The sequence below is a fragment of the Necator americanus genome, chromosome II, assembly GCF_031761385.1.
Source record: "Necator americanus strain Aroian chromosome II, whole genome shotgun sequence".
Classification (NCBI taxonomy): domain Eukaryota; kingdom Metazoa; phylum Nematoda; class Chromadorea; order Rhabditida; family Ancylostomatidae; genus Necator; species Necator americanus.
This window is the reverse complement of record NC_087372.1, coordinates 39,335,005-39,396,807: the sequence shown is the minus strand read 5'-3', so window position 1 is coordinate 39,396,807 and position 61,803 is coordinate 39,335,005. Positions and strand designations below refer to the sequence as shown.

General features: G+C 35.6%; 3 protein-coding genes across 3 annotated transcripts; 2 read left to right on the top strand and 1 right to left on the bottom strand.

Moving 5' to 3' along the window:
* Positions 1-23,912: 23,912 nt before the first annotated feature.
* On the top strand, positions 23,913-28,047 carry RB195_020815 (uncharacterized protein; the record flags this gene model as incomplete). The annotated part of the gene is made up of 3 exons (XM_064189294.1): positions 23,913-24,062; positions 24,472-24,615; positions 27,934-28,047. The coding sequence occupies 3 exons, from the start codon at positions 23,913-23,915 to the stop codon at positions 28,045-28,047; spliced, it is 408 nt and encodes a 135-aa protein (XP_064045175.1).
* Positions 28,048-37,793: 9,746 nt separating this feature from the next.
* RB195_020814 (uncharacterized protein) lies at positions 37,794-38,161 on the bottom strand (the record flags this gene model as incomplete). The annotated part of the gene is made up of 3 exons (XM_064189293.1): positions 37,794-37,910; positions 37,965-38,026; positions 38,080-38,161. The coding sequence occupies 3 exons, from the start codon at positions 38,159-38,161 to the stop codon at positions 37,794-37,796; spliced, it is 261 nt and encodes an 86-aa protein (XP_064045174.1).
* Positions 38,162-43,777: 5,616 nt separating this feature from the next.
* On the top strand, positions 43,778-49,308 carry RB195_020813 (uncharacterized protein; the record flags this gene model as incomplete). The annotated part of the gene is made up of 4 exons (XM_064189292.1): positions 43,778-43,961; positions 47,544-47,613; positions 48,631-48,787; positions 49,144-49,308. The coding sequence occupies 4 exons, from the start codon at positions 43,778-43,780 to the stop codon at positions 49,306-49,308; spliced, it is 576 nt and encodes a 191-aa protein (XP_064045173.1).
* Positions 49,309-61,803: the final 12,495 nt, after the last annotated feature.

Below are 61,803 nucleotides of genomic sequence, written 5' to 3'. Positions count from 1 at the left end.
AAAAAAACTTCAATAGTTACAACTAGGAGATATAGGTTAGCAGTTTGAGTGACGCATGAATATTTCTATTTTTCTTCCAATGCCTGAATGCTGTGTACGTCACCAAGATATCCATCAAATAACATTCCACATGAATTTATAACTGACGTCGTTTATTTACAATTACGTCTTCTTGGATAAACGTCATGGATATCATTCTGCTCATATATTTAACTCTAACACAAATAATCGTTGTGCATTTACAGCTGTCTTGAGTGGCTCCATATTAATGTGTTCGATATGCCATTCTATTTTATCTTTTATTTTTATTTTATTTTATTTTGTTCTATTTTTTATTTTATTATTAAATAACAGTTTGGGAGAATTATTATTCTTCTCTTCTTTATTTTTGTATTCCTCATAGTACAACATTTAGTTTTTCTAAAGATTTTAGAAAATAACTATTGTTAGTAGTCACTGGAGAGTTCAGTGGCTCTTCCAGTACTGGTGAAGCTAAGAGCCGGAAAAATCGCCAACCGCCTTAGCGGCTTCACACTTAGGGTTTTTTTTTCTGCCGAAAACCTTTCTAGTTTGCGAAACAAGTTTTAATGAAGTGAAGTTAGGTAAGAAGAGTATGCTTGTGGAAGTACCGTGTTCCACTCAATTTTCTGGTATCTAGAAATTCCAGGCGAGCATTTTCATAAAGCTTGTCTCGGTCGCCTTTTTTTTCTCGAATCGTAAGTTTCTGGAGCTGATTTGCCGAGGATCTCTCCTTTTTTCTGGGGAAGTTTCGAGAATGTTTTGCATTCTGGACTACTTTGGATTACAATACGTCGTGGATATCCGCCAATATTTGAACTTCTGACCGACTCAGTTTTTTCTCCCCAAATTTTTCTAGGTATTTAATCTAAAATCTTTTTGTCTCTTGCATATTTCTTGCTTAGGAAAATAATAAGTTAGAGACTTTGCTTTGTTTTGAGTTACTGGCTACTAGAATGTGAAAAATTTAAAGTTTCAACGATTTTTTTTTCAAAAATATCTAGTAATTTGTAATTTTGATTGAAATTCACGTTTCCACATATCAATCTTGACCGAGGAACGAATTTTTCGTAATTTTTTTCCAGCACTGAAAAGTGCTGATGATTTCCGGATGCAGACGGATGCTGAAGAATTCCAATCTGTTCCCCAGCGAAGAGACGTAACGTATAAACTTACCCCAAATTCTCCTCACAAACAACATCAACTGGGATTCGCTCACAATAATGTTGGATTGGAATCTCGTTTTACTACACTCCTGGGCTTTACTGGAGTAGACATACCTGGTTATATAACCATCGTCAACCATCGTCTCGTCCCACAATAAACCCAATAATGACTCCTGTACAGTAAGACTTGAGAGAAACGAAGTAATTCAACTCTTTTTTTTGGATTTTCAAGCTTATAAAGGAGATTCCTATCATTAAATATTAATTATTACTGAATTCTAGTGCACTTCTGCTGCAAAGATTTCAGGGGATTTTTTAAAATATTAATTATATTATTGAGCATAACATTAGCTTCGCCTTAGGCTTTCATATACTTATTACCAATAGAGGTGAATTTCCTGTCTGATTTCAGAATTTCCTGATTTTCCTGGTTTTATGTTGTATAACGTTTTAGGATTTTTAACTCAGAATTATCATAATCTTCCACCAAGAATCTAAATTAGTGAATTTCTATTCTCATCTAAGCAAATTAATGTTTTTTCTAACGCTACGCGAATAGAGGAAGCAGTGCAGAATTCCAGATTTTTAGAGAAAACAGGAAAATTTGATTCAAGGATGACTACAACTAGGTGAATACGTTTTTGATTTCATTGGAATTTCAACTCAGCTGTCGTCCGTCGCCGTCTAAGCTGATTTCCGTAAATGTCTTTTTCAAGTAAAAAAAGACTTGGCCTATTCGATTTGTGCTGACGATTTTCTTCGTACAGGCATCAGTCTGCTTTAATCTAATGTATTTGTTTGATTCAGTAGATTCTATTCCTCCCAAATCTTTCTGCGTCGTTGTTTTCCAGCAATCAGCACATTTTTTCAGAATCTTTGTTTCCTGCGTGCTTCCAGAAAGGGAGGCAATGTCCGCTACGTTGAGTTCGCACATGTTTCATACGTTTATGTTCTGTTTGTGATTCAAAGCAGTTTCTTAAAAAATAGATCCGTTTGAAAAAAACTACCTATTTTCCTTAAACGGATGACTTTTTTTGAACATTTCTACTCATACAATATGGCGAATTCCTGGGTCGAAACGAAGAGAGAGAGAGAGAGAGAGAGAGAAAAGAAAAATCAGGAAAAACCCAACATAAATAATAAGACCGCTTTCAGGAAGGCAGCGAAATTTCAGCAAAACAGGATCACCTCGTGTGTTAATTAATGAATACCGATAACGTTCTCACCACTGAACATCTTTAAGCAAAACCTTCAACAATATCTTCAGCGCCTATTTTTTTTTCTGGGACATTTATTTTATTCCAGAAAAATCCCTGATCTACACTTTGAATAACATGGAATTAAAGAGCAGCAGTGAGTTCTAATCTAATAAATAAATACATATACATAAAAATTCACATATTTTATGTATATATGCCTAAATAAACAAATAAATAAACAAATAAATAGAGGTATCCGCACAAGATAACTGCTATGAAAGATTGCCCCGGATGGGAGCATCCATTTTTCTTCCATTAATTTTATCCGCCATGTTCATCTTGTGTAGCCTTGTGAACGATAGCTTCTTACCAAGCTATACATATGTGGTGCTATTAATTTTCTATTTTTTCATTTTTTCCTTATTTTTTGTCAGAGGAGCTCAGAAGAGCTGTGGAATAGGATCTGCGGAGGAAAAACCGAGGTATTTAATCATATCTGGTGCTTGGAAGGTCCCCCTCCCCCCAGCAATACACTTTTCCAATCGAGAACCTGTTCACCATTAGGAGTCCCTTAAAACTGTTTTTACTTGAATCGTTGAGGACTCTGTTGCTATAATAATAATAATAATAATAATAATAATAATAATAATAATAATAATATAATATAATAATAATAATAATAATAATAATAATAATAATAATAATAATAATAATAATAATAATAATAATAATAATAATAATAATAATAGTAGTAGTAACAGCAATTATAATAGTAATAATAATAATGATAATAATAGTAATAATTATAATAATAGTAATGATAACAATAATAGTAATAATAATAATAACGATAATAATAATAATAATAATAATAATAATAATAATAATAATAATAATAATAATAATAATAATAATAATAATAATAGTAGTAGTAGTAGTAGTAACAGCAATTATAATAGTAATAATAATAATGATAATAATGGTAATAATTACAATAATAATAATAATAATAATAATAATAATAATAAATCTATTGGTAATATTTTTTAGCACGTTTGAAATTCAAACAAGTACTTCTTATCCAAATTTAAAATGAAAAGTTATCATGAATTCTCCTAAAAAAAATCCAGGACGTTGCTGGTATGGTTACATATTAGGGGTACCCATAAGTAATCAATTAGATCAGTGACAACAAAAAAAAACGATTTTATTTACATCTAATTTTATCTTTAGACGATTATCCAGGATCTCTTGCCATCTTCCTGGTCTGGTTTCAATCTCCGCTCTTCGTTAGTAAAATTTCGTTTTCTTCAAAGGAAAATAAATGAAAAAATTCTAGGTTTGAGGATGCATTTTATCGATATTTTCCAAATTTTTACTCATTAGGGAATGTTCCATCGACTGGAATAAATGAAGACCAGGTGGTGTTATGTCAGGAAAAGTTGGGAGACGTGATAAAATCTTTCAGTTTAACTGCTTTATTTTCTTCTGGGATTATTGTGCTCCAATATTACCGGAACCCATATCTTCTGTCTGTAAACGTTCCCAATTTCTTGAAGATGTCTTTGGAGTGTTGATCAAGTAGCCTGAAAAGTTTTTACTAGTTCCTGAATACGAAAGTACAGGGATCACTTTCCACTAGTGATTTTATATTAAAACATCATTATCAAAATCAACAGGTTGTCCACTTCAATCCCTATCGGACAAATCAGAATCTCCGCTGGAAAATTTTCTAAACTACATAGCTTTGGAATTTCTTGACTTTCTTTACGTCCCCATACACATTATAATTTTTTTTGTCTTTTGTTACAACCATCGCATTAAAACCCGATCGAAAATGAAACAGTGTGCAATGAAATTTTCTTCAGTTGGTTGATTGCCTGCCATTTTATTACGATGTAATAAAAACTTTTGAAATTAATCGTCATAAAAGTCAAGGCTACGAGTTGTCGTAATAAAAAAAACGTAATAAAAATAATTCCATATAAAAGACGTCTTTATGCATTCACGCCCTGGACTAGAATGAAACAAATATTCCACACTAATAGCAATTGATTACTTATGGGTCCCGCTAATATATTATCATATGATTTACCTGAGAAAATAACCCCTTCAATGAAAAGAAGAATTTTTCCGGATCTTGTACACTTGCCACATAAAGTCAATAATACCTGGGATACACCCAGGATACTGTAACGTGGTTGATTGCTCCAAAAAACAATAGCTATAAATACATATATCCTAGAATGTGTATCTACATCAATCAAAGATTTCGATAGGATCTGACAGTTCTCGAATGAGCACCACACGAATGATGGAAAGCGTGTTTGGATTTTGGGATTTTTTCCCGCTAAATCGAATTTCTCTCAGTGTTTCCTTTATATTTTTCCAGAATTTTTTTCAATAATTCGATTTAATAGTTACATCCTCAGCGATATATAACAAAAAGCCGATAAATGAACGAAAAACAGAAAAATCCTCAATTTTTGAGAATAATACTCAATTCTGGTTGAAGAAAAGCGATAATCAGCTCCTCTTTTTCTAGTGATTCAGATCCGTGGTGAATTTTACGGATCCATTTTACGGATTTACAGTGTTGTGGTTATAGGGCGGTGAAGGTGGCCTCGAGGAATTCTCGAAGTTCAGCATCCGGGGTTTTGCGGAGGTTGAGCGAACTGATAGTGACGTGATGGATGATCACTCAACTTTAGCGTAGGTGGTCTCCACACCGATGTAATTTGCGTGGTGAAAATCCTTGAAATCGCGTCGTGCGTGAATTCCTTATGCTGGTAGTTTGAACAATCAAATAATAATTATAAAAAAGTGGTAAATACAGTATTAAGGAACAGTATATACAGTAATAAGTAAGTTATAATGAACAGTAATAAAAAATAGTTAGTTTGCAATTCAGGAAATAAATAAAATAATAAAAATTCAGAAGAAATATGATAAAAATAGGAATAAAATGCAATAAGAATGAAAATAAGAAATAAATAAAATAATGAAAATTAAAAAAATGCATGATCCTTGTTCCTGGGTTCGAAGTTCAGGAATATGAGACGTGATTCCGGTTCTGGAAATTACGTGCATATTTAGTCATTCCTTATTATGTGCTTATTTATTTTTTCTCCTTATTTTTCTTTATTTTTTTTTCCAATTTCTTCTACAATAGACACTTTAAACGTATACTTGGCGCTTTGGAGAGTTAGTTTTATCTCTGAGTGATGTTTTCAAAAATATACACATAGAAAAATTTCAATTACTATAAAAAGGTTCCAAAGAAGGACAAACCCTTTCTATTTTAAAAGCGGTGATCTCATAGGTTTTTTCGCATTTTTTTCCATATCAATTATTTTTCCGAATTTTTCCCTCACTCTATTCACTTCGTTGACGAAAAATAATGAAGTTAAACTGGTTGGTGAAAACTCACAAAGGATTTTGGTTGGTTGATTGGGCGAAAACCAGTTACAGCAGCCGTACAGAGCCAAAAAACGCCACATAGGGTAAACAAAGTGATGTTTGACAACTGTATCATTGATTTCTTTCCTCTTTTCCGGAGATTTCGTAGCTTTTCCACGGAAAGATTCCCTTTCTCTCCGTTATTTGTGACAATTAATCTCATTCTTTCAACTAATTGTTCCATTTATGCATCTTTTTAAACGGCGAACATGTGGATGATGATTTTAGTGTTTTTCTCCGCACAAAGATAAAATGGTTTAAATTTCAATTGTCATTTTATTGGATAGGTTTTCCGGGGAAGAGAAAATAAGAACAGCTTAGAATTAGTTTAGAATCGACAAAGCAATGTTGGTAGAAACTCCTTAGTGCAAAAACACGTCTGATTGTGGATTTAATATCACTGGGGAATCCTATTTTTGTAAATGTTATGATTTCAGCGTCATTCTGGCATCATAGTTTCAAAACAGAAATCTCACCTGAACTGTTTTTTCCCTTGAAATATCGCTAGTGACGAATTTTTGTTTGCGTGGGATGCTTTTGGGAGTTTTTTCTCCTTCTTTCTTATCCTAATTAAAACCCGAAGTGCTTGAAAGTGATTATTGTCCAAATTTGCAACAGCTGTTGCGTTATTATGAAGAAGGTGCGTGAATTTTTGTTCAGCGGAAAAATTGCGTAATTTTTAAATCAAATTAATGGAATTCTCTTGGATTCGAGATCACCAAGGTGGTAGCAGCTAATAACTCTTTTTGAAAAAAAAAACTTTTTGTTAAATAAGAAGTAGGAACTAAATTTAAACGTGGTAGATGTATTTTTTTCTTTGATTTCGTTGACATTCGAAAGATTTAACTCCTTTTTAGGACGATAGAAAATTCTTCCAGACCACTTCTACCATCTCATATGTATCTTTTCCTTTACATGGATTTCTTTCCTTTTTTTATATGTTGGACCAGTGTGGGTTATGCTGGAATCTTAGATAATCTGTAATATTCAGAAAACTCACACTGAGACGAGTAGTATTTTCCAGTTAGGAACTTCCTTCTTTTTCTCCTTCCTGGAACTTCTCCAAGTATCTATGTGGGTATATTTAACTTCTGTCACTTTTCCTGAAGAGTCCGGCGCACTCCATAATTTACTCAACCGAGCAGAGAACACTGGCAAACGTAATTTAATCACTACTCCCGATTGAGTAACGTGATTTTTTAGCACGTGCGCCGGACCGATCTGAAACCTATTTCGAGATATTTGCATGGAAATTGTTTGAAAAAATTACGATTTCGTGGAAGCACTAATATTTCCACAACGGTTTCCAATATCTCCACTGAATTGGATCTTTTAAAATTTGGCAAACGTTCAGAACTCATCGATCACATGCATTAAACAAAGCACATTGTGACCTACAAATATAAAATATAAATAAATAAAAATAGAGGTAAATATTAATAATAAATAAATAAAATAAATAAATAAAAAATAAATAATATAAAGGAATTATAATAAAATACAATATAAATTGTGGATGTTGGTGAAAAACTGGACACGATACTGGAGTCTCTTGGAAGCTATGATGTTGTTATGTTTTTTTTTCTCGGCCCAAATAATTAAGAAACATCTGGCGGTTTCGTCTGTAATCACGTATTTTATCCTGCTTTACGCGTTAGTCGATTCCATTAATTACTAAGTAAAACGTTAGTAGTTACTAATTCTATTTATTTTCTATACAAAAACATCAGTTTCAAACGAATGTTCCACTTCAGCTTTGTAATGCTTACGTTAGAACGCATGTTAAGGCTTTCATTAGTAAATGATGAGTCACTTTTTTCCAGAAATCCAGCTTTCCAGATATGGAAGCGGACGACGTGTCCACCCCCTAACAGACCAGCGATCAATAAGTTCGTTAGGTACACTGAATTGGATCTTTTAAAATTTGGAAAATTTCCAAAACTCATCGATCATATGCATTGAATAAAGCACATTGTGACTTACGAATATAAAATATAAATAAATAAAAATATAGATAAATATAAATAGTAAATAAATAAAATAAAAAATAAGAAGTAAATGATATAAATAAATGCTAATAAAATATAATATAAATTTTGTCCAGAATGGGCGAGAAGAAGTTCCGAGTGAACTTTGACAACGTTTTCGGGTTTCTAAACACTGTTCACTCGCGGTAGTACCGAAATTTTCTTTTTTTTCTCAGCCTTGAACATGTTTCTATTCTAAGTGCGTTTAATTTCGGTCCTTATTTACATACATAGTCGTAGAATAATGGAAAAAATTTACATATATTCCCATTCTGGAAGTCCCTATTGACATTTTTGACACTATTTCTTTGTGTAAAGTATTTTTTTCCAGTTCTAGTTCTGAAAAATTGTCATTATTCTTGTTTTTTTTCCTAGCATATATTTATAAAAAAATTTATGATGAAGTATTTCTGATCTTGTGGAAAAAGCCATATACATAGACATTAGTGTTTTCTTTGGAAAATTTCCTGGACACCCTTCAGGGAACCCCAAAGTAAGAAAAATAGATTAATTAAATCAAGAAAAAAATAAGAAGAAAATGACCATAAATTTTTGTAGTAAACATTACATTATATTACACAAGTATGACATTTGAAGAGAATTTCTTTGCCTTTCCGATGTTTTCTGTAAGAGAGGGACATTCTATTATTCAAATTGTCACTGTTATTTCTAAAATCCTGAAAAAAGTGATTCAGAGAACGAGATCGACTTTGTTTACGTTTCAAGTTGACGTCGTCCTATATATAACTCTTTCGTGACGCGTACCTTTACACAATTCGAACTGAATTCTCCCCAATTTCGACGAACGAGTGTCAATCACCATCTGGGCCCCGTGGAAATTTCAATTAAAATTCGATAGAACGTCAGTTTTACGCATCTAACGCAGTGCACTACTGTGATGAGACGATAAAATTAACATTTTCCGCCCACGCGAATTCAGAGAAGGCAAAGAAAGTGTTTCCTGAATGAGTAACTGGGGCATTTCATCTGATCCGAAAGAGAAAAAGATTTACTTTTTCAAAATAAGATTTTATTTTTTATACTAGGGTATTTTTGTAATTTTTATATATTTTTAAAATATTTTATTTTTTGTTTTTATATATTTATATTATTTTTTATTATATTTTTATTTTATATTATATTTTATATTATTATCATTTTTTTATATATAGGGATTTTTTTGTAAGAAAGAAGAAAAAAACACCCCCGAAACCGTGGAATTCTGCTAATACTAGTACTAGAATCAGTTTAAGAAGACCATGAATACGTGATATATTTATATATTTATATAATGTTTATTTATATTAAATATTTATTCAATAATATTTACCGTGAAGACGGTAGCTAAGTGATGTTCTATCAAAAAAAAGGATAACGTATTTCTTAAGGTTGTTGTAGAAGTCAGAATGTGCCCGAAGGCCAAAATATATTTATTTGTTAACCGTGCGATGAACTTCAAATAAATAATAAATGATGAGATAAATAACAAATCAGATTGAAATAAATAAAAAATAAGTAAATAATAAAGAATATTAAATTAATAAAATTGACAAATTCATATTTCGTACTGATCGAAGGCCTGGAAATTTATCGCCTAGGCGAATATGTTTGTACATTCGTAAACATCCCCTTATATGAAGATGGATTTGCCTTGTTTATTTCTTTTCTGGAATCTCCACGAAGTGGTTCAAAGTGGTTGAAGAGGGAGTGGATGAAGAGGTGCTTTTGTTTATGAAGTACATGCGTAAATAGCTACATACATACGGTAGTAGTTGGCTAAATTTCATCATTCCATCGTTCTATGATTAATATCTACGAGTTAATTATTCATTTATTTATTCATATTTATGTAAAAAAAAATTAATTGCTAATAATGGTTAATTCTTGAAAACATCTTCTTATGTCAGTTCTGCTCACCGCACCGCTCTTATTTCACTGTATAAAATTTTAATAAGGATTAATGGATTTCTTGTCTTATTCCCGATTTTTCCAGATTCCTTTATTCGCTTCTCGTTACTACTGTATTTAGGGTGAAACAACTCAATTTTCTTAGAAATCACTCTTTTGGGAAATTCTATTCACCCAATTTTTCTCATTACCCTTATTTCTAGTGTGGTGTGCACTTCGATGGGATCCCTCAGGGAGTAGACCGGAGATAATATTCATTTGGAATCTACCCACACAGTATATCCTTTTAATCTCTTTTTTTTACATTTTGAATTTTTCATTTGTTTCCACTATTTCCGTAGAAGAAAACGGGCTTCCATTAAACCAAAAAAACGTTGTATTCGGATGACTATTATGGAATGAAAATGTGTGTGCTTTGGTCAGAATTAATCCAAGCAAATGCAAATGCGCCATAGATGGCTAGATATGTATGTATTTATAACTGTGTCAGAATTGATCAAATATTTCACGGATACAGGGATTTCCAAGGAAATACGTAGGAGGAAAGGAGGAAATATCCAAAATAATCACAATGGAAACAAATGGAGATTTCTCGGATTTTCGCAATATTTCTCTTCGGATCTTTGGAAATTTATACTTCAAAGCGTTGAATTTTTTTTTACGTTTTTACATCAACTAAAACTTGGCAAATACGCGAGTCTATCATAAGTTTTACCTTTTCACTGCCTAATCACCGAAGACATTTGCTGTATTCTCTGAAGTGGAATTTTTAGCCGTTTTCAAAATTTTCAAAATAATTACACAGTAAAACTCCGTAATTATGGGTTGAAATGAACTGAGGCATTCATTTTTCTGAGGATTTTTTTGAGTGACTAACTAAAATATACATTTGTCAGAACGACAGAAACAGCAACTCTCAGCTTCTCTTAAAAAAAGGACCTAATCGGAGTCTGGGGACCGAAGATTTAAGAGACAGTGCGAATCTCACTTGCGATTTGGGTAAACTAGAGGGAAAACTAATCTGAGGCTTACCTTAGGTTCCATTTCCTAATAGAATTTCTTTTTCACATTTTTTTCTTTTTCACTTTTCAATTCTTTATTATTTCCAAAAAAATATTTAAATTGGTCAATACACTCATTAATAACGCGATTCCCTTTGGAATTAATTGGCAATTCACGTTCGCACCGCATTGGTCACAGACGTCAACAAAATTTAGCTACATAACTGTACTGCTTAGCAAGAAAATGCGATTTTTTACTTCATAGATACACAGATACCGATACGTAGTTCTAGAACAAAAAGAAAGTAGGAAAAGAAGAAGAAGAAAAGAAGAGGAAAAAATAGTAAAAATTGTTTCCATGGAGGACACATCTTGTTAGTAATTTTGTTTGAATCACACTTTCGGCGCTTTTTTGTCTTGATCTTGAGGCAACTGCAAGCCTCTTGGTGTTCCTGGATCGGCCGCTCAGCAGTTCTTCCGTGATCACAGACTTTTTTTCCATAATCTCGAAAAACTGCCTCAAAAAGGATAGGGAGAGAATTCATGTTGAGTTCATGACAAGAGTTATTTTGGATGGTAATGAGGAATCCTCGTTGCTGAGGAAAATTTTTATGATGAAGTATTTCTCGAAAATCTTTTGCCTCTTCTGGTCTCTTGGAAGTAAGCCATGTATAGACTTAAGTGTTTTCCTTGGAAATTTTCCTGAGACCTCTCGAGAAACCCCAAAGAGGGTAAGGCTCACTTCCTTGGGCAGATCATAAGTTCTTGCTGCAGAGATTCGATCTGAACGGTTCGGATGTAAGCAAATAAGTCTTGAAAAATCGAAAAAAAATTAGAAAATAACTTAAGTAAACACGTATTGGTCGCTTAAAGATCACTCTAAACAAAAATAATAGTGACGATGTTTGTATAACATGAAAAAATTATCCAAACCAAGCTTCCAAGACAATCGTCAATAAACAATGTTCCTTTAAAGTAAATATATACTCCTTACACTATGATTTATTCGGTTTAAAAGTAGTTGCGGTAAATTTTTAGAATTTCAGAAGTATTTGAAGAATTTTCCTTCAGCATTCTCCCCACCACGTTTTCCTGCTCTTGCTGGATTCCCTGATTTCCTGAAAAAAGTAACTGTCAGGCAAAGCTCTTTTTTAGTACGAATATTAGCTTCATCAGCAATTTTCAGCAATTTTCCCTGAGATTACAAAATTCCGCAGCGATATCGAATGGAAAATGGGGGGAATATGTATATGGGTACCGATGTGGTACATACATTTTATTTATTTAAACTAATAAAATCTTATTATGCATTTGATTTGAGTCTCTTTGATGTGTTACCGTAATCATAACCAGGCTGTTAGGGGTTTTTTTCTTGTGTAATAACTTCTTAACAACTCTCTCTCCCTCTTTTTTTTCGTCGTTTCTTTATTTTTCACGTACCCACGGTTACACTAGATTCCACCCTCGTACTCTCTGACTTCGGCTCCGCCCGCTCCTCATCTTCTCCTCGCCTCTTGCGGTTTCATTCCATGTGTGCGTGGATTTCATTTCAACTGCTACTCCTATGGTTCATTGGACCATCCTCGTCCTCTTTTAGTTCTTCAGAATGACATTAAAATCTAAATTCCATGAGAAAAACGTTCTAGAAAATTCCATAGTTCCCTCAGCTTTCTTAGCGCGAGTTTCCGAAAGATTTTCGAGCTTCAAATAATACAAAAATACATTGCTTGGAACCAAACCTCATCTTTTTATTTTATGTTCGGTGTTGTTTGCTGTCCTCGGTGTTCAGAAGCCTCAAAATAATTGCATTAACACACCAGGGAATTGTTTTTTTCAAAAAACTTCATAATTTCTTTGTGGTTTTGTAACTTCTATTGATTAATTTTCGCATTGTTCATAGATAAATAGGCTTTGGAACGGCCAAATGAGGGAAATTTTCAGACCCAAAACAGGAAAAATGAAATGAGTAGGAAAAATAAAGAAAACATTTAATAAAATGAAGTTCTCTTTTTTAGTTTCTGAGACATTAATAAATTATATAGAAGCATCAATTTTTTAAATTAATTTTAAATCCAATAAACGGACCAGGTTCTTGTTTTTGTGCATTCTCCTCCTCTTTTCTACTAGTTTTTTTTAAAAATATTAATACGATTTTCTGGTTTTCTGTTTTTTGGTGCAAATCACAGTAGCATTTATTTCAACTACATGAGGGATTTCTGATCCACTGATTTAGAAAATCAATATCGTCTGGAACGATTGTTAAAAGGAGAATGTATCTCAAAAAAAAAATCCTGAAAATACGCCATACATTCTTCGTTGTTTTAGGATTCTCACAGACAAAAAAAAGAGGAAGAAGCAGAAATTAATTTCAACGAAATATCAGAGAGATTTTACGTCTTTTTTACGTTTATATTTTATATTATTTAACTTGATCCTCACAGCTCACAAGTTCTCCTTACGCCACAGAAGTTGTTGTACGCGAGCCAGCAATCAGCTAATCAGCCAGTTTTAATTTTTTCTGGACAGTTCTCCAGCAATGGACGGATGGATTTGAGTGCTGTAGTTGAGATCAACAGCAGCTAAAATCATTAAAATTACTGGTAGTTAGCTGATAAGTAATTAATAACAGTATTAATTACAGTAACTCAAAGAGGGATCTTTTCTCGAAGAATGCAGTAAGCTAATAGAAAATTTTCAGTGTTCACAAAAATTTGGAAGAGAAACGGCAAGTTACTGTCACTGTCGCTACTTTTAAGCCTAGAAGTTCAGTTTTCCTTTTTCCTATTGGGTTCACCGTAGGAAATAAAAAACTGAAAAAAAAATAAAAATAAAAATTAATGCTTTGAAACCAAGTAGGATAAGTCGTACACAATACTAAAAAGTATGATCGCATCCGGCTGTTAACTTGATAGGATCGTCAAATTTATAACTAATTTAATAATATTTTTTTTTCAAAATTGTATTTTTATTTTCCACTTTCAGTTCTCTTATCTATTTATGGTATTCTCCTTTTTATTGAGTTAACTTCATATTGGAACATCTCGTCTACATACATATAACAACCTTTTTTTTCGAAAATTACCAACAAACAATTTGAAAGGAAAATTTGGTTGCCTGTGGTTGCCTGAGGGTATCGTAAGCGGGTACCACGTTATTGAAAAAATTTTGATTTTAAATTCTGGAAATTTTTTTGAAGAAATTTCAAGCACAATTCCAATGAATACCAATCAACCAAGTTTCAATACCCTATTTTGTTTATATGAATGTTCGCAATGAGCCCATCAAATTACAGTATCCATCATCGATGCCATTTCAATCAAGGTCCAGTAATGAATCCAATGAATGCAATTTATCTGGTGTTTTTTTTCGAAACATTGCTGATATTCTTCTACTTCTGGATTTGATATTAACTCCCTTTTCCCCTTCTGCGCATAATTTCACTCACTTTCTGGTGGTCGAGTCATGCGATTTTTAGGAATTTTCAGGACAGATTTTTAAGAAACGTACATCGAATTTGTAAAAAAAAACATAGCCATGCATTGCGTTAGCAATTTTTTCGAACGTGAAAATCCTGGAATTCTTTATGGCGTCCTTCAGAGAGTTTCTAGGAGCTCAATTACGAGTTTTGTAGTGAAGATGAACACTGGTGAAAGAATATCTTATTTTTACATTTTTCTTCATTCTTCCAATTATCCCACAAGAATCTATGGGTTGATAATTATCCTCAGATGATACAAGCCCTTTTCTAAGGGCAGCCATTACATTACTGTAGTGATCAAACAACAAGTAAGTTCATCTAGTGGGATTAGCGGTTCCTCAGCAGTCGTACTCGACGTACTTACGCTGGAGGAACTCGGATGGAATCCATCATTTTTTGAGAGAAAAAGATGGATTTAAAACAAATATCGCCTTAATATTTGTGCTTCTTGGACGTCTCCTCTCATTTAGTGACCGAGTTGTTGCAGAAGTTATTCCTAGGCAAAGCTTTTACTGTAAAAAATACAATAGCTTCTGGATCAATAGCTTTTATGGTTCAAACTTCGCATTTTGTGGTCCTAATTTTTCTCAAGAAATCCCATTCCTGTTTCTTACGGATGTTTTATAGCCATTTTGGTTTATCCAGATCTGGAAAAGGCGATCCTATCATTCGTTTAGTGGTTGCCTTCGAAGCTAAGAGCTGCTGAGTTCTTTTAGTTACTCAAAAAATCCTCCCAGACAAAGAATACAGGATACAGTCACCTCTCGGAGTACCGTAATCATATTGTCTAAAGAGAAGGACACGAGGGCGCGCAGAATGAGTCCTTTAATAATAGATATGAGACTAGTTTTTTTGTAGTAGATAACGCTCAAGGCAAATCCTTTAATGTATAGCGCACCATCAAATAAGTGGATACCCTTTTTCGTTTTTGTATTTCAAAGGAATTTTTTCTCGGTGGGTTTCATAGCAAACAGATATCTATATAAATATATGTAACTAAAATAAACAAATAATAAGTAGATAAATCGCCCGTAAATCTCGAACGATTCTGAATTGAAGTGGACGTGGTGGTGAATCCCAAGCGGGTTGATAAACGGTAGACACTTCATCCTTTATTTTTGAACAGCTCTAGCTTTCTCTATGTTTGTAGAAAACGGATATGTGTATAAATATATGTAAATAAATAGATATATGCTCACAACAAATTCAAATTCACATTTTCCACACGCACTCAACTGTATAAAATAAAATTTTATTGTCATTGGAGTCGTCCCATCTATTGTCCTTGTTGATTTCGTGCACATTATGGATTTCATCCTTGAATTAAAATATCGGGATTTAAAGGTGGATGGAAATGAATGATGAGAGATGGAAGAAAATGTTCTTCTTCACTTTTTCACGTGTGTTAAACGGTAGTTCTGCCGTTGGCTGCATCCAGTTTTTCCGATCGCATCCGATCTCTTTTTCCATCCTTGCTATTCTCGTTCTTTTTTTCGGATTTCTCAACGTTTCATCTCTTTACGGGAAGTGGTGAAGTGCTAGGAGAGCTCGCAAACACTTAGTACATTCTAAATTTAGGTGATCGACCTCTATAAGGACTGTTTAATAAAAAAAGAGCTTTCCATCCTGAGAAAAACAAAAATTTTTCGTATTCACGTTAGGTCCCATATTCCTGATGACCAGTGAATTTCGACGATAACACTTGCAAATCGCTCATTTCCTCCCCCCATAAAGGCGCCACGCTAATTTGCATCTTATGATCAAGTGGTCCCAACAAGGACACAACTGCCTTAACGTCTCAATCCTCAGGAGAGTGTCGGCAAGGAAAGGAAGAAAAAATGAAGAAGATTGCAGTTCCCATGACGCATATAACTAAACTGAGCCAATAACCTCAACGCTTGGGAATCTCTAGCAATTAAAGCAGTTTATGCGTGTAAATAATCATTAGTGAGGTAATTCTAGTGTCAGTTTACATATTTCCCGTGTCAAAGGAGTTACTCACTCCGGAAAAATGTGTCTGGAAAAAAGATCACGGAAAGCGTTGAGCACTAGCCGCTTCCGTTTCACTTTCTCCTCCAGTAAGAGCGGTTCTGTTTTCATTTTCAAAGTAATTTATTACTTTATTAATTTAAAGAATTAAAATGTTATGACATAAGTGAGGACCTAAATAAGTTTTACGGTATATTTATATTTACAAAATCTCCTTTCTAGAGCTATTCTTTTAGATCTTCAAAATAGGAAATTTCTATGATGATTCCATAAAATTTAACAAATTAAAAATTATCACATATATATTATATTATAAAATTAATTATTATATTAAAAAAAAATTAACCTAAAGACATCAGCAACTAACTAAAATTCTGAAATAAAGATGCTAATGGAATGAATCATTCGACCCACGGAAAGAAGAGGGGAGGAAATTTAAAGAATTAAATTGTTATGGCATAAGCGAGGACCTAAATAAGGATATATCCTTAATCGGACCTAATATTTTTATAACGTATACTTCAATGATGAATAACAATGATTTCAGTATTTTACTTAAATGGGGCAAAATCTCATGCAAAAAAATCGTTGGAATTTTTACAGAACCTTAATTTCTTCACACGAATAGGTTAGGTTCTCGAAACCCTTCAATCAATAGGTATCAGTTTTAAAATAAATAAATAAAATTTAAACAAATAAATGATAATAATAGGTAATAAAATAATAAAAAAAATTAAAAAATTAAAAAATAATAAATAATGAGTAAAATAAAATATTAAAGCAAAAAATAGTTTCAAAATCTGTTTTGTTTACAGATATTAATTATTAATATCTGTAAACAGAAGAGATTATAAAACTTAATAATATGTTATTTTATTATTATTTATTATTATTATTTTATTAATTATTATTCTTATTTATTTATTTATTTACAACAGAAAATATCGTTTATTGCTTACCTAATCCTCTACTCACCTGAAACGAAAGAAGATTTGAATTAATCTGCCAAGAAACCTTGGCGCGATAAGAATTTTAGCTGTCCCTAACAGTCACACCTTCAGAAAAATAAGGTTACACGTGAAAAATAATCCACTAGATCCAGCTTTGTTTCCCGTCTATCTGCGTTAGTGTAAGATGAGACGTTAATCTTAGGATTTTTTTCTCCGGAACTGGCAGAGTACATCCACAGAATCTGAGATCCCAACTAGTACAAAATCTATTGAAAGTGTAAGTATGACCTCAATCAATTATGAGCACGTGAGCCATGAGCTCACGTGCTGAGATACCCGCTCTTCGGTGACCAATTCAGGAATGAAATGATACGACCTCGTCACATTAAAAGAAAATGACATTTCAAGGATATTTCAAGGATTTACATTTATTCGATCCTTGTAAAGCATAGGATAAATTGAAATTATCTGTCAATTAATCCAATTCGGATGCGCCTCCACGTTCACTTTAATTCAGGATCGTTCGGGAATTACGAACGGGTCCCTAGCCTATACAGTGACTTTCTGGAGCAAGCCAATCTGTCAAGTTCAGTGTTTTTATCCTCCCAGACAAGTCTGATACCAATTTATCGAATTCCCGGAGAGATCAAGAGCTTTGTGAGCCGTAGGGCGGATTCGAACCTCCGACCGATCGAGCAGACAACGGGACCCCTTACCGACTGCGCTACGCCCGCCCTTTCTTTGAATGTACATCAAATATAACATAATCGATTGGTGTAGTTCGGGCAGATGTAGCCTAGGATTTCTATCCAAGAAATACTTACAGTGAAGAGTTCTTATCAATCAGCAATGAGGTTTCGTCTTATTTGTTTAATCAAGGATATAAGTTCAAGCACTGTAGATTCGATCGTGAGTGTCCAATCAACGAGTAACTTTTTAATAATATCTATATTTTTATCTATCTAATATCTAATATTTTAATGGTAACAATAATATAATATATAATAATTTTAGTATTTTTTAATAGAAGTAATCATCGTTTTCTTTTCTTAGAAACTAGAAAGTTTCCACTCTTCCTTCTTCCTCTCGTTCTTCTCGTTAAAGGATGAAACTGAGTGAGGTGTTCGGGTAATCATTCTCCTCCTTAAAGGTATCACCCCACAAATCTGAGGTGGTGCGGATTTTAGGTGGAGTATTCGTTTACGGAATCGTAGATTATGGAGAGGTGGGTGATTCCGTCCATTTCTTGTTAATTGGCGTAAAAAATGGCCCGGAAGATGCGGCGTGTGCACACGGCTGACGCGCTCCAATCGAACTCTTTGTGGAAAATCGCGCGCCGGAACGCCCGAAGCCGTATCTTCCGGGCTGGTTTTTACGGCAATTAGGAAGAAATGGACGGAATCGCCACCCTCTCCAGTAACACACGGATACGAATACTCCACTGAAATGTATCATCTCAATTCTGGGATGATGCCTTTAGGTTCCAGAGTTACTAAGAAGATCAGGTATCGCTTGGAGAAGAAGTCGGATGGAGGCAGCGACTGTCTGCCGCTTCATTATTTTGTTGATGAGTGCTTCATACGGCTTTTCCTAGAATGCTTTGCCCTAGAAGAACGTCTAATTTCCCTTCTTCATAGACGAATTATTAGAATTCCCCCGAGGAAACAATACTACCGCGCACTATCCTCTTTTCCCTCCTCCTCCTCCTCCCGGCCTTTTTTATGAACATACGAAGACCGTGGTTTCTTTGTTGTTTGCGCCCCAAAACGAACTTTCCCAATCGCAAGTAATTCTTGTATTATTCATAAATTTTTCAAACATCTTTGATGTGGAAAGTGCCTGCTTCATTTGGCCGGAAATCGTCCCACCAACATCTACGAAATTGTCAACGGAATTCTGAATGTGGTGTATAAACACATAGACTTGCGCGTTGGTGTTCGTTCAAATCCATCAAAATAATCTTTATCCGGTGAGTTTCATCTAAAAAACAATTTCTTATGTTCATCGACTTTAGGAGGTACATCGTACTTCCGTGAGTCTACAAATTACAGATTCGATTTCCCGGATGATGTCAAGAGAGATTTCAAAAGGAATACACGGGGTTAAGGCTAATCTGGATGACTTTTGCCACGAAACATCTTCTTATAGTTTTTATTAATAAAATATAAAAAATATAAAATAAACCAACTATAAAAATATAAAATAAACTAATTATAACTACAAAAAAGTATAAAATTACTAACTATGAAGTATAAAATATACAATTTTATAGTTTTTATATGTTGAATAACAACCACAGAAAACGATAGACTGCTAGAGTCCTCGATGTTGTCCGGTCCGTTTAGGCTGCGACAGTCATTCTTTATCTTTATCTTTATCCTTTTTTATCTCTGCCTTTATTCTTTACCCTTTTTTGTGAGCATTCCTTGAGGGATGAGAGTTAACGAATCTTGGAGTCACCAAAGAGGACAGATCTAGGACTTTTTTATGACACTACGATTTTCCAATGGTTTGAAACCGCCTTAGGCTAACCAACCGTTTCATCTTTCCAAAGTAGATAATTTGGAACCTAATTTTTGCTTTTTTGGATAGAAATCTCATATCGGGTGATATTTCTACGGAACTGTTTAGGCCACATACGGTTTTCATAAACCTTTAGACAATTTTGAATTGAAACCTTAGTCCGACTATGGTGGTGACGATGGCTTAAAACCCCCTAGGCCAATCAAGCCATAAATCTCTTCGAGGTCAAAAATTTACTGCAGAATTTATTTCTGTGGATAGAAATTTTACATCGGCCAAACTTTTTTAGTCATTGTTTAGGCCGGACACGATTTCCACGAAATCTCAATAACTTTTGAATTTTTCCTGAGGTCTTAAATTGAAATCAAATGCGCTGGGGGTCAAAATATGAGAAACAAAGATCGTCTCAAGAAATTGCTAGTTGTTTGAAACTGCCCTCTACTTTCCCCTCTTTTCTATATTTCAATCATATTTAAAATTCAAACTCAAATGCAAATTCATTCTAACAGTGATATATGTTTTACAGTATCCCAATATGTAGACCAGAGAGAAGCGAAATATCGAGACGTTCAGGTACAATTCCAGAACAATCTGGAATTCTTAAGTGAAGTGTCAAATTTCAGGAAATAATTCAACCTAGTTAACCCTCTTGTGGACCTTCTTATTTAAACTCTGAGTCGTACGGGGTTAAAACATGTTTCCTTAGTTAAAGGATGATGGATAAAGTGTCCGGCGTAAATCAATCCGCTTGGGACCGACCCCCCGTTCGCTTCAATTCAGGATCGTTTTAATTTTAAGAACGTGTGTATAGCCTTTTAAAATGACTTGCGGGGGCTAGGTGATGTCAGTCACGTCAGTGTTTTCATCCTCCGATAAAAATCAGCCACCAGTTTGGTTATGGATATCCCTGGAGGGATGAGAAGCTTGGTGAGCACTACCGCGGACTCGAACCTCCGATCATGCAGACACAACTGAACCTCTTAACCGACAAAGCTACGTCCGCTCTTTGTTCCTTTAGGACTTTCTTATAGCACAAAATTGTTTATTTCAAAAATTGTGAATTTTTCCATAATTTTAATTTTTTTAGTGAGGAAATTCTCCTGAAAATATCTTTTAGGATGTGTATACGAAATTTACAGCTGTCCTCTTCCATAATATCTCTGTTTTTTTAAAAGAATATTTTAAAATGCAGAACAAAAGTGCAGATCCATTAAAAAATAATGATATATTGCAATGATGGAAATTGCACACCTTCATCATTATTGCAATTTGAGGAATTTTTTTTTAATTAGAGGAGATTCAAAATTATTTGAATTTAGAATTCTATTGAAATGAAAAAAAGAGTAGACGCTATAAAACAGTCCTTTGCATTCTATTTAAATGCAAATGAAAACTATTTACTTATTTTAACGTGGATACGCCGGGCAGAAGAGTTGGTTTTCGTTTTGCGGAAAAATGGTGATCGTTTTTCTTTTTAAAAAAAATGAAAAGATCACTATAAAACGAAGCACTATTCAAAATAAGGCAAATGTTCTTCTCGCAAAAATATTTTCAGCAAAAAAGAAAAAAGTGTTTTTGTGGTTATTCCCCATTTCCAACCATTTTTTCCATATATCAGCATCAAAAACGATCAGCAAAACCGGAGAAATCCCGGAGATAGTGAGCGGAGGCCATTTATGAGGACTTCATTGAATGTTTTATGAGTTCAACCGAATAGTACACCCTCCTCTTTTTAATCCACTTCTTCGGGAAGTGTTGTTCTCGGGGCTTCCTAATATATAGCAGTTTTCAGGAGTAATTAGGAAGTCTTCACTTAGTGCCAGGTCCATTCTCACTAGAACTAAGATATTCTACAGAGATAAACACAGAGATATTCTTGCTCCGCTTTTTTTTGACTGCTTTTTCTTCTATTTTTAAAAAAAAAATTAATGAGATGTGGAATAAGTCTAAGGCTATTAAAGAAGTAAAAACAAAATTGGAAATTGCTCAGGAGAGTCGAGGAAAAGTAATACTGTAGTAAGAACAGCAAAACCTCCTTCTGGTGCTCGGCTTAGAAGTACATACGAGAAGGGTTTTCATTGGATTTGGGCGTGGATCTTCTGAACATCACCATCCATGAAATCCATCAACTCCTCGATGGCACCTGCTAGTCCCTAACTATTAGAAATTATGTTGGGATCAAGGTGATCCACTGTTGAAAAGAATTCTCCTCCCCTTTATTTGGAATATTTATTCATTCCCGTTAAAGGGCTAGTTTTCCTAAAACGTGTGCTTGGTAGTTGTGTGTACACAAGTAAACATTCCAGAGAAGATTAAAATTTTTCCACGGATTATATATGAGTTGGGGGCGGCGGCGGTGTGCTGCTGGAATAATCCTCTTTGATTGAAATTTGAACTGCACAAATGCTAAGCTTTCTCTTTTTACGTTCTCACTGGAATTCTACGGGCTTCGGTGAATATTTTGGAAGTGCATTGTAAATTTTCATTCATTTCTGATTTTTTTGAATAAATTCTGATTTATTCCGATCACCTTAAATAACCTTATAATTTGTAAGAACGAAAGAAGAAGGTGAAGAGGAATGACCATGGATGGAGCGATAACATTTTGTCCATACATAGTTCATATCTAATCCTATGGTAGATCACTTTCAGAGTAGTGACGTCGACTAAATTCCTGGAAAACTCTTTGGAATTTTCTGGAAATATCTCTTGAAGAATTGGCTTGCTGAAATGATGCAATTCCAGTGAATTTAGCGTAGAAATCATGCTCGGGCAACTCAACTACATCCACCTATGCTAATTTTTTTGCTAAATTAAAAATTTGATAAAATTTCAATTTTTTTAGAAATCTTCATTCAATGGCAATTGTAAGTCTCGCTTTCTGCTTTCTTTCTTTTTCAGCGAGGTTTCCCAAGAACAAATTTTTTTCTCCGAGAAATCAAACCCGGCTTTATACCGAGGTACGATGTTCCTAAAAATAGATAGAACAGAAGCGTGATACTTTATTAAAGTTATTATTGTTATCTAAGTTTTATTATTATTATTATTACTATTACTATTATTTTATTTATTATTATCATTACTTTATTTAATTATCTCTTTTTTTTGTGGAATAGTCTTACAAAATGTTTAATCTTTAAGTACAAGTTTCTATCTCCCACGGATTAAGGAACAAGGAAAACAGCGATGAGGTGGTGGGCGGGACGTACAGGGCGTACCTACGTATACCTCGCAATTCCTTCAATCGCTTTCTTTCATTGGCGAGTCTAAGGCTTCAGAAATAATTTATTTTAGAAAAAAATTCACAATAGAAAAAATAAAATAAATCTTAGCGTTTTTTCGTAGATTAGAGCAGTCTTCTATAGGTTAGGATTCAAAAATATTTTATGAATAACAATATTTTATGTATTCACCTGAGAACATGGCAACGCACGTGCTTCCTCGTTCTACAGTAGCATTTCGGGACCAATCAGAACCTTTTGTGGAAGTGTAATACTAATTAAAGATTTATAATGTGTCATAAAGACGTTATTTTAGGTTTTTTTTGAAAAATCCTAAAGTCTTTTTTCCACGTATTTCATTTTTTCCAAAGACTGATTTAGTTCGTCTTTATTGTCTTTATTTTTATTCTATATTTTAAAATAAAAATAAACACAATAAACACTTAAAAGCTAGAAGCTTTTCTTATATTTTAGGTGGCACGAAAATTTTATGTTAAGAGACTTAGCTAAAGCGAAAAAAACTGTCATTAACAGCTGTATTTAATTTATAATTAATAAATAATTTATTTCACAAAATTCTCACTCTTGTATGCGATCATACACAACCGGGCCAACGCCATTCTGTCGCAAAAGTTTACATTTGATCTAAGGTAAAATTTACGAGTAATTAATTCCCTCTATTTTTTGTTGTTTTTTTTCGGTTTAAAATGTTTAATTTTCAAAAAGCATTTAATCAATAGCTAATTCCGTTTATGAGATCTAATATTTGTCTAGTGTCCACCAGTGAAAGAAATTATCTCTCTCTCTCTATACACTTCCTTTCCTGAGATTCCGCGTCTCCTCAACCCAAGAGTTCCTTTCTTCGTTACGTAATAATTACGTACTACGTAACAATTATTGCTGCGTTCACGTTGATTACAGTGTTTGCTACAAATACTAAGCTAGCGCAGCTCTTCCCTAGAAATTCCAGGTTATGATGCTTGCTCAGATTGCTGTGTTGACGATAGTCGTTTGCGTGGCTGGCGCAAATTCGGTGCGCGTAAAACGACAATTGAGTCCAGCAGTACGATTGGAAAGTGAACTACACCCATTGATGATGGGCATGTATGGATTTGGATCAGAGGTTAGGCTTTCAGTCCTCGGGGGTCTAAGAGATGGTTAAAGGCATCACCCCACGAATCTGAGGTGGAACGGATTTCAGGTGGAGTATTCTTGTACGGGATAGTAGATAATGGAGAGAGGGGTGATTCCGTCCATTTCTTCCTAATTCCCGTAAAAAACTGCCCGGAAGATGCAGCGCGTGCACAGGGCTGGCGCGCTCCAGTCGAACTCTTTGTAGAAAATAGCGCGCCAGGACGAAGCCGTATCTTCCGGGCCGTTTTTTACAGCAATTACGAAGAAATGGACGTAATAACCCACCTCTCCATAATCTACGATCCCATATACGGATACTCCACCTGAAATCCGTACCACCTCCGATTCGTGGAGTGAGCCTTTAAGAGCGCGTTGAGGAACGTTTATCTCTCCTTCAGGCTTCCAAGCGGTCCCCTCTTAGTCTGAAACGTCATATTTCGCCGTCGTTCGACGTTGAAGAGGATGTGGGGAACTTGCGCACACTTATGGATATTGGGAAACGTCAAGTTAGCTTGGCGGATGATGTTGGACGACAAATGCAGGCAAGCGTTACCGTACGACCGTATTCTTTCAAACATAAACACATTTGTTTATTTATTCCAACTCGAAAAGCTACCAACTATAAATTTGAATCACCACATATCATCATATTCAGAATTTTTGACTGACAATTTCGAAATTTCGAAAATTAGAAGAAAAAAACCGATTAAGAAAAATTAAAGAAAAAACGAACTTCCATAATTGTAGTCAAATATCTGATCTAATAATCTAATAAAAATCTACTAATTTAATGTAGTATCGAGTTTGATATGCTGTAATCAGTAATTTAGTTAGTTTTGTAGTTAGTAATTTAATGTTATCTAATAGTGGATGTGGATAGAGAGCAGAAGCTGCTGCTGGCGCCGTCAGATCCACCGATAGTTAGCTGGTGTTTTCCTCATTTCCTTTTTCCCGCAATTTTTCATTCAATCCTTAAAATTCTTCTCAGCTTATTCCAAGAAAATCTGTGCTAGTTGTTTAAAACTAAATTATCCCATTGGAGCTGCCCACTGGAGCAGTATGTGGCTTAGTCACGATCCGGAAATTACCTCATGTTCATGCGTTATCTCATTAAGAGTTTTATTTGTATGCTTGAGGTGTAAAATCTCTCATATGACCTGTGATATTCCAGCGAATACCAGAATGTTGCTGAAGATCAACTCGAAAAGAAAAAAAATCCGACGAAAACTTAAGAAAATTAATTTAAAAAATTCTTTAGTTCTAGTTTAGTAGTGAAAAAGTTTAGTATTCACAACTAAGGCAAGTTAAGTGAGGAACAATTGCAATTTAACTGTAAAAAACTTAATTTAATAATTGCAAAATTAAAAAAAAATCAATTTAATTTAATCCAGTGAAAGATCTATGATGTGCAGCAACGGGTTCCATTTCCCTGCTGTATAAACTCCAACTTTTTAGTTCGACTATTACTGAACCGGTAATTTCCTGCTGGAAATTTCTATGCAGATAGTTATTAAAATAAATAGCACGTTTAAACGATAAAATAACTGAATAAATAAGAAAAATGTCTGTGGACTTGCTCCTAAACATTCCTTGTTTCTTTTTTGTGAGGGAGTATACAGAATATGTACTATAGTGCACTGTTTTTACTCGGAGAAGATTTATGAAGATGAGTTATAGACTAGGATCTTCTTCCAGAAGAAGAAAATTCCCATGCTTTTCCATACTGTCAAAAATAGCGAGAGAATAGGTAGGAATAAATAAAATAAATAAAATAAATATAATGGATGTAATAAAATAAACTACTGGCAGTTATACAAGTTACCTCAATTTGAAAACTTCTCGACTTTCTTTAACTTTCTTTAAGATTTTTTAGAATTTTCTTCTAAAGAGATCTATTTGTACGGAGATTACTGTAGTGCAAAAATCATGGAACTCATGAAATTTCCATCCTGCTCTTAGTTCTGTGGTTTATTTGGAACAGACTCTATAATTATGGAATGAATTCTCACTGCTTCACGCCACTGAAGGCCTTAATTAGGCCTTATTATAACGGGATTCGAATGAACGCCATGATTAATCTTCGACATGTTTATGACAGCTTTCTTTACATTTTAGAATTGAGGATCAAAAGAGGTTTTTTTTCTGGAAAACATGATTATTACGATTGTGTTATGACACAAGTGAATTGTTTTTGTGGCTAAAAATTTCATTGGGAAATTTACGCATTAAGGTTTGAATTCATAACATAAATACGAAAAAATCGCATTTTCTCGAAAGTTTCCATTCGAGCCGCTGCTTCCTTTTCTCGAGTTCAATGCTAAATTTTGATTGCTGAGAAAAGGTAGAAAAGATTGAGGGAATAAGTTCCGTTTTTTTTTCGAATTTCTGACTGGAGGGTTATAATTATATAGGTTTATCTGTATGTTCGATGTCATCTCAATGGTGTCTCAAAATTTTTCGTAAATTATTAAATTCAGCCCAGAATTAAAAGAAACTCAATGCGATTGTTGGATTTTAGGGTGAAAGTTATCAAAATACCTTTTTTTTGAACGTTTCCGTGCAAATAAATAAATTCTTTTGGCTTTTCTTTTTTTTTCTGGGTTTTTTTTTCCGACATTTGGTACTTGTCAGTTCATTTAAAAAGAAACGAGTTTGAAAAATTGTAGTAGTTCTGCCTTTGTGACGAATTATAATTTTTTTTATTATTCAGGAGTTTATAGATAGGAAACGCCTACGTATTCTTTTTTTTCTGTGTCCAACGGCGTAAAGTTGGAAGTTTATTTCTCTTTCCAACCATATTTTTACCTTCAAAACACGTTCCTCTTGGAAAAATTTGATCCGAAACTTGCTCTATTATTTATTTTTTAAATCTTTTTGTTGATTTTTCTCCGCTGAGCTTTATAAGAGTTCACTCTTAAAAAAAGTTATTTGGCTGCTTTGTGCTTTTAGTTTTTGAGCAAAACTTCGAAATTCTGCTTACCGTAGTCGATTCACGGATTTTCAATACGTTATTTGAGCTGGAAATACTCTTAATGGGTAGGATCTTGTTGTTGTTGTTTTGAAAACAAAATTATTTTTCTGGTTACTGTAAATGATTATAGTAGCCGCACAAAGTCATAATCATCTAATAACCAAGTAGGAAGAGAAACTCTGAATAAGAGGATTGCGTAGAAGATTCTCACTGGATATATATATTTTGCTATTTTCTTTCGTGATTTATGTATTTAGTCATTCATTCAGGAAGTACCGTATATATTGATATATATTTTCCATCCAGGAATGAAATTTCCTCACATGTACGCAAGAATGTTCAGCTAACGAACAATCTCCGATGAATTCTCCACACCTATCACAATAACATCTAATTACTGAGTTTTCTCTAAGGACCACTCCTATATGTAAATATCCTGGTAAAGTATCGTTTTTCTGGAAAACAACGAAACTTGATATGTTTCGGCGCCGACATATCATTGTGTTCCTTTGCACCGTAGTTTTGTCTTTACGGATAATTTTCTGATTCTTCTCAAATTCCCCTGTGAAAAGGGACGGCAATTATTTGTATAGGTAGATTTATTTATTTATTTAATTATTTATTTATTTATCATGCTCAAAGGCGTGCGCAGAGTAAGGGGCAAGGAATGAATACTAATAAACAATAGAAAATCCAGCAACGAGAAAAGAGTAGAATGAGAATAAGCAGGGATAAGTCACGCGAACAGTAAAGCACGGGACAATTTAGTAATTTCAAAAAGCACATAAACTCGACAGAGGGGGGGGGGATTAAGACTCTTGAAAAATAAGAAAGTACAGATAGGAATAGAAGAAAAATTAGTGGTTTCGGAATTAGCTGATAATTTCAGATGTATCACCGACTTTTCGATGCCGGTAAGAAACGAGCAGTTCTATCACCGTCGGCTGACCTACAGAACGCTATGGATCTGACCAGTTATCTGGAACGAGCCGGCAGGAAGTGAATGATGTTTTGGGGAAGCGGAAAGTGGTTGAAGCGCGAAGAAGATGATCGCTTTCACGCATCAGTTAATAGACTGATTTATGTGCGTTTTGTGATCCTAGCGTTTATGGTAATTTGAAAAAAAACAGTGCATTTTTGTGTAGTTTTGATGATATTTCGTGTATAAGTAACGCATCAATGAATGATCTCAGCTTGGTGATAAATATTGATCCGATTCGATGCATGCAAAATGCAAAATCTGTTATTGATGGATGGAGTGAAATTTTCTCTATGAAATCTATCTGAGAACAAACAAAAAAATTATAAGTAAATTGAGAAAATCTGCTACAAATGTTGAATGTAATTAGATATGTACTGACTTGAAGAGTCTGGATAAGTATTTACGTGAAAGATACAACAAACAAAAACAAAACGACAATTACTATGTTCACAAGAAAAAAGAATAATAATTCCTAGGAAGGGTTTTTGTATCCACAATAAACAGAATGGTTCAACAACATTCAGAAGAGTACAGAAATTACAGAAGAGTCCTCTCCTTAGAAATTTCCTGATAAAAAAAAGGGGAAATTGAAAAAGAGTAGCGGAAAAATATACATAGCAATGAGTTATTGGAATTCTCGTAATCGATTATCCAGCGGTCTGATCTCCGATGCAAGGTGACCAATGGTCACCGGTCAGTGATTGACTTAGAGTAGGTTATCTGAGTTTATCTGTTTAGTTTTGGAGAGATTTGATCGTTTAGATTGTGAGCCAAATCGTTTTTTTTTTCAATTTCTGAAGAAGGCGAGTAGTCGAAGTAGTAACCTAATGAAGAGGGAAGAAACTTAAAAAGAGCAGCACAAACAGATAGCAATGAGACGTTCGAATCATTCGTTCTTGTGATCGAGCAGTCAGGTCCCATCTGGTCGTCTCCTATCCAAAGTGAGCTCTCGCTATAGCCGGGTCAAAACCACGCAAATCACGGTGCAGTTGCGTAAGCGGGTGCGCTCGATGCGGAGCGGTTGAGACAGTGGTTGGAATCGAAATGGGACCATCACGAAATAAAGCAAGAAATGGTGTCAGCGGGGGTCGCTCCCGAATTCTAACCACGACGCTCTGCCGGGCAGCTTCTAACGCAACTGCTTACGCAAATGCACCGTGATTTGCGTCGTTTTGACCCTACTATACATCAGTTGTTGAAAGAGCAGGATTAGAGTTTGTCTGTTAGGTTGTGGGAAGATTTGGTCGCTTAGATTGTGAACTACGTCCATTTCAGGCTCTAAGGGAACGCCGAAACGTTAACCAGTAAAATTGGTTAAAAACAACCTCGTGTACAGCTAATTAAAAATCAGTATCCCAATACGCTGAAGTTCATTAAAGGTCGAACATCTCGAGAATTATAATAGTTCTCAGAGAGAAGAAAAGAGAGAGAGAGAGAAAAAAAAGAAGAAAAGAGAAGAAAGAATTTTAGGCGGGAATGGAGGAATGTCAGCACAGTGGTGGCGATCAATTCCGGGGGTGAGTGCAATGGTCGGTCAGCCGCAGCTCCATCTCTTGACTTCGGATTTCATTCCAAGACGACTAGAAATAGAAAAAAATATAGGAATAACATGAATCCAGGTTCTCTTCGTCAGTTTTTATGGTTTGGTTTAGTTCTAAAGGTAATAGTTAAAGGTAATAGTAATTTTGAAGGTAATAGTCCGCAAAAAAGACGTCCAAGCAAAGTGATTATTGATCAAAACGCGGTTTTTTTTTCGCGCAGATAGATTCTAAATAAAACTTTAACTTGAACTTTAAACTTTAACTTTAAAATTTTAACTTTTAACTAAAACAGCCCACAAAGGATCACTTTCTGCACACCAACTAAGAAGAAATGCATAAATTACATTTTTTCTTTCTCTTTGGTATCGAGATCTACGATTGTTCTGAGTGTTCGGTTAAATGTTGCAATATCCTTAAGAAGCGTTAAAGTCCGACCTTCTCTAAATCTTGGCATAATGAGGGCGGCATCCTCGAAACGTTAGCCGTAATAGGGACTGTTAACAATCCAAGCTTCCTTGCTTTACAATGTCAACAACAACATTTCTGGAACTTGGCTTCTTCTGTTATTTACTGCTTCGTGCTGTTGCTTCTGTTCGTTTTTTTTTTTCGTTCCTCAACTAATTTTCGATTTTTTCTTTTTCAAAACACATGAAATTTCAAATATATTGAATTAACGGCAGCAACTGAGAGCTGTCGCAGTAGCGTTGGAGGAAGAGAAGAAGAAGTACCAAGGCGAGGTCGTATTTAAGAGGGCTGCGTCGCACACGTGACCCTGCCTGATGAGCACCAATCATCGCTGAGTCTAGCGATGGTCCCACCACGGCCACAACTGCAAGCTCCACCGTCCCAGTTCGAGCTCAGCCGCTTGCACAGCTGCAACAAGATTCAGGTCGTTCTAACCAAAACATGGGCTTGCAGCTTGGTGTCGGTCCTAAGAAGAAGTGCTAATAGTTCTAACTTCTGCTTCACATCTATCATTGACATGCTGGAAAATCATGGCGAGGTTCAAAGAAGATCAAATTGTTGGCACAAGTTCTTGTTACCGTCTTAAAGTCTAACTTTGAAATCTTGAAATCTAAAAAAAAAAACGGGGGAACAAATACATTGCCAGAATATTGCAAATATTTTGGATATATGCACAAAGAAGAAATATGCGAGGAATTCATTGTCATTGGTGTATTGCTGACTAATTTCTGAACCTATTCAATCTCCTTCTTACTGTAAAAAAACCAAACTTTAACCTAACTTCATTTACGATGCCTAACCCTGTCAATAATTAATTGTACGGAGCAATTATTCTGTGTTTGTTTGCAATTAAAAAGCCACATACGCTGCAGCAAGCAAAACTGATACGGGACCAGCTTTTATTGGCTTCCAAGTACGTACGTCCGTGTTGCCTCTTGATAAAAATCTACCAAACTAGTCTCGTTTGATGGTTCGGTGCAATAACAATAGCATAATAATAATAATAAAAATAATACAAAAATAACAAATAATAATTCGGCTGTAAGAGCAATTAAAAGTATAATATATTGAAGCAACCTCAGGACTAAGATAATAAGATCAAATTTGATTTAGATCCAAGGAATAACGCTTTAGATTGCAGTGTTGATCTGATGTCCATGTAAATTCAAAACCAATTACTTTAAGTTAATTTGTAGTAATGATAAAAGGAGGTCTATAAGTCACGACGGGTTTATACATTAAATAGTCTTTTTATTATACGATCACTTTTATTCAATTCTTTGCAAAAAGTTAATTCCAGTTAATTATATTCAGATGGGCGGGTGCAGCGCAGTAGGTTAGAGGTTCCGCTGCCTGCACGGTCGATCGGAGGTTCGAATCCGCCCTAGTGCTCACCAAGCCTTTCATCCTTCCGGGAATTTCGTAAGTTGGTACCAGACTTGTCTGGAAGGGTAAAAACGCTGACTTCACACATCGGGAAGCCACCGGAAGTCATTGTTCGGGCCAGTTACACGTTCTTAAACCTCAAACGATTCTGAATTGAAGTAAACGTGGTGGCGGGTCCCAAACGGATCAGTTAACGCTGGACACATTATCCTTGTTGTCCTTAATATAATACTTCTGACTGAAAGGAAAATTTCGCTCTGCATAGTCGCGCGTTGATATACATTTGTACATTTATTATGAGTTTGGTAAAGTTTTTATTTTTGACATAATGAATTTCTGGACACTGAGGAAATTTCACCACTGTTATGTCGGCTATTACGTTTAATTCAGTTTTAACCACGCTTACCCTTAAATGGGTGGATGTTCTGCACGATCAATCGAAGGTTCGAATCCGCCACGGGGCTCACCATGCACTTCATCCCTCCGCGGTCGAAAAATTGGTGATTGGATTAACACCCAGACACTTTATCCTTTATTTTTAGCACTAAATGCTCCTACCAAGCATGATAATCATTGTTAGCATGGTGTAAAATATCAGTTGTTGTGCTTGAGAGTCAAAACATTGGTTCCATTTTACAGCATGCACTGATACAGTGGTCAAAAGAACATTTTTTTCTTTGCTATGGAACTTTTAATAGATGGAGTTCACGAAGAAATCTTCCCAAGGACTCTCTCTGATGCATTATCAGAGGTATTGATTTATAATACCTAGTTCCTGTAATAGATTCTACTCCTCCGAATATAACATGGATTTTTTTCCCTCATTCTACAGGGCAATGCTTACTAATAATTTCTACTATACTTTCTAATACTAATACACACATACTTTCTGCAATTTATTTTTCTTGTTCCTTTTTCTTTCATTCATACACCGATCTGTCCTGCCTAATAATTTTTATCCGCTTCCGTAAAAATTCTTGGGATGGAACTCCCCAGATTCACAATTGCTTAAAGTCATCACCCCCACGATTCTGACGATTCTGGTATGGATTTCCAATGGACAAACTCTATGCGGGATTGTGGATTTCGGGATCAAGGGTGGATTCGCTTATCTGTCCCTGATCATAGTAAAAGAACGGCGTGAAAGACTTCATTTTTCACAACGATTTCAGTTGCAACGCTCCACGCTTCCGTGCACACGCCGCATCCACCTGCGCAGTGGTTGGAAGCCATTAAGTTCTCCTCGACTGCCTATTCAAGTGAAACCTATGAATAGGTTGCTGAAAGGATTAGAAAGTATACATAGAGAAGCGTTCTAACGTTCCTCGTAGGAACTAAAGCAATTCCCACGCCGTTTTTTAAGAACGATTAGGGAGAGGTGACCGGAACCACTTCTGATCACGGAATCTCCAACCCCATCTCTAGCTTTTCCCTCGAAATCCCTCACCACGTCAGATTCGTGGTATGCTGGCTTTAATTAAACTTTGTGATTTCTTCATTGCTTTCTTTGTGCCTAGTAATGACTTCTTTAAGTTCTCGAGATTTTTAATTTTTTCTGGATTTTAATTTTAGGAGATTTTCGAATTATGAGATAACTATGTAAATGGAGTACAAGTGCGTTTAACTGTTCCCTGCATAAATATTAAATGCTATTTATATATTTACAACAGTATATATATATATATATACATATATATGTATATATATTTATAACAGTACTGTACGTATTATACTGTTATCTATCATGCTACATGCCTGTGTGTCAATTTATCATGTTCTCTTTTAACGTACTAAGGAATCAGAACAGTTAATGAGATAAGCTTGAACTTTCCCTATCCTTACGAAGGTGGTTATCCTTGCAATGTGCGGAGTACAATTTTACACCACTTTCTTCCCAGAATTTCATCAAAATATCTTTCAGAAGCGCGAAAGTTCGATCTTCCTTGAATTTTGGCATAGATCTTGGCAACTTATTGATAGTCAAATTGAAGCTTTTATCAAACGTAATCATTCAGTCAATCAATCATCAAATCATTTATCAAACTTAATCATCAATCACATCATGACTTAATTATAAATTCATCAATTTAATCAAATTTTATTTTATGATTTCATCACGTGGAGGTCCGCTAGTATCACGACAATGCGGCTACTTAGGTAAACACAACAATTTGGACTCTTTTGGCTTCGATTTTGGATGTGGCATCTTAGTGAATGACGATTTGTTCTGGATGAGGGATTTCAAAGGATGTATCACAAATGATCTGACTTTCCAGGCTCTGACGAAGGCGACGACGCCGAAACGTTAGTCGTAATAAAGTTTGTTAACACTCTTGGCTCTTGCTTCAATTTGACAATTTCATTTTTCATTTTTTTTTTCAAGTTTCATCAATATAATATGAGGATTTAGAGGATAAAGAGAAGTGGAATGTTTTTTTTCCACCACCAAACTATGGGAAACAACTTCAAGGAGCTTCACACATTCCTCAACTCAATAACATCACTCTCGTCCATTTTGCCTCGTCCACATCGTATATAAATTGTTGTTTGTGTAAGGTGAAAAGCAACAGAATCGGAGCGGAAGCGGAGCGTAAAGCATTTGTGTGACGACGGGTCGAAAAGATCTTTGTTTGTAAACGGAACGCTTAGAATAGACTAATGTGTTCGCCATAGGAACCCATTTTCCATTTATGGAGAGCGATTTATGTTGAGATGTAGAGATCCTGTGAGAGGGTAGAATGAAAGTCTAAATTTAACCTTTAGTTCTTCTCTAAAATAAGCGTTAGGATCCAATACGCAGAAATTCGCTGCAAGAAGAAACTCAAAACGAAATAACACCTATGTAATACCCTTTGCTAGCGCTCTCTTCGCTATTTTCGCTATCCACGAATTTTCCTGGTCGTTCCTGAGAGTCTTTGCAGCATCACTTTTACGAAAACAACAGGCTAGAGCTGAACCGCTGAAGTATGTACTTTCCCTGATGATATGTTCGAGTGGGAACTCTGCGATGCTGGAAATAGGGGCAAAGCATCGTTTTCTGCCAATCGTCTCCTAATTCCTAGGAATCTTCATGTCAGCCATCAAGTTCCTCGACTCTGCTCGACTATTGCTTCAGGATCACTGATGTACGTCCAGTACGGCCACTCAAAAGATAGAATCAAATTTCAATTGGTGAATCTCTCAAGGGACATATTGATCAGACCCCGTTTTTTCCCACTTTTCATCCATAAAACTCACATTTTGTCTACTTTAGATCCGTATTGGAGCATCACCATGTTTTGTTGAGTGTTTTTTTCTCATGCTTTCAACCTCATTCAAAACATATGAGGATCTGACAAATCTCATCCATTTTTTTTAGTCTGCAACACGCTGACAAAAAAATCCAACGTTGTTGCGCTTTACATACCTGTATGGCTATGTATTTCGTTTATCATTGTGCTATGGCTGCATAGTTTATTCCTGTCCGGAGCAAAAAAGAATGTGTTCCGAATTCAGCTGTCGCTTGTGCTTGTGCTCCTTCAAGCGTAGAACCCCGTCAAAAAAGTAGTCACTGACATCCTCACAAGCATCGGATGCAAATTTAAAGGCATCACCCCACGAATCTGAGGTGGTACGGATTTCAGGCGGAGTATTCGTATACGGGATTATGGAGAGAAAGGTGATTCCGTCCATTTCTTCCTAATTCCCGTAAAAACCTGCCCGGAAGATGCGGCGCGTGCTGAAGGCTGGCACGCTCCAATCGAACTCGTTGTAGAAAATAGCGCGCCGGAACGCCCGAAGCCGTATCCTTCGGGTCGTTTTTTACGGCAATTAGGAAGAAATGAACGGAATCACCAACTCTCCATAATCTAATATCCCGTATACGAATACTCCACCTGAAATCCGTACCACCTCAGATTCGTGGGGTGGTGCCTTTAAGCAACGTCTTGGCATCCGGAACTTGTTTAATCTTACTGGAAAGTTTTCTGGAATAAGTGTGTTGAGCATGCGTGTCTGTTATCTGGAATTTTTGGATGTAGATTGATCCCAGCGAATGTGCGGTTGATATCATTTATTTACTTATTTATTTATTTATTACGTTCAAAAGCGTGCCCAGAGTAGGAGGGAAAGAAACGAATACAAACATAAACAATAGAAAATCCAGCAACAAGAAAAGAGTAGAATGAAAATATTATATTGTTTCAGGATGTAATTTCCACGACACAAAACCTTCCAGATAATTCAGTTATTTACATACGGACTACTGTACTAAATTTTAAATTAATCTGCTTGTTCCACGAGTGATTTATCCAGTGGTTCCTGGTCAATACAATAATTAGATGCCCCACTCATCCACGTGATTGCTTTTTGCTCACGGGAAAAAGAACGTCCATTAGATCACGTAGAAATTGTTAAGTTCTAATTTGAAAATGGTAGACAGAGTTTTAAGTCCATCCCCTAGAACGAGTTGGATTTGGAAAAATTTCCATTTCTAGATTTTTCTGGATGGATACACAAAGTAAATGTGGAACTAGGCTGGAGAAAGTGGATTGGAATGTTGAGTTAAAGAAGAAACTCATCATTTTTCAGCTGTCAATAGTTGGCCGAAAATTTCCATCACTCATAATTTTGACAAAAAAACCTGGTCTAAATACTTGGTCATAAATAAATAATTAAATAATAAAATACTTGGTCCAAATTTGGGTTGGTTTTTTTAGAGTATTCTGTCTCCGACGCTGTTTTGAAGAATCTTTGAGACTTTCCAAAAAAAAAACTTAACATTTATAAGAATATTTCATTCATGCTGATGTTTCTGAATTCAATTCTGAAAATTATGGATTAATCATTTCCACATTTCTCCTATAAAAAACTGTAACCCTTTCGTGTTTTCCTTAAATTAGGCCCTTTTCGTGAAAAGTAAATTTAACAGACAACCTCGTTTTTTTCCCTCGAAATTTCTCCTCCCATCTCTTTGTCGACAGCACTCAATTGTTCAGTTCTTGTCGCGCTGAATACACTTGCTGAGGGCCTTGTTTTTGTCGCTTCGCATGCTCTCAGCACATAATTAGTACGGTGTCATATTTTTCTAGTTTTAAAGCAGATAACTATATAATTAAATAGGGGACTCATTCTTAAAAATGACAGATATCACATTATTTGGAAATGGTTGTCGTCCTTCGAAGCAGGAAGAGTCTCTCAACATCCCAGAAGTTAATTCTTTCTTTGTGTGATCTGGAAGAAGCGGTTCAAAATGGCAAAATTTCTATTTTGTAGCTAATTTGAGACATTTGAAACAAACCTTTCTTCTTTATTGATTTGTAGGGATTATTTTTTTTGGACTCTCTCAAACTGAGCAGTACGTTGAGGACAGTTCCATCATCTATTTCTTCCCATCTTTTCAGAAATATTTTTTAGATGATATCCTGCATTTTCGAAGACGACAAGACGGTGGATTTAAAGACAGCATGAATCTGTGTAGTTTGTAATTGAAGGAGGAAATTTCTAATATCAATTTTTTTTCTGAGAGGCTAAATTTTATGCACATAATCTGCCGAATAGGAAAAGTTGAAAAGAAGAGTTGCTTACAATCACAAGAAAACTAGAGCCCTGGAGGTCAATTTAAAAAAAATAAACGAAACCAGGTTCAAAAAGAATAAAAAAGATGTTCATATGTAGCTCTACCTCAAGACCTTCCGGATGACATCCCTAAAATGGTTTCTGTTCACTTTCAAATATATTTGCTGAAGTCATGGATTTTTAAGATTTTCGGAAGTTTGGCGCTAAATCCTTACCAGTCACATCTTTTCATCTACGATAGAATTTCTACATTATTTTCTGTTTAAAATTTGTTTAAATTTAATTTAGATTTAATTTTTTAATTTTGTTTTTGTTTGTTTCCTCTATTTTGTTGTGGAAACTTTGAGGCACTTTGAGGCGCTTTTAGGGGGGGGGGGGGTTTAACTCGTTCTTAAAACCCCCAAACGACTTCTATCCAGCACTTTCGGGGGTGTATGACCCGGAAATTTTCAATAAGTTGTGCTGAAGTTGTGCTTAACATTTAGTAATGTATCTTAAATACTGTTTAAGGTTAACTTTCCACGTGTAAAGTGAAAATTTGAATTTTACGATCTCATTTTCCCATTAATATAATTCTTTCATACCCAACTTAATCCAGAATAACACCATGAATGTTATTCCTCTCGAATTTCTATACGAATTCCATCCATTTCGCTGAGTAGCCATTGGTGATGGTGTTATTTACTCGTTGCCCCCTCACTCGAGGGCACATCTTCCCTGTGTATTTATTTTTTAAGCGCTTCCGGTTGTTTTTGATGCGATGCTGTGGCGATGTCTGGAAAGGCGTAGGCGTACGACCACTTCACTACTCTCTCCTGGCTATTCAAGCGTTTCCCGAAAAGCCTCCGTGGGTCCATGCCATGGTTGCCATTCCTCCTCCTTCTTCTCCTCCTCCTTCACGGCTGTCGCCGTCACGTTTCCGCTATTCTTCGACGCCTTTTATTCTTCAGTTCACCTCTCGCGGATTCGGGCATTTTATTATTTTCTCACCTTAGCAGCCCGTTGAAGTCCGTCGCGCTTTTGTTCACGGACACATGTCGATGTGGGTCCGCCTGGCGGAAGTTGTTTGACTGCGCTCAAGCAACGATATCAAGGGAATGTTCACCTTCTCTGCCGCTGGGTTTTTGCAACTTCTGCGTCATCGCAATGCGTTCGTTTACGTCTTCGACTTCTATTACTTCGTACATGTTGTTCACATTGGAAAAGGAGTTACGACGAGAAAAGGAAGCGAATGAGGGAGGCAGAGGGAGAAGAACATCCTCGAAAATAAAACAGAATTCTTGAATTTTTTGCGATTATGTTTTTCTTTTTCATTTCTTTATTTATATTATATTTTTCTGGATGTTATGTTATTTTTCTGATTTCTGTTCCATTTTTCCACTAATAATCATCGATCAGTGATTCGTGCACACCTAGCTTATAATCGAAAAATCTTTCGTTATTTTTTCCATCGAGAGATGCTTGTTTAAAGGCTATTTTTTAGATATTTTCAATAATTTTCTTTTGTTTTTTTGTTATTTTTTTTTATTTCAGCTATTTTAACTTGTTCAAATACACGATGCTTTTTAATTTCTATTCCCACAGGGTTGTCTCATTTTTGGTTTCACCACTTTTTCATTCCAATCAATTCTGCTAATGCTAATAGCCTCTTAAAACCTGAACTCGCACGAATTACGACATTTCAGTCAGAATCATTTACAAATGAAAATAAAATTTGCAAATGCAAGAAAAATATTTAAGTACTATTTTTTTTTGGAAACCTTAATTTTCTACTACGAACTTTATGTGACGAGCTATTCAGCTTAATTTATGACCGACGCGTCTACGAAAGCCACCATCACAATTTTTTCTTGTGATAAAATTTATTCGTATACAAAAATACATTTTTCTTGTCTCCTTCACTACAGTATTTCATTATTTTCTCCTTTTTTTTCTGTGTGTGAGCTGTTAAGTACACCCTAGTAGCGCATCCTTTGTGTTCTCGGAATCTTCTGAAGATTGATAGAGGTTTTCATCTCTTTGTAGACATCTTAATTGAACTAAAAATATAATTTTCTATTATTAAAAAGTACAATATAGCTTTTATTGCAGCCATTTTAGAACAAAAAAAAAAGACAGCAAGAAGCAACTTTTACCTTACAGAATTTTGCAAGAGTGAACATAAAGTTCTTTAACGTGGTTTGCGTTCAAAATAATAAAATGTACGGTCATATTTCTACTTTAACGACAATAAATAATTTTAGCCTTTTCCGATTAGTTTATATGAGGAATTCCTGAAATCCGTGTCTCATTCCCAACGTTCCAGACGTTCCCACGAATTGAGCGTTGCCCGGGTTTCCATGATTTCCCTTTGTTTTCGTTTCGTTTTTTTTTTTTTGCCCATTTTTCCATAGAAACATTAACAGCTCCTCAACTGAACAGCTCTTGAAAGTCTCTTGCCTTCCTTCGTCACTTTCGACGTTATTGCAAATCTCATTGAGTAAAGCTTGCTGCTGCTGCTGCTGCTGCCCCGATAAATTCGTTCAATTCCACTTCGACGACCACTGTGTGATGTTTATTTCAGCCTTTCAACAATAAGATTTTCCATTGAATCGTTTATTTGCAAAATATTTCTACAGAATATTTCTATAGAATAGAAATGTGTGCACATTTTGGTAAGTAAGAGGTTTTTTTTCATGGAATAGCAAACAGAAAAGACGAGGAGGAGTCTTATGTGATCCTTTTTTCCTGTAATTGACATCAAGAGCTCTTTATGTCATCCTAAAACTTCTACATAAACTTCTTCTTCAAACACCACTGCAACTTGTAAGCCGTGTAATCCTAAAACTTATGGAAAGGAGATAAATTCACCTGTTCCTTAAGGGTATTCCTGAAAGTTTCGCCTGCGATGATAACCTTTCAGGTAAGTCCCGTCGCCATCCATGTCACTACTCGGTTTTATCGCGTTTTCATTTCCTTCTACACCGATATTTACGAATTTCATACTAACCAAATATCTCTACAAACTTAAAATTCACATAATTTCAGATTCATTTGTGTAACATAATACGAGGGACGTCTAAAAGGTTTCACCGCTAAAAAAACGAACACTTTCGCTCACATTTCATTCCTTTATTTTCTTTCACTTCAAAGTGCTCCGCTTCTCGCTGTCTTCTCGTTTTCTGTACGGTGAACTGTAATTAGGAGCTTTTTCTGCATCTGAGAAAGAATTCCGAAGTTTTCTGAAATGAATCACAAGCTAACATGAATGTCTAAAACCTTAATCAACGATTTTAATAACGTCTAATGTTTTGTCTAAGCAGAAGCTGAATTGTACGATTGATCGAGCTTCGGACATGTGTATATACCTTACCGAAATCGTAATAAACGCCTTGGGAACAAATTGTCAAAGGAGCATTTAAAGTACAGTACTCAAATCATCGAGAGTGATCACCGCAGAAAAAACCTGTCACCTCATAGCTTTGAACGATGAAATGAAAAACGTCTTAATAAGCTCATCGATGATGCGCTTCTTCGCTTCGCCTTCGCCGAGAACAATGTGGTAACTAATCTCTTATTATTGGAGGGGAAGATCGACAACCCCCAGCGGGAATGGCCCCCTCGGGCTCATATCATCATAAAACCACGCAACTGGCTGCTCTCAAATTGCTCAACAGCTGAACGTGAACAGCTTCCTGATTGGATTCTACGGCTCTTTTTTTTCCTTATACATACCTCTATAGCCGAGTCTAATCGAGAAATCTCCTTGAAAACTCCTTCAACTGTAAAAGTGCAAACGATTTGAATTTGAAAACACCGCATTGGAGCGTAATCGCGAACACGAAAAGGGTTTCCTGAATTATTTTTGTGGTGAGGGGAAAAAAAAACTAGAAAGCTGCAGACATCCAGACATACTTATTTTCGTTCGAAATTGTTTCTTCTTAAAACTTTGCTTTGGTACAGAAATCTACTTATCTTCGTTTTTTCTCTAAGATCTATCAGATTTTCTCCGCGCAACATTTCGAAGTTCTTCCCCCACTGTTTTCCCATTTCTGAAGATTTCCCATTCCACGAGAATTAAGTAAGGAACGGAGTCATGTTTATTTTTTATCAATTTGTCGTGATTACTTGAACAAACAAATCCGAGCTTCTCTTGAAAATTTCGATTTTTCTGCAACTTCCCTCCTCCATTTCTAAATTTGGCCAAAGACACATTGCTCGGGTTCGCTCCTCTTATCATCATCGCATTGGAAAAGGATTCAATCAATTTCAAAGATTTTAATTTTGAATTGATTTTAAACATTTGAAATTTGTATCTATAAAAAAACTGCAAGAACCAAGTTGTATTCTGTGGTGTATCAAGTTTGAAAACAGTGGTGATTGAATTCGAGAGGTTTTTTTTGGAGATTTTTTCCACGTTGTTTAAAGGCATCACCCTCACGAATCTGAGAAGGTACGGAATTCAGATGGAATATTCGTGTACGGGATAGTAGATTATGGAGAAGTAGGTGATATCCGTCCATTTCTTCCTAATTGCCGTAAAAAAACGACCAGGAAGGCGCTTGCAAACGGCTGGCGCGCTCCAATCGAACTCTTTGTAGAAAATAGCACGCCGGAACGCTCGAAGCCGTATCTTCCGAGCCGTTTTTTACGGGGATTAGGAAGAAATGGACGGAAACTACCCCCTTTCCTTAATCTAGGATCTCGTATACGAATACTCCACCTGAAATCCGTACCATCTCAGATTCGTGGGGTGTTGCCTTTAAGTTGGTTGCATCGAAAATGCACCAAAAGCAAAAAATCGATTCTCTTTTCTCATTTATTCCAGGAAAAAGTCGTCGAGTGTTCAATGTGATTTATTTAATTTATTAAGTCGTTCATGAATATTGTCTCACTTCAAAATTATTTGCAAAGCTGTCTTGTCAGTAAAGCAGTAAGTAGAATGTCAAGTTTCGTTTTTCCCGTCTGGAAACTCCCACCGGATGCATTGAGTCCTGAAGCGGATAGCGTCATTATTAAAAGCGTGACGGGGCTGAATGTCAATCAGTCATTTTCTGACATCATCATCATAGCATAAAAAACGGGCGGACATCTGGTAGTCACGAGTTCCTACCACGAATTTATAAATGTCCTATTCTTATTTCCTGAAAAAAAGACCCTCCCATAACTTACAAACAAATAATTTACAAATTGACAAATAATTTAATTTAATAACAATTCGCTCCTTAGTTAACTGGTTTCGTTTCATCGGCCACCTGTCCTTTAGAAATTGGAACATCACAGCTTTGACTGCTTCTGTAAATGTTAGTCGACAAAAAATTAATTAGTTGCTTCGCTTTATGAGTGCTTACGGAAGAGAAATTTCTCCGGAATGAATTAGTGTGCTAATGTACTGAAAGAACATTTAACACGTTTTAATGGAAATCTCATCCTTAACGACCCATAAACAAGCCTGTTTCACCAAATGTGCATCGTGCTCCACCTTCTCTTGCCCTCCCTCTTTCCTCTCGTCCCCTCCTCTTTTCTTTTCCTTTATTCACCAAAATATTCCATTCTCTTTTCGGAAACGAATCATTCTCCAAAAATTACACCGTAGCCTTCCTTTATTCGGTCTATTACGACCATATTGTGTGAGTGTGGGAGTTTACTGTGGTAGAAATCATCCTGAGAAAAAAAAACGTGTAAAAATCAATAAAACCGATGTAGTTAACAAGTTTTCCAATTTTCCGTACTCGTTTATTTGAAGACGTTTTGTACTCGACTCCCTCTTAGCAGGGTACTTACTATGTTTGGTTCAAATCGATCCAAACTGGACATGATATCCTTAATTATTAGCACAGATCACACACATCAATGCTACCTTTTTATTCTGTAAAATTCCTTCCAAATTCCTGAGTTTCTCAATTATACTATTATAAATTTTTAAAAATTAATTTCTCAGTTTTTCAAAGTTCTACACTGAAATTCAAATTGAAATTCGTCTGGCTGTTATATATTGCTATGTATGTTCAAGAAGATTTCAGGAAGTTTCTAATCCTAATAATTTTTTCTATTCTTTCAACGGACCCAAACGTAACTGAAATTTTATTTTCAATAGAAAAAATCTTTTTAATTAAGAATTTAAGGTTTCTCAAAAAAATACGAACTGTTCTATTTCCTCTATTTCATTTGTGTATGCATGCAGAATCCTTTCTGTCCATTTCGATTTTTTCTTTTTTCATTTGTATGTTCAAGAAGATATTTCCCAATTAAAATTTATATTTTTGCTCTTCTGCTAAACTCACGAGCTCACACGTAACTGAAATTTTAAAAAAGAAAAAGAAAACTGAAATTTCCAATAGAAAAAATCTTCCTAACTAAGAATTCACTAGAGGTATTTCCAAAAAAAAATACTAGGTTCTCTTCCTCTCTGTCCTCTCCTTCATATCTGAACGTAAGCAGAATCTCAATCCTTTCTGTCCATTTCGATTTTTCCTCTTTTCCTTTGCCTTTTTCTCCGCACTCTTTTCTAGATTCTCCTTTTATCACATGTATTTTCTTAACTAGGAGTGAATATTTTAAAATTTCATTCGTTTTTGCTTCTAACATAGTCATTCTCTTGTATTTTTTTCGCTGTTTTCTCTTGAGAGTTTACAATTCTATTGTTTCAAATGCACTTATATCTTCGCTTGGCCGCTTCTGCTCTTTCATATTACCGTATCCGTTTTCTTTCCAATTTTCATGTTCGTTTCTCCTTTCAAGTTATGTGTCTTGTCCTCATTATTGATTGGAACAGTTGTTAATAAGATAGAACCTACCTACCTTAGTAAATCTTCAGGGTGATAATGTTGCTACGGTTTGTGCTTGGAGCGGTACAATTGGCCGTGTCATCCTTCTCATTCGACACTGCATCCATTACAAATACTCCAGAGACAAAGAAATGCTTTACATGTAGTGTGTTCACGTTCATCGACAACAAGCTCTTATGCACGAATCCAGGAACTTGTTATTCGGACTATTGCTATAGCTGTGAGTTGTTCTTATTGTAACGAAAAAAATACTCAGAATATTTTAATCATCTATTGTACATTTTCACACTTTTCATATAACTCAAAGCAGAAAACGTCTTCAGTTTTTGAGAGGACGAGTTTCCGTGATATCTGTTAAAGGCGTGACCCCTCGAATCTGAGGTGGTACAGATTTCAGATGGAGTATTCGTATACGGGATCGTAGATTATGGAGAAAAGGGTGATTCCGTCTATTTCTTCCTAATTGCCGTAAAAAAAATGGGAAGATACGGCTTCGAGCATTCCGGCGCGCCACTTTCTACAACCAGTTCGATTGGAGCGCGCCAGCCATGTGCGCGCCAGCCTTGTGCGCTCGCTGCATCCCCCATCAGATTCGTGGGGTGATGCCCTAAAGACATTTTTTGATGTACTCGTTAATTGGGGTGCATCTTCAATAGTAGATCAATTATGATGGCCCAAAAAAAAAATTCCAAGTTGCCTCGATCGCGCGTCTTTTGAGCACGCCTTTAGAAAACAAGGTTTATTTATACGAAGAGAGCCACAAGCGACATAAGCGACATAAGCGACATGAAGTAAAATTAGCAAAAAGCAGACAGTGAGCAAACTCAATCCCTTCATACCGTAAGTGAGGGCGGAGTCAAGTTTGCGGTTGTTCGACCTTTGATAAAGCTTTTTTTCCCAAGTCTAGTGCTGATCGGCTAGATGATAACTGAAACTAAACTACAATATAAGTCATATCAACTACTATGTGAAATATAGTAGTTGATATGACTTATATTGTAGTACTAAAGCAAGGCAACATAAAATAGATCACTAACAGAAACATTGGTCTCTATATCACTATTGCAAAGGAAAAAATCCGGATCGTTCGGCGGATTTCCATCTCTTGCTCACAGAACTTCCTCTTCCTTCTCAAATCGATCGCTAATGGTGCAGCATTTTAGAGATTTTAGAGATTATAGCTCTGGCACGTTTTTCACCAATTCTTAATTTACACTTCGTATATTTTATCCACACTTGTGTAGGCGGTGGCAGATCAATGATATCCCTCATAAAAGATATCTCTGGTCGCGAGGCAACATGACACTCACGTGCCAGAAGTCTGCGATCGAAGTGATTGAGCGGTGAGAAGAGTCGTTTCAATGCCATCTCCAACAAATAAGCTCCATCTGTCACCTACGGAAGTATGTGACGACTTCCCATAAAACTGTAAGATTGAGAAACTGAGGCTAGACCTGCCTACAAGCTTCGCATTAATCGCTTAAAGGCAGCATACCACGAATCTGAAGTGGTGCGGATTTCAGGTGGAGTATTTGTACACGGGATAGTAGATTATGGAGAGGGATGTAATTCCGTACATTTCTTCCTGATTGCTGCAAAAAAATGGCCCGAAAGACGCCCGCGCCGCACAGGGCTGGCTCGCTCCAATCGAACTCCATGTGGAAAATAGTGAGCCGGAACGCTCGAAGCCGTATCTTCCGGGCCCTTTTGTACGGCAACAAGGAAGAAATAGATGGAATCACTCTTCCCTCGGTAATCTACGATCCCGTATACGAATTCTTCATCGGAAATCCGTACCAATCCAGATTCGTGGGGTGATATTTTTAACGCAACAATAAGAAAAGCTTTTTGGATTTTGGAGGGAAGTCTGGCACGCCAGGAAGGACAGGGAATGGGGTTGCATGGTCAATTATTCCACCAAAACGGAAAAGGACTAGAATGACTATCTGTACTTATAACGTGCCCATGCTAGCATCGGGAGCATCCAGTTCTGACGATGCAAACCAAGTACGACCTCATTTGACTGACTGAGGTGACATGACACCGCCCAGTAAGCGTAGCCTACAACACTGGCTTGAGCTGCTCTTAGGAATATGCAATAATAGAGGAATTTGTGTACTTGCCAACATGAGTATGGCGAAGAACATCAATTTTTCCGGACAGCTGAGAACCCGAATCAAAGGTCTATGGAGCGGACCAGCACGCCTTGAATATGCACGTCGCTTGCGCTGAACAATCAATCTGTGAAGTAAGGATTCTCAAATTAATCTACGGAGAAGCCCATATCTTCTACAAGGTCATTGTTGGTGATTTCAACGTCGAAATTGGCCCAAGGAGAACTCCTGAAGAGTTTCAGATCGGAACCTATGACCAATACTGGCGAGACTAGGAAAAGGGAGGTCCCAAGTTTTTTCACGACAAGTAAGGCCATCCATGGGAACTGTGAATTTTAGAAGCCCTCCTTTCTACGTTGATTGTGAAAATCACTCGCCGGGGTCCAACGCAATGAAATTAGCCACATTATTGTTAGGAAAACGTTTTGTGGTATGAATGTGCCGTTGACATTCTGTCGAGTTCGGACCATCACCTTATTCGAGAACGATTTTTCTCCTCTCGAAAAAGACAGAAAGACGCATTCACAAAACGAGCTCTCAGAACCATCACTGAATGATACCTATTCGCTCTGGTAGCTGGCTTTTCTGAAAATATTGCAAAGGATAGCGTCTAAGGAGAGTGTAGTCAACTCGTAGAACACTTTCACGAATGTATAATGGATACAAATAATTGCGAAGCCATGAACTGTCTATTTCCTGAAATTCTGCTCTCGAAGACAGCTAATACATCACTGTGCCGCAGGAGTCGCTAGTGCCCATAAACTCATAATATAACGAGAGACCTCGTAAAGCATCGCAAGTGCAAAGAGCATCAGATGAGAAAAAAACTCAGAAATAAGAGCAATGGTATTGATTGAAGCTGCATAGGAGGGAAGAGAGATTCGTTGCTCTCATTTGGAGCCTCGCCAAACAAAAATCACTGCCCTCCTCAACCAAAATAAAACAATGACCAAATCGAAAGTGGAGGAACTATTTTTTCTTTTCTTTTCTTCTTTTCGACATCCGCATCCGGTGGCTTTTCACCATTTGATGTAAGATGGGCGTATTATCCAACAAGATCTTCTTCCAGTAAATTACGATACGCTTATTTCCCTCGCGAACAGAAATATCAAGGTAAATGGCTGTAACTGCCCGCTCTCTCGAGCAAATTGAGGATCAACGAGAGTAGCGGTGAAACATTCAGTCGCAAGATGACCCTACAACATAACGCTGGGTGGAGGCCGATATAAATATAATATAATACTAATAATACAATATAATATATAATAATACATATATAATATACAATATAATATATAATACTAATATACGAAACATTATTACCCAGTAGTATTTTATTTCATGGATCATTGTCGATCCCTATTCAGGCCATTTCTAGGGCATTAGCACGCAAGATCGTAAACATAGTGTAGTGGAATTTTAAAAAGTTTTTCTTGAATTACTGTTTCTGTACTTTTTTCACAAATTAATAATGCTACCGTGTAAAAATTGCTTTCTTTCGGTAAACTTGTTCCCTTAAACACTAGAAACTTTACGTGAGCTATTTTATTCAAAGGACTAACACTTTCAACTGGTTACTTTTTTAATGTCGTTCTGCAGCATTTCTGAAAGAAAACTTCAACGATTATCACAGTTTTTTTTAAATGTATTTCCATGTGTTTGGAGGGTGTAGGTTACACCTGTTTCAGATGTGCTTTCCGATCTCCGAAGCATGTATTTATCTGGTTGTGCAGAAGACTGGTCTGATTTCCCTTTCAGGTAGGAACTCTTTCAAATCTTGGAAGAGTCATTAGGAAAAGTTTTGTGAAGTGCGTTCATTCAAAAAAATCTCAAATGTGGCTTCTAGGTAATTAGGGCAAGAGCCAAATAATTAAGAAGAATTTGCCTACTCTGGAGGAAATTTTTAGCTCATGAATATTCTTCTACCATTATTCTCAACTTGCCAATCTTGCTGGAACTTTTTTTTTTAAGATGATATTTTCGTTTTTGTTAGAAATACTATTTAGAATCTTCGAAATATGAGGAAGGGAACACTTCCTCGGACAATCTAGGAATGCCCCAAATTTGCATTGGAAAAAAGCTCAAAAAGTTTGGGATTCTCCAGAAATAATCGGATCTTTCCTAACTTATTTTCTCTAGCCTAGGACCGACTAGTCGAAATGGTTGACTTCATTCAGTTGAGCTATCGTTCTTAGAATTTGTGAAACGAGACGTGTTCGCCCCGCTGGAAGTATGGTGAAATAAGATTGTGCGGGACTGCGCGAATGTGGGGGTATAGCTCAGTGGCAGAGCATTCGACTGCAGATCGAGAGGTCCCCGGTTCAAATCCGGGTGCCCCCTACGTTTTGCATTTTCTTCCTAGTTTCACATATGCTCTACGCTTACTTAATCAGGAACGTTTTGCAGTGTTTCATATGAAATATAAGTGATTTGGTCGAAAAGTTTAATTGAAGAATTTTTTTATTGGGTAATACCTTAGAAGCATATTAATAAGAAGTCATTCTCATTGTTTTCCAGAAAATGGCTAAAAAAAAGTTTTCTTTCCTAAAGTAGTGTTGTTTTGAGTAGAAAGCATTTCAGGAGAGAAATAATCCAGCTTTCTAAATGACTCATTTCCAAATCCAAAGGTCTACATAATTTGCCTAAGAAGACTTTTTGATTTATCACCTCGGAGAAAAAAGTTGAGCTGCTAAATTTATGGAAAGGAATTTTTCCCAACTCTGAAACAAGAGTAATAAGAAATTCTTTGGAAAAAAAAATTTCTTCTTTTTCCAGAAAAGGACATGATGATCGTATTCTCTGTCATGCACATGGACCTTTTGGTTTGTGTCTCTGTGAAGCCGACAACGTCCCATGCAATAAAATTTTCTCAAACGAAACCGAGCTGCAATGGGTGAACTCCAACATTATTATTATGAACTCTGTTTCACATGTAAGTTTTCTTCAAAAACAAAGTATTTTTTCAATAAAGAAAAGTCTCTGGAACACTGTCTCAAAAATTCCAATTTTTTTTGCTCTCTAGAACAGAAAGATCAGTTTACTTCCATCTATGCCTTTTATGCTGGATCATCAGCAAGCAGTATTTATTTTCTCTCATAGAAAATCTGTAAAAATCTCATTCTGGACGTTTGGCTACTTGGAATGGATGAACTGGAAGAATTATCTACGCTTACAATCACTGTTTTTTTTTTCTTCTGAGGAAAAAAAATTAAAAACAAAAAAATCCGGTCATACTTATCACAAAACACAATGAACCTCTTTGGTGAAAGGAAATAATTTTTTTTCCAGAAAGTTACTGGCTTCACAGCCGACTATGCTCGTAATCGTGTGCTACAAATGCGAGTCGATGGATATCCGGAAACATTTCCTGGTCCACCGCTGAATGCTGCCAGGATATCCTACATCTATTTGGCAGTTGTCGTTGACCTTTTTGTTGTTTTCTTTCTATGGTAATGGATAATACCGTAATTTTTGGATTTTCTAGTACCGATAATTACACGTATCCCAGAAGTTTCAGTGTCTTTCTTTCGAGCCCTAGTAAAATAGTAGCTATGGAAGTAGATGACCTAAAAAGTTTTTTTTTTAGAATAAAATACTACTCGAAAATTGTAGATTGTTGAGTCCCTGGTGTTTCCTATTGTGTGAATGTTTAATCCCAGAGAAAAAATCCTCTTGACGGGTGTAAATTGTGTGCAAAATTCTGTTCTATTTTATCATAGCTTTGCATAATGGTTAGCCCATGTGGCCTTGAGTGTTCCAGAAATTGTCCGTAATAAAAATTATTTTCTATAATGGTCTCAATTCCATGAAAAATTCTATCTACCCTTCTTCAATATGTTGAGGTTTTTGCGGATTTTTTTTAGAACCTTTCTTTTTTCAAGCTCTACAGTAGCCTTGGTAGCTTACAACCAAGAGCAAGGACTTTCCTAAGGCAATATCTGTGTCGTGCAATGATTGCCACATACACTTCTTATTTTTACGATTAGGGAAAGGATTTTTTTAGGTCCCTTTTATATGAGTACTATTGAGATTTGTTTTTCCTTGCTGAAGAAAAATTATCTGAAAATAATTTATTGCAAAGCTCCAGGAAATAAAATTCAAAAAATTCGGGGTAATTTTCCTGTTTCCTCTCCGATTTTGTTAGAAGAAATTGCAACAAAGAAAAGAAACGTGCCACGAATTTGACGTAAAACGAAAACCTCGGAGAATCCGCAGAGTTTGGGTTGTATTATACATTACGGAACTCAGCGTAACTACGGTCAATTTCCCTTAATCGTTGTGAAAAGACGGCGTGAGCGTTTTCTCCTACGACGTACGTTAGAACACGTCTCCCTTGTACACCGCTCCAATCCAATCAAGAGCGTTTTCTTTGGTTTAACTTGAACAGACTGCTGAGGATGCATGATTGATCTACGAACGCTCGCTCGCTGACGCTCCGCCTGCAGAAGAGACGTGTTCTAACTCACCTCGTAGGAACAAACGGCGCCTTCCACATCGTTTTTTTTTTTTGAACGACAATCACGGAAAGTTGAGCAGAGCCACTCTGTGCTCCGCAATCTCGAACTCTATAGATTCTCTGGGGTTTCCGTACCATTTTGATTTCGATGTTGTCTTGTTGTATGTTATGTTGTTTATGTATGTTTTATGTTGTCTTTAAATTTGGGAATTGTGATGATCATACAAAGTGGATTTAATTGCTCTGATCAACACGGATGATCTGCTTATTGTTTAATTAATTAATTGTTATCCATTCATTATTAGGTACACAAATCTCAACTGATATTGACTACTCCATATAAGGAGAATAAAAATTTTTCGACAACTGAGGAGGGTGAGGGCTTTAAAAAAAAGGAGGATGATGGTGGCGATTCTGATGTGTTGTCGTTTTCTCGTCGATGAAAAAGAGAGAATCACACAGATTGTGTCTCGAGTATCCTATTTACCAGGAAAATCACTGTAGTGGGTCTCAATTGATGCTAAAAGGATTTGGAAACCGCGTTTGTTCTCCTGATTCTGCAAATGCACCACAAAGCGTCAGTTAAACGGCATAAATCAGTCTCTTTGGGATTCGTATAACTCCAATTCAGGTCGCGTGAGGCTAATGGGGCAAAAAACCAAAAACCTTAGGGGTTTACCGTTGTGTCAGTTCAATGTTTTATTCACTCGGATCAATCTATCGATCCTAAAATTGTGAGATGATTATTTTACTCTCACGTAAACTCGAACTATCGATCGTGACTCGCTCAAATGCACTATAAATTAATAGTAAAATTCTAAATTCTCGGACATCTTTGGCTCTAATTGCGCCCAAAAATATTTGTAAAAGTATTCTTTTGCAAAGATAACGTTCCAGAAATCACCAATAATAATGGCCATTAATCTCAAAAAACTCAAGAAAATTTTGTTCTGCGTGAAGCAAACATTCATCTTTTTTCTTACTGGGCTGCAGATGTATCCAGAAATGATAATATAATTTGGCCTTTCTCTAAAGTTGTGATGTTTTCTTTTTTTCTAAAGCAGCTAATTTGTTTAATATCACGATGGCTTAGTGCTACATAAATATCAAGTTGTATTGTTTAAATCCATCTTTATGTGTCCTTTAGCTTAGAACTTAAAAAAAACGGCACTGTTGCAAAAATTTTCAAAATAAAACATTTTCCACATGGGTAGTTTTTTTCAAGTAAAGGAAAGTGAATAAAAACAACTAAATTTTGAGAAGAGGAAAAAAAAAAACTAGTCCAAATTAAAAGAAACATATTATATGAGAAAACCTGCGGTCCTACCGAAAAGGAGTGGACGGGTCCGAAAAGCCTTCTTGTTCTTTCTTTGATTAAACTCTTACTAACTGGAGTGTTCTTTTGAGGTCTTTTTTTTTCTTGGGATTTAGAGCTTTTTTGAGCTTAGAAAAATCACCAATCATAAAAAAAGAAGGAAAATTTCCTGGAACTACTATGAGGGTGACAGGTTTTTCGTCCCTCTAACTAGTCAGGGGGGGGTTCCTCGTTCTTGACTACTAACGCCGTCATCAATTATGTACTGCTACTTTTTCATGACTAACGTCTCATCGTTGTGACGTTGCGGGAGGGAAATTGAGGGAAATTTGCAGAAATAGTGCCCGCTTCTGTGGAGAGCTCAGGTCTGTCCTAAGTTAGACGAGCCCTCTTTGCAGGATGAGGCAAAGAAATCCAGCTCGGCAACTGGTTGTACGCAGTCAGTCATGCCCTTTTCACATTAGTTGTTAGCGTCATTTCAAAACAATTTTCAATCTTATTATATTATATATATATATTTATTTTACTATATTTATTTTATTATTTTTACGATTTCAAATTTCAAAACAAAACAAAGCAAACATGTTAATGACACTTAGGTTACCCATATTTAAAACAATTTTATTTTAAAATACTTCAAATAACTTTTCGTTTTCTTGTTACAATTGAAATTTACACTAACACAAATTCGCACATTAAAGCAGGTGCAATTTCCTTTTCAGAAAAAAAACGAGTAGCTAAGTAATTAAATAGTAGTCTGATAGAGTAGAATAATAGAAAAATAGATTAGTATCTATTATAAATTGTATTATATATTATAAATTGCATTAAAACCTATTCATTGAGGTTACATGACCAGTCTCTGCAACATCGCCTCAGGGAATATGTACATACAATGTAGTTTCTTGCTGTACATAGCTTTCTTATTTCCGTAAATCCCATACTCCTTTTTCTCCAGGAAATGAAAATTTTTCAAAGATGTAGTAAGTTCTATTGAAAATATTGTATGATTAAGGATTTTTTCTTACTACTGACGACTTTTTGCTAATGATCTGGATCCCGGAGTCCAGGAAATTTTGGTCATTGAATACACCACAAACATAAGACTGAGCGCTACATTCTATAGAGGGTAAAAGTATCAAAAAACAGCGTTAGTTTGTATAGAATTTTCGGAGGAAATTTCCTGGATTCCTACACTGAAAAATTTCGCTTCGTACTGATTTCTGATCACAACACGAAATGCAAATTTCTCTCCATCACCCTCTAATTCATCAAACGTTTTCAGTACATTTTTTTCGTGATTCCAAGCGAGCGAATTTAACCGAAAAAGTCAATCATTAGGGAAGAGAAATAAATTATACGCTCCTTCCATTCGAAACATTTTGAGGAGTCTTGCGAATGAATCAATTATGAGTCGGTGACTTTTTAAAATGAATGCTTTTTTTTTGCTTTTCGCACAGATTTCTCACCAGATAAATGTTTAAAGACTCCACCGCTGGCATCATCCACCTCCTACTTTCCTTAATTTCTTTTAACTTTTCTCTTTTAATTTCTTTTTCTCTTTAATTTTTCTTTTATTTTTTTTAATTTAGCAAAACTTCTTTCGCTGGAGTAGTTGCAAATTTCTGGATCCAAATTCCAAATTTTCTGTCTGACGAACGTGTTCATTTCTTGAAGTTGCTCCTTTCATCCTTTTTTACGGACTTGCATAGGAAGTATGCAAACGACTAATATTATTTAAATATGCTCTGAACTGCAGAGCAGGTAAAATATGCAATCCTAAGTCCTCTTGTATGTAGGGGCAGGTGAAGTGCAGTCGGTAAGAGGTTCCGCTACATTGCCTGCACGATCAATCGGAAGTTCGAATCCGCCCCGGTGCTCACCAAACCTTGCCTGCCTCTGAGGTCGATAAATTGGCACCAGACTTGTATGGAAGGATAAAAACACTGACTTGACACATCGGCTAGCCCCCTCAAGTTACTGTAGAGGCTCGTGAACCTCAAACGATTCTGAATTGAAGTGAACGTGGGGTGGATCCCAAGCGGATTCATTAACGCCAGACACTTTATCCTTTATCCTTTATGTTCAGACCTACGGAACTTGTGAAATATCTGTCTACAAGGCTTCTCGTACTTTACAAATTAAAAAGAAAAACACTTATCGCAGAAAGAACTCCATCAAAATGCCAACGATGATCAAACTGAAAATTTGAGAAGCCCATTAGGCCTAATGCGGTGTATGGCCTCTTTTCCACCATAGACTCTTTCGAGTTTATGTTCCATGTACGATATCAGATTGTGTGTGGAGCCAAGCTACGAAAAATTTGTTTTTTTCTTTCAAAATAACAGTAAGCAGTTGCTAGTTGCTCATTACAGTAAGCCACATTTTTCTCTTTAGAAACATTTCTTAATGTTTATAAGTCGCCGCGCCATGTATAGCGTGAGTGCTGTTTTGATTATTTCTAATAAAATTAACTTATTGATTGATTTTCTCCCTAGCTCTCAAAATTTGATGGAAACAAATAAAATGAATTTTCTAGGGATCCGTGTCATATGTCAGGGGTTATGGGTTCTATGTTCTGCTCAGGCAGAAATCCCAAAGTTGTCCAGAAGTGATCTGCTTTTCACTTTTTCTTTTTTTTTCCAAGCCACACAGTTTTTTTTTTCATTTCCTACTTTTTTCGGCTTTTAGCCGACGATTATTCAGTGTCAAGCTCAATTTCAATAATCACATTTGCTGGCTGTAAAATTTCCCTTCTATTAATTAGATCTTTCTGCTACTGCTGTGTACCTTTAGAATATTTTATAGCGTTTTTCTATTGACGAGAAAAATTTAAAAATTTCCTCGTTCCTATGATTCACTGAGGGATTCAAAGTTTCTTCGCTTTTCAATCGAATCCATTTTAGTCTTCTCTTCCAGAAAAGTTTACAATATCCATCCTCTCGGCAAATAATATCCCGTTCCTGTTGAGGAACGCTAGCAGTCCAGAAGCTGCTGGAATATAATTTTCGTTGTTTTTTTTGTTACCACATATCGAATACGGAAGTGCTGTTGGAGGAATCCATTGTCCATAACATAAACGATAAAAGCGAGATGATCGACAGGGGGAAGTCTGCCGAAGAGCCGTCAAATAACTTCCTGGTTGTCTCGTTTGGAAGCGAATTGCATGGTAAAGTGCAACTTTTTTCCACCATTTCATTTTGGCTAAAATGAACGCCAGTTTTTTTTTGTTCATATCCGGAACGTTCTAAGGTGTTTTTTTCGTGTACCGGATACGCTAGATTTAAGCTCACCTAAAGAATTTGCAACAAACTCGTTGCTAGGAGATCATGCGATGCATTTTTTTTTCTCGGCACAATTCATGCTCCAACCCATAAAAATTTCATTCATATTCTAATCATTCAAGGCTATTCTATATAGAATGGAAATGAAACTCTATGCACTCTTTTTTAAATTCCCCTTTAAGACTCCTCCTAGAAAAATTTAAGATTTAAACTCACCTAAAGAATTGTAGAAGAGACCTCCGAAAAGGAAAAAAACCCTCTATGCTCACAGAAATATTTCAAAATTAGTTTAGCATTCAATGCATTTAAAACCCATCAATTCCAAAAATTTCCGGACATAGAACTTTCTCTATCGTTACTTCTGTGATTCTTATTCCAAAGCCTCAAGGATGTTTTTCTGGAGTGTAGCCGTACAACTTAAGCAGTTTGAATTCTTTTTTTGGTCAACAAGTGTTCAATTAATAACTATTAAATCCATCTCATCCAGCCAAAATAATCCGGAATCTCGTAAAATATACCTGAAATCCTTCCTACCCCTTAACACCGTAACCAACATGAAGCAATCTTCACCTCTTTCAATTTTAGGAAAAAAAGGAAATTTCATTTTAGGAAACAATGTGTGCATCCGAAGTTGGTTCCCTAAATGTAGTCTTCCATTTTCTCCTCAGAACTCAGCAACACTTTGATATACTCAGGAAAACCTAAAATCTTTTCCATGCGACGATTTTGCACTTTATTTCATAAACAAAAAGTTTTTTTTTCGTTCCAGTCGTTTGCAACTGAGAAAACAAGACTTTTCGAAGAAAAAGGTGTTTCCAAGTACTTATCACTTACTAAAAATAGGTCTAAATTGTAAAATACATAGCCAGAGATACATACATTAAAGACATCACCCCACGAATCTGAGGAGGTACGGATTTCAGATGGAGTATTCGTGTACGGGACCGTAGATTATGGAGAGTCGGGTGATTCCGTCAATTTTTTCCTAATTTCCGTAAAAACGGCCCGGAAGATACGGCTTCGAGCTATTTTCTACAAGAAGTTCGATTGGAGCGCGCCAGCCTTGTGCACCCGCCGCATCTTCCGGGCCGATTTTTACGGCAATTAGGAAGAAATGAGCGGAATCACCTTCCTCTCCATAATCTACTATGCCGTATACGAATACTCCACCTGAAATCCATGCCACCTCAGATTCGTGGAGTGAAGCCTTTAAACTAAGCGGAATATTAATTGCATAGGTAGATAACAGTAGACAGATATTTCAATCTTTTTGGATTCCTCAAAGCTCATTGTCACACACTTTAATCCCTTTCAATTTTCTTTTGAGGTTGCGTCTACTAATTATTTTGTTTTATTTTAATTTTTTTAAGCCCATATAAAACCAAACAATAAACCATTGAAGGTATGTGAATTTACTAAAATTATGATCTAAGAAATTATACCAATAGAGTGGTTGGATTCACAAATCAGTCTGGTTTTGTCCATTATATTTTATTTATTTATCTATTATTATACTATTTATTATTTCAATTATATCTATATCTCAAATATTTCAAAGAATGTTCTGCGTTATCAGCAGAGCAAGTACAATTTGAAATTGTTGTGGATTTGTTCTGCATTAATAAATGTTAAAAATACAAATCCAATCCAGACGTAAATGATAGATATCCGACAATTTGTTGCAGTACAATGTTTCGTTTTCAAAATTTAAATCTTTTTGTTTTGTTTTTGAAATTGTTAATCCTGAAAAGTAAGCGCATGATGCTTCACGAGCTACATTATTGTAGCTTATTGTGCTTAAAAAAGATATCCTTTACACTACAGAAAGGTTACAAGTATAAATTGCGAGAAAAGTTCCAGACAGTGACGTCAAGGACGTGCTTTTTCAGACATGTTCAGGATTTTTAAAACGACGAAAACAACGTTACGTAATGAGAATGTCTGGACTAAATATAGAAATTCCTTGCTAATTCCATGTTGATTGCATTATAGCCATTTACACAACTCTTCCCTTACTAATAGGAGGAAATTAATAGGAGGCGGAATTCACCGCCTTACATGAAAAGAAAAAACTCTGCAACAGTCTGATACAGCTGATTTTTCTTTTACATCTTTTCCATTGGCTTAGTTTCTGTTTTTTTTTTTGTTTTTTTCAATTCTAAATATCTTTTTTTGTTTTCACCACTATTTTTTCCTAATCAGCATTATCCATGAGAATCTCTGGCAACTGTGACACCTATGTCGTTATTTTCAATTTCGTTTAGTTTTAATTCCTTACACATTTAGTTATTCATTTCATAGTTTCTTTCCTTATTTTTGTTATTATTAAAATTATTGTTATTATGAATTATTCTTTTACACTAATTGAATTGTTATTATGAATTATTCTTTTACATTACGGCTAATTAATTATGCTTAAGAAAAAGTCTTTTTAATTTCTGCTCCGTTAGACTGACAACATTTACTTCCTTACCAATATAGGCTCAAACGAAATATTTAAAAGCACAAGCAGATTTTCTAAAAATTAAAACTTAACTGATTTTTTCTTGGAAGTCAAAGGGAACCGCTTAAAATATCCCACAAATATTGTATCAGTGATGCTGTGAAACTCAATCAAATATTTATTCCCACAAATCCAAACATTTCCATAGATTGAAGGGGAAAAACTTACATATTCTTCACTCCAGAGTCCCATCCTCATTTTCGAGTCCCTCAATATTTTTCAGTCCTGTGGTGCCCACGTCTACTTTTTTGCACTTTTTAACAACCGACGAAATGAAAACGCAAGGACGACAAGGACGTTTGGAATGCAAATGCACGCGAAGGATGACGCGTGCCAGTTGCGGAAGTGCTTCAGCACTTCCGGAACTCACAGACACTTGCACTTGCAGCCGCAGCTGACAAACGAACTTTCTGCAGCTGATGCAGTGGTGCAAAAATGTCTGCTAAGCTGGAAAATTTGCGAATTAGTAGTTCAATTAAGAGGAAAGAGGTTTCCAGGGGAAAAACGCCTTCAAATCTATCCATAAATAAGAAAAATCCTAATTAAAAGAATAATAAGAATAATAATATTAATTAATAAAAAAAACAAGATTCAAGTAAAGTCGAACTTTCGCACTTCAGAAAAAAAACCGTTTCACATGTTACCATGGGTTTATTGAATAGACGGAGATACAGGAAAACAAAGAGAACAAAAAGAAGAAGAAAGACTCCATGCATTTATTAATACCTTTGCGGAACCACCGTTAATCTAAATCTTCCAGATCCATCCATTAATCCCGTGAAGGATGGGTGACACACGGAATGTTTTCGTGTTGTTTTAATAGATGTTCGACTCAGGTACTGCGATATGCGCGGTCTATTTTAAACAGTAGTTTTGAATTTAATACCTCAAAGATCATATGAAATGAAATGAAATAAAATTTGGAATTTAGAATAATTTAATTTATTAAAAATTTAGAATTTAGAATAATTTAATTTATTAAAAATAATAAATCGTGTTAATAGTCATCCTTTTTTATTTTTTCTCTAGCTCTTTTTATTAGAAAGTATAACCTTTTACTATTAATACAGCGCAATGAACGGTTGAGGATACCGGAGAAAGGAGAAAAGGGAGATGCCCTTTGTTTTTATCCTGTCCCAAACAAAATATGAAACTTTATCTGTATTTTTGTACTTAATTAATTTTCTAGTTCCTTGTTGTCGATTGTCTACATTTCATTATTATCTATTATTATTATTCTATCTATTTTTATTACCATCTATTATTTTATACATATGTATTTGAAGTTGCACTGACAAACACTGAGGTCCCTATCCCAACTCACTGTTATCGTTGTCACAAAATTTATACGAATTTCTGGGAACTCAAGTTTTTCCTCCTCCTCTTCGCACCATTTTTATTTTGGGTTTACACTATAAAAAAATTCTGAAATGATGAGGAAGTTATCAAAAGCGGTTTTGGTGTCGTCACTGTAGTGGATTTCCTTCCCTGAAGTTCGATCATGGTAGACGTAGAGCGTATTTTATGTAGATCCGAAAAAAAATTAGATAAACGGGAGAATAAAATTAATTCACAGAATATTTGTAACACATCTTTGCAAAAAACTTTTAAGTATAGCTATGTTACAACTCTCAGTGTCTACAATACTTCTAAGTATTATTAATCAAAAATAAAAGTAAATGGTATTATAAATTAAAAAAATTAACTCACAGAATATTGTTAACATATCTTTGAAAAAAAAAACTTTGATTATAGCTAAGTTACACTTCTTCACAGTATTTAGAATACGTTTTAATTCAATTCAAGAAGCAGTTTCAATTTTAACTTTCAAGGATTCGAGTTATATATGGATTGTATATTTCGTAGTGCATGTATAATTCAAACGCGTTTCATCCTCGGAGGTGATGAAAACTGGTTCCTTGTAGCTGATTTGTCACGAGTCTCATTTTTTTTTCTTCTTCTTTTTCTTCATCATCCATCTAAGCACTTTTTTCTGGACTATCACAACTATCCAAAGTGTTACATCGTGTTAAGTAGTTCTATTTTATAGATATTTCTCGTATGTTTCCGCTCCGTCCCCCCCCCCCCTTCCTGACTCCTTTCTTTTAATCGTAAAGCTAAACGATGCCTGCAGTCGTTGTTATGTGAGAAAAATATGTGCTGCAACGCAAAATGCAAACACTTCCGGGTGGTGGTGTTTTGTTGGGACTGCTACCGTCGTAAAAACACTGCCATAGTGCTCCTCGGCGTTTCCATCCGTCATAACAATTGGATTTTCCTCGTTGCTTGCTCAACTTCCGCGTTCTACAGATTATTTCAATCTGTGGTATTATGAAAAACAACTACAAATTATTACAGTGGTGCTAGGTTACAAAAAATTTCTCCAGAAAGAAGTTTTACTGAGACCATGGAGGAGAGAATTTTTAAGCTGGGATGTTCCGGAGCTATTTAGATCCCACTTTTTTATAGATGAGGAAATATATGACCAAGAAAAGCGATGTGGCAACGATTCTCATGGAACAGTTCGCAAGCGTTCGATTTTCTGGGTTCCCTGAGGGTTTCCTAAGGTTAAGGTTGACCTTTTCTTTATTTGGTTTTGTTTTTTTTTGAATGAGGGCCACTCCGAGGGTATTTCAAAGTGTTTTCATTTACTATTTTTTTTCTTAAAACATACTTCAACATACCGTAACCAAGGAGACAGAGGACTACTCTCTCAACAGTTTGCTCCCCTACCATGGCGAGTCCCGGATCTAGTTTACCGAATGCTTTTGTGAGCAACCTCCGAGCTTTTCCCAAACGTTTTGTTCCTATTTCGAGCAAGAAGATCGTGTTTGTTTTTTTAACAGAAAAACGGGTTGCGACACCTATTCTATCCTGGAGAACGAGGCTCAGAAACACTATCAGCATAAATTTTTATTCTTTAGCGGAGAGCTTCACCTACATGGAATATGGATTTACAGTAATTTGGGGTAAATTTCATTCAATCATTTTGGGAACAGCGTACGCATGTTGGCACCGAAAAAGTCTTATTATTTCAACATTAAGGAACTATTTCCACGTTCCTGTCCCAATAATTGAAGGTAGAAATTTTTATTTGAATAGCCCTCGACTCGGACTTCCTCAAAGACATAGAATGTGGTTTTCTAGAATGTGCTACAATATTAGAAGGTACACATTAGAAAAATTCTTGATATATTCCTTTCAAATTTTAGGAAGTTTGCGAAAAAATAAAATTAATTTCTAAATAAGTGCAGGATTGACGTATTTTTCGAATCATTTCCAATAAGTACAATAAAATAATAATATCATCTAATTTTTGACTTCCGCAATATAATAACCGCCTACATATTTTTAGTTGACATAATCGACGCTGTATTCAAACAAATCAGACGAACCAGGAAATAATTTCATTTTTTTTTCTCATCAGTTATGTTTCTGTACCTTTAGTGTTCATAGCTTACGCCTATAATTCTCTCCTAGTGCACTTTTTTGTGACTTTTAAATTTAAATCTTTTATGTATATAAATACGGTCAAATGCTTGACACTAATTAACTCTCTTCGCTTATTACTTTTATTATTTCTTCCTTCTTCTACCGTAATTGTGGGGAAGATTTTGCGATTTTTTTTCAGCGAAAAAAGTTTTTTCTTAACAGAAGTCCTCTAATATGTCTGCGGTTGTGGAAAAAGCGACAGTAGTCGGATTTTTTTCGGAGATTTCAGTGAACAGTGGTGTCTAAGGCTTTTCTTTTAAAGCGAGAAACGTTGTTTCTTAACACAAGTCCTCTAATATGTCTGCGATTGTGGAAAAAGCGATTGTAGTCGGATTTTTCTGGAGATTTCAGTGAACGGTGGTGTCTAGAAGTGCAATGACAATGACAATGGCGTGTTGGGAAGTTTAGCACAAGGCGCTTTAAGTTTCCCAGTGGATTCCTATTTTTTTATCTATTTATTTTTATTTATTCTTTTATTCTATTTACTTTTATTTCTACTTTTATTTATTTTTTATTCCAATTTTTCATTCCCTTTTATTCGTTTCTTTCCAGTAACTTAAGCTCTACGACGTTTGCGTCAACTTTTTTTCTCTGCCATTTAACATTGGGTTTTTTCTTTTCGAATAACCAATCTACAAGTAACATTTTCTATTTGAACGGGAAAAAAATTGCACTTGTGGAAAGTAATCGTCCTTCTAGACTCCAGACAGGGAAGTAGAGAGTTATTTATCGACGTTCCACAACAATCCGTGTCGCTCACACACACATCCACGTACAATCAGTGGACTAAAGGAGCTAACGAGAAAAACAGGAGTAATGAGCACAGTAATGCCATACGAATCCGATTTACGATCTCGGTGCTTTGATAAATAAATTATAACATGTAGAGTTGTCAGAA